This window comes from Leucoraja erinacea, chromosome 1 (assembly GCF_028641065.1).
Source record: "Leucoraja erinacea ecotype New England chromosome 1, Leri_hhj_1, whole genome shotgun sequence".
Classification (NCBI taxonomy): domain Eukaryota; kingdom Metazoa; phylum Chordata; class Chondrichthyes; order Rajiformes; family Rajidae; genus Leucoraja; species Leucoraja erinaceus.
The window spans coordinates 77,810,717-77,882,805 of NC_073377.1; positions in this window are offsets into that span (position 1 = coordinate 77,810,717).

Below are 72,089 nucleotides of genomic sequence, written 5' to 3' on the forward strand. Positions count from 1 at the left end.
ATCCAGTGTCCCACAACTGTTCATATTCATTACAAGATAACTATTTATGTCTGTTAAAGAATTTGTCAGCGACTACTGATTATTGGATCCCAATTACCACAGGATGATGATAACCTTTACATTGTACATGCTTGTGATTTCCTGCATTTCCTATCTTCAAAATAAGCTACTCTTTGGCAGATTCCAGCATGGCAGTGGTTTTAATTGGTTTTCCTGTGTTGATAACTTAAATTCAGATGGTCACTAATTAGTTCTCGCTTTTCTCTGTAATATTATGAATAATTTTATTGGTATTCCATTCCACAGGCCACTGTGAAAATCTTAACAGCTTGTTTGCCTCTCCAGATTCAAAGTAAATTCTTTACAACCCCACAAACTGACAAGAAAGAACTGAAAGAAAGAAACATATTAATTTTTTACCTCATACTGTCTACTGTCCATGTGGAACTGTTTTTATTTATTCAAATTGAATATCTGGCTGACATCATTTGATTCAAAGTGTGAAAGTTGGGTTATCTGAAAAAAAACATTGCAAATGTGAGTGCTTGCATATATAATCTTCATCTTGCTCATACCTCAACTGTACAACATTAATGCTACTTAGAGACCAATAAAAATGAAGGATATTTCATATCATGCTTGTCACAATTTTAATTCCAAATGCAATTTGGAGCCAATTACGTTCTTCTAAGCTGTAAACATTATTATAATCCAAGCAAGCCTTACTTTTTCACAATGTGCATGGTCTTATTCGGTTATATAAATAGAGAGCACTCAATTACCCCCTCCTCTGTCTTAGTAGGTGTTCTTTTAAGGAAAATTTGTGCCAAACCTGACTGATACAAGGTGCCAACAATGACAATTTGAGCAGCTGTTTCTGTTACTGCATCTACTTCAATGGTACTAATGATGCCACTTATCTCTTCTGTGCTCCCTCTGCCATGAGAGTGAGCTGTGCCAGTTGGGACTTTTTATTAGTGACGCTCGTGGTAAAAACAAACTTAAAATTGTGAACTGTGCTGACAAAAATAGCTGCTGCAAAGATATTGGGAAGGGCAAGTTATTGAAGTGTGTGTGGAGGAGCCTCTTGGGACCAATGACCAGAGTTTGATTAAGTTTCAAGTTCAAGTTCACATTTAGTGCCACATGCGCCAATTAACGTACAGTGGAATCTGATTTGCCATGCAGCCACACAATCAAAAGGAGCAGGTTATTAGAGGGGAAGGGAACATCGGCCAAGTGGGATATTTTTAAAAGTGTACTGAAGAAAGCTCAGGATGTGTACGTCCCCGTTAGAGTGTAGTGCAAAGCAGACAAATGTAAAGAAGCTTGGCTCATGAGGGAAATTGAGACGTTGGTCAAAATCAAGAAGGATGCATGGGACAGGTATAGGCAGCTGGGATCAAGTGCATCCATGGAGGAGTTTCGGGAACTAAGGAATAACCTAAAAAAGGAAATTAGAAACGCAAAAAGGGGCCAGGAGATATCTCTGGTGGGCAGCATTAAGGACAATCCGAAAAGACTCAAAACGAGTATGACTGTCCTCTCCTCTCCATAGGGTCGTCTACTTGTGGGTCTGCAGATGTCTTTAGAGGCCGATCCGCGATCCACACACCTTGGTGCAGCATGGGCAGTGGAGACTGGCAGTGGTTGGTAGTCATCGAGTTCCCTTCTCTCTCTCCTTACTGTGCTGTCGCTTTGTCTCTGCGTTCTATTTCGTGAAGTGCAGCTCCTTCCTGCATGGATTTCCTCCAGGAGCGCCTATCCAGTGCAATGTGCTCCCAGTTGCTCGAAGTGACGTGGAATCTCTTCAGACTCTTTTTAATGTTGTCCTTGAAGCATTTCTTTGGCCCGCAGGAGGCTCGCCGATCTTCCTTCAATTCAGAGTACAGGATTTGTTTAGACAATAGACAATAGGTGCAGGAGTAGGCCATTCGGCCCTCAGAGCCAGCACCGCCATTCAATGTGATCATGGCTGATCATCCTCAATCAGTACCACGTTGCTGCCTTCTCCCCATATCCACTGACTCCGCTATTTTTAAGAGCCCTATCTAGCTCTCTCTTGAAAGCATCCAGAGAACCTACCTCCACCGCCCTCTGAGGCAGTTTAGGGAGACGTGTGTTGGACATGTGAATTACATGACCAGTTCATCAAAGTTGGTGCTGCATTATTGTGGTGGTGATGCTGGTCATGTTGGTTTCCTCCAACACGCTGATGTTGGTGTGTTTGTCCTCCCAGCTGATCCTCAGAACCTTTCGTAAGGATCTTTGATGATATTGTTCCAGGTACCTGCAGGTGGATCATGACTCAGCTCTATACAACAGGGTGGAGAGGACAACGGCTCTGTAGACCAGCAGTTTTTTTTAACCTTTAGGTCTCGGTCTTCAAAGACTCTTTTCCTGAGTCTGGCGTAAGCTCTGCTGGCACAAGTCAGGCAATGGTTGATCTCAGAGTCGATGTCAGCTTTTGAGGAAAGAATACTGCCATTTGGACCAGTGGCCTTGTTGTTCTTAAGGTTCTTGATGGCATCTTGAACCTCTGTCATAGTGAAAGGTTCTTCCATGTATTCGTTGATGGGACTCTGGGGGATGCAGTGGGTAATGTCTGGTTCAGTTGTGCTGTCACGGTTGAGGAGTTCCTGGAAGTGCTCTTTCCATCGGGCATTAATGGACTCATTGTCCTTCTGCAATTCTTGGCTATCTTTTGTTTGCAGGGGTGTTAAGCTACGGTTGCTTGGACAATAGATGGCCTTAGTAGTGCTGAAGAAGCCTCTCGTGTCACCCGAGTCTGCCAGTCTCTGGATTTCTAGAGCCTAATCAGTCCACCAAGAGTTCTTAAGCTCCCTCACCCAGCGTTGGACATCTGCCTTGGCTCTGGAGTGAGGGGGAAAAGGGTAACTAGAGAGAGAGAGAGAGTGGGACTTCTCAGGAATCAAAGAGATCACCTCTGTGTGGAGCCACAGGAGATGGGCAAGGTTCTAAGTCTCCTCTGTATTTATCGAGGAGAAAGACAGTAGGATGTAGGAAATTGGAGCAATCAATTGAGAACATTCAGGGTTACAGTCGAAGAAGTACTGAAGGCACTGTCGTGTTTGAAGGTAGACAAATCTCCAGGGCCTGATGTGATATATCCAAGGAGATTGTGGGAAACTAAATAGAAAATTGCGGGAGCCCTGGTTGAAATTTGCGAGTCGTCCTTAAATACAGGAGAGGTGCCGGAAGACTGGAGGGTGACAAATGTTGTACTTCATTTCAAGAAGGGCTGCAGGTAAAATGCTTGGAACTATAGGCCAGTGAGCTTAACATCTGCAGTTGGTAAGTTACTGGAGAGAATTCTGAGGGATAGGATATACAGATATTTGGATGGGCAAGGGCTGATTTGGGAAAGTCAGCATGGTTTTGTATGTGGGAGGTTGTGACTCACAAATCTGATTGATTTTTTTGAAGACGTGACCAAAAAGGTTGATACAGGCAGAGCTGTAGATGTTTTATACATGGATTTCAGTAAGGCGTTCGACAAGGTTCCGCATGGTAGGCTGCTCTGGAAGGTTAGATTGCATGGGATCCAAGGAGAGATAGCTGAATGGATAGCAAATTGGCTCCATGGAAGGAAGCAGCGGGTAATGGTGGAAAGTTGCTTCTCAGACTGGGTGCCTGTGACTAGTGGTGTGCCTCGGGGTTCGGTGCTGTTTATCACCTACATCAATGATTTGGATGAGAACATACAGGGCAAGATTAGCAAGTTTGCTGATTATACAAAAGTTAGTGGCTTTTCAGGTAGTGAAGATGGTTGTGAACAATTGCAGCAGGATCTGCATCGATTGGCCAGGTGGGCGGAGGAATGGTTGATGGGATTTAATACAAAGAAGTGTGATGTGTTGCATTTTGAGACGTCAGACAAGGGCAGGTTTTGGCACTTTGGCCTTCATCAGTCAGAATATCGAGTTTAGAAGTTAGGAGGTCATGTTGCAGTTGCATAAATGAAAAAAAAAAAAAAAATGAAATGATTCAATTTATTGTCATTGTCAGTGTACAGTACAGAGACAACGAAATGCATTTTTAGCATCTCCCTTGAAAGGGAGACACAGGGCGTCGCGGTGTGCCCGCGCCTGCCGCCGTACATTCCATTACAGGCAAAGGTGGGTGAAGTGTCTTGCCCAAGGACACAACGACAGTATGCACTCCAAGCGGGATTTGAACCGGCTACCTTCCGGTCGCCAGCCGAACTCTTAGCCCATTGTGCTATCTGTCGCCTAGTCGCGACGCCGTTGAGACCGCATTTAGAATATTGTGTTCAGTTCTGGGCGAGATGTTATAGGAAAGATATTGTCAAGTTTGAAAGGGTACAGAAAAGATTTACGAGGATTTTGCCAGGACTAGAGGGTGTGAGCTATAGGATGAGGTAAAGTAGCCTGGGTCTCTATTCCATGGAGTGCAGGGGGATGAGGGGAGATCTTATAGAGGTATACAAAATCATGAGAGGATTAGATTGGGTAGATGCACAGTCTTTTGCCCCGAGTAGGGGAATCAAGGACCAGAGGCATAGGTTCAAGGTGAAGGAGAAAAGATGAAGGGGAAAGGAATCCGAGGGGTATCTTTTTTACACATGGAACAAGCTGCCAGAGGAGGCAGTTGAAGCTGGGACTACCCCATCATTTAAGAAGCAGTTAGACAGATACATGGATAGGGCAGGTTTGGAGGGATATGGGCCAAGTGCAGGCAAGTGGGACTAGTGTAACTGGGACATGTTGGCCAGTGTGGGCAAGTTGGGCCGGAGGGCCTGTTTCCACACTGTATCACTCCATGACTAGTCTTGACTCTTGATTCTTGACCTGGTTCTTCACCTGTGGAGAATATTTTTAATTTAAAATAAAAAGCAACTGATTTGTGTTTTCCTACACTGGAATACATGCAACTTGAGTGAAGAAACTCTGCTGTAATTGGGATTCCCATGGTGACAATATGGATGTCAGGCTGAGCATTTGATGTCAAGCCTAGCAATGTCATGACCTGAACTCTGCTCCTGGCTGACCATAGAAATGCAGCAACTTGTTGTGCCAATGGAAACTGGAGCTATAGGTCAAGCTTATTTTCTCTCCTGTTGGGAACAATATTTTCCTGCTTATTATGAATTGGCTTAAAAATAAGAGGTTGCAAAAAGAGTAAATGTTTGATTCTATATTGACTAAAAGTGGTTTTTTTTAAAGCAACAATCTGCTAAAAAACCAGATATATAATTATTATGAAAGGGCTGTGGAGGGTTGGGTTGGATTATCAATGATTTCACTATCCATTTATTGATGTAGGTCAGTACATGCTACTCTTCAATTCCAAATAAAATTTAACACATTAATGAGTTTCCATCTTTGAATTGAAAGAATTACTGAAGAGCAATGTTGAGAAAATAAGATACATTCATATTTATTAATACACTATTCTTCAGTATTGAAATGCATCTCTTTAGCAACAATTATTATCTGCACCCAGCTCCTCTTATCAAGGTCACTGCTGCTGATCATTGCAAGCACCTGAAGAAAATTGCTGTGATATTGTCAATCAGCTGTCATAAAGTGACAGTTTTATTTCTTTCTGTAAACTGCAGGAAAACAGTTAGTCACAGCTTGAAGGCTTTATAGGAATACGGGCTGTCCTGGAATAGTGAGCTTAATTCATGTACCCATCAGCACACTGCCATTCCGTGCAATGTGCAGCTTCCATAAACTCTACACAACAGTCTTCACCTTCCCCTGCTCATTGCTTTAAGCAGTTATAAACATAAGACACCATTCATTCAGTGATAACTGCCAATAGGACCATCAGAAAGCGTTGTAGTATTTTCTTCATTTTATTCACTCTTTGGAAGTGGAGATTGCTGCCATTTATTGTTCATCTCTGATTGCTCCTGTCTGAGGAGACAGAGGGGGACAACCCAGTGAAGGTAGGGCTGAAGTCCCATGTGAGCCAGACTAGATAACTATGGCAAATCTCCTTCACTAGGGGGCATGGAATTAAATCGATTTTTACAAAAATCTGGTAGTTCCACATTTCCTGTTTTTGAGACAAGCTATATTTTTTAAAAGTAAACGGCAGATGTCATTTAATGTCTTGAATTTAAAATCACCAGCTGCCATAATGTCTGAACTTACATCACTGAATTAATGAACTCCAGCTGCTTTCCCAATAATTTAATCCATTTGCTATTGTACAGAATTAGTCTCTCTCACAAAAGCATCTTAATGTGATTTATATTTCATAATTAATCAATTGCATGTCTATTGTATGTTTGATTGTGTTAGACTATACCAATGTATTTAAAAATTTTAACTTACTGGCCCTGGTAGTGAGTCCACCCATGGGGTTCACTCTGTCGACGAGACTTCAGTTTATGTTCACGAGTTTAACCATGTATGTCGAAGTTAGCCGTTTACAGAGCGATATACCAAGTTCCTCTCCCGGTTAGGGGGGAGACTGTCTCTGTTTTAAGTATTGACTGGACAGCATCTCATTAGTAAACGTATTGAAAGTTATTCAATTTCAGAATTGAAAAAAACTAGGCAGATCTTTGTATCACTGTCATTGGTAGGGGGGCTGGCAGGGCAACAGTGTTAAAGAAGGCGCTCCATCTGCCGCTTTGAGTTTAAACATAGAATTGAGCATCTATTTATATGACCTACAAAGGGAAAAATGTGCACCACTGCATCTTTAGAAAGGACAGGCATCAAAATACAGGAAACATAACGTTTCAAAATTCTGCCACTGGGCATTTTTTGTCACCCAGCATCTGCCCTTTTCTTGTGTAGGTCCTTAGTCATGGTGCTGTACAACACATAAACAGGTCCTTCGGCTGTGCCGTCCAAGTTGGTGCCTTGGGGTAGTCCTATTTGCCTGCATGTGGCCCATAGCCCTCTAAACCCTTCCCATCCATTTATCTGTCATTAATAACCTCAAGAAAATACTAAGTCTACGAGCCTGCTTCAGTTTTCCTGGGTCTAACCAAATTCCCCTGCTCCCGCTACGAGCCTGCTTCAGTTTCCTGGGTCTAACCAAATTCCCCTGCTCCCGCTCCCCTTCCTGCTAAATTATGGGGGGTGATGGGGGTGATTGGCTCCGGGGGGATCCTGCCTCCGGGGTGAGCGCCAATGCTGCCCCACACCTTCATTGAGGGAACGGGGCCCTATGGGTCCCACTCGGTCGAGTATCTATTAAAAATGTAGTTGATTTAGAATTGTTTCTTCAAATAACATATTCTGAGGCCTACCCTATGAAAGTAGTTTGCAATGTCACTGGAAATTATATTTTGAGATAAGGAAATTCATCATGTATGAAAATAATTAATTTACATTTCATTCCATTTTACTTCAGATCTCATATTTAAATTAAAATGCTGTAAAAATTACTAAACATATTTACTTTTGTTTTATCAATCCAAACTGAGACCTGGCAAATATTAACATATGTTTTCTGGCAAAATATGAAGTTTTAAATCTCAGAAACATTATTTTGAGGGCTACATGTTTTGGGGACTTTGCGAAAAGTTAAAAAAAAATTGTGCAAGTTCATCCAAAACCACATGAAATAACAGTAGAAATTGCAATGTGTGGATGGAAGGTGAAAAAGAACAGAAGCAATGAATAATGCTTAGCTCAGAATGTCTTATTTCTGCCTTTCTCACTGACCCCAGCAGAGTTGCACCTTATTATCTCTCGTTGCAGTCCAGATCAACATCTCATTATAGACTGACCTAAACAATACTGCAGTAAAACGTGAATTCAAGTGAAACAGTGGCTGGTGGAGTTGATTGTGAATCTGTGCCTCAGTCGAAAGGTCTGTTTAGTTCTGTGGATAGTACTGAGGGAAAGATATAGAGACAATTGTTGCAGTGGAAAATCCTGGGGACAGGGATAGATGGTTGTCATTGAGACTTGAGCATAATGAAATGCTCATCCAATGCTGATGGTTCATTGGTGTTTTTAGAAACATAGAAACATAGAAACATAGACAATAGGTGCCGGAGGAGGCCATTTGGCCCTTTTAGCCAGCACCGCCATTCATTGTGATCATGGCTGATCGTCCCCAATCAATAACCCGTGCCTACCTTCTCCCCATATCCCTTGATTTCACTAGCCCCTAGAGCTCCATCTAACTCTCTTAAATCCATCCAGTGATTTGACCTCCACTGCCCTCTGTGGCAGGGAATTCCACAAATTCACAACTCTCTGGGTGAAAAGGTTTTTTCTCACCTCAGTCTTAAATGGCCTCCCCTTTATTCTAAGACTGCGGCCCCTGGTTCTGGACTCGGCCAACATTGGGAACATTTTTCCTGCATCTAGCTTGTCCAGTCCTTTTATAATTTTATATGTTTCGATAAGATCCCCCTCACCCTTCTAAACTCTAGTGAACACAAGCCTAGTCTATTCAATCTTTCCTCATATGACAGTCCCGCCATCCCAGGGATTAATCAATTTTGGCTTGGGTCCAGATAGAAGAATTGTTCTCTGAATATAAAAGTCAGATAAAGCCTTCTACTAAGAATCCCACCCTTCCACGCTCCTCTTCTTTGGAAAATGTCACACTTTGCATGCCCTCTGTTCATCCTCCTACTCATGCTCTATTCAAAGGGAAGTTTACAAGCGGGTTTGTTTCTGGGAGCAACTGTTTTGTGCAGCATCCTTGAAGTCAGCAACATGTCCTTCTGAGCCTGCCACACTAACTCGGTGTTTGCTTTTGAAGCTTGAACCAACCATAGAAGGCACCAAAATAACTAATACAATTATAATTAAAATCAATTAGCAACTTGGAATCAATTAGCAACTTAGTTGAAAGTAGTTGATGTTTTCTTTAAATAACTTTGGTGGGGGTGTCCTTCCTGTTGCTGAACATATGTACAGCCTTGTGTGATTAAGGAAGGGCATTAGCTCGAACATTCAGCTGTAACATGACAATCCTTGCATCAAATTGGTGTTGCACACTTACTGATTTCATGTCCGTCGAATTTGCAAACATTTAACAGGCATTGGTTGTGCAAAAATGTAATGCTTCCACCAAAATACCATCAGCACAACTTAATACACAATTGTGTATTCATGCATTGGTTTTTATTTAGGAACTGACAGAACTGACATACTGCAAGAAAGTGCATGCTACAAACACATATTTTGTATATTAAAAAGTGTTTGGTAGTCAAGTACTTAGAAGGACCATAATTGATTGCAGTGGTACTGAAATTCAAACTTCAGGATTTCTCAGCTATAATCTGAGTGAAGGTGACACTACTCCAATGGAATGACACTTGCACATGCAGTAGATGGATGCTTCATGGGGGAGGGGGGGGGGGGGGGGGGGGGGGGTGGGAGGGTGATCATAGCTGTAAATCAATTATATCACTGTGGTGGAAACGGATCACTGGGAAAAATGACGTAAATTCCTCAAATTCAGCTACAAATATTGGTTATCTATGATTCTGTATTTCACTTTCACTGTGTCACACCTATTTAAACAGAAAGATATCAGATCAATACAGTCTATTGTACAAATCATCAGATTTTATTGTCAATGCCCCCACCTGTACATCCCATTTCCCTCCACACGATACATCTATAAATACACTTTGTTCCATTCTGTGCAAAGAAAGCTGGAACAGAAGAACTGTAAAATGGTACTCTGACATTATACACTTCCAGACAAAACCATGAACTAACCTGTGGAAAAATAAAACTGCAGATACTAGTTTATACCAAAGATAAGCACAAAGTGCTGGAGTAACTCAGCGGGTCAGACAATATCTGTGGAAAAAGTGGATGGGTGACGTTTCGGATCTGGACCCTTATTCAGACTCCATTAACTAATCTGGTTGGACTTGTGTGTGGTCTTTCCAGACTACTATGATGGATACATTTCTCTTCTCGGCGGTATATCTTTTTGGTTCTACACTTTGTGTAGCCAGATTGCTATGTTGTAAAGCTGCAGCAAAAGACTTTTGAGTATGCAGCAGCTGAAAATAATAATTAATGATGAAAAGAAATTAGCTATATTTTAAAATAACTAGTTCAGAATAATTTATTCAGCTTGGCATTCTGTGAACTAATGGGATCATCTGATGATTCACACGGAGGGTAGAAGATTGCAGAGCATTTCAGAATGGGTTGTGATTTTGCATTTTTCACAATCACTGACAAGTTAAACCCAATGTTGCAGTTTAATTATTACACACCAATGATATTCAGTTACAATTCTTACAATAGACTGTTTGCCATAAATATAAAGCACTGTTAAAATGAAATATAACAATCTCTTTATTTTCAGGACATTTTTTGTTAAATCCCCCACAAACAGCAAATGTCATTGTAATTAATCAAATTGTCAAGCCACTGAGAATACAAAATGGAAGTGATAGTAACATATCCAATTTATTCCTCGGCAGATGTATGATGAGCGAAGAAGTGTATAATTACATGCAAGTATGTAATTTTTTGCTGAAGACTGTCTGAAATACTTTCTAATCTGAACTAGACTATTAGGGCATTCATAAAGAATAAAGCTTGAAATAGAAGCAAAGCAATTTTCTTGTAAGAAGAGATGAAAACCCAGAGAGATTAATAGTGAGGTATGCTTTCATGTAACTCGTATTGGAGCGAGACCAAAAGTTATTTAACCAGAATACATGGAACTATATATGGAGGACAATTAGGTCAGAAACAGTACTGCTTGAAATGAAACTCTAGTTCCTAGTAAAATGAATTTAGATAGTCTCACAGGAAGATATATGTTTAACAGCAGGATTTCCCTCATGTGCAACGTTGTGAGTAGTTTTGTCAGTCTCCACATTGAAGTTACAGATATTTAGCATATTGTCAAGAAGGATGACCACTAAAAGTGCTTTCAAAATAATGTTTCCTCCATGTGATGCTTGGCTTAACATCAGAATTTCCCCCACTTTGAACGGTTTTGATTTCCACCTCAGGATTCAGGAGTCTGAAGAAAGGTCTCGACCTGAAATGTCACCCATTGCTTCTCTCCAGAGATGCTGCCTGTCCCACTGAGTTACTCCAGCTTTTGTGTCTACCTTCAGGATTTCTCAGTTAAAAGTCTGAGTGAAGGTAACACTACTCTAGTGGAATGAGTCTTGAACATGCAGTAGTTTGGGAGGAAACAGGAGAAATATTGGACATAAGAACTTTTGGCAACTGTGTTGATAGATTGATTGTCAACAACGTTCCACCATTCAATCTCCACAAATATTTTTCATTCTGTTAAAACTAAAATGCTGTAAAGCAGTAAAAATGCCACAACTAACATAGGTTTGTTTCCATCAATCTGTTATGTCAAATATTTACTTTATCAGTACTGGTTTCAGGGCAAATACCTACAGTATATAGAAAGGGTAGAGTTGAATGAAGATATTAAAATCAACCATTATTTTTGGAAAAAAGTATTATCTGCTGATGCAATGTAATGGACCAGTGATATTGTATCTTTTCTCCAAAGTAAGAAGGTGACTTATTTGCATTTGCATTCCCTCTTACTATAAACGCTCTTCGTCTTCTTGCATATGGCGTGCACAGCCTAAAGTTGTAGGTCAACTTGTTCTAATTGATCTATTTGTTTGTGCACGTCGGGTTGATTGCATTTGTCGAAACAGGGTGGACCATGTGAAGGTTACAATCTCCCACCCCTATAAATGCCTTCATGACTAAATATCCATTGCAGATGGAGATTTTTCTAAAAGTCTTTAGTGCTCCATCACCCTGAATACTTTCCTATTTCAAAACTCCAGCCTCCTTTGAATAAAGACTAACATGTCATTTCCCTTCTTAATAACTTGCTTCACCTGAATGCTAACTTTTCTGTTCCCTGCACAGGAAGACTCAGACCCCTCTGTACTTCTGGCGGACATTGATAGGCGATGTTTCGGGTCAGGACCCTTCTTCAGACCAACCTGAAATATCAACTTCCATGGTGTCCAAAGACCAGTTGATCTTGTCTGAGACTGTCTGACCTATTGAGTTACTCCAGTACTTTGCGTTTTACTCAAGATTCCAGCATTTGCAGTTCCTTGTGTCTCCAACTGTACTTTATTCTTTTTGTGATTCTGATCACTTAGATGATAGTCAGACTTTTGATGCCTCTACTGAAGTGCATGATCACATACTTTCCCATTTTTCAATTTCCCTTTCTTCCATGTGATGACCAATCCCTGTTAGCACACTTCTCCTTATACTGTGAGCTCTTATATAGTTCACCTTGTGTTGCATCTTATCAAATTATCTGTCATAGAAGGAGTTGAGGCCAGTTCATTGGCTATATTTAAGAGGGAGTTAGATGTGGTCCTTGTGGCTAAAGTGATCAGGGAGTATGGAGAGAAGGCAGGTACAGGATACTGAGTTGGACGATCAGCCATGATCATATTGAATGGCGGTGCAGGCTCGAAGGGCCGAATGGCCTACTCCTGCACCTGTTTTCTATGTTTCTATGTAAATCCTTCTGAAAATCCAAATAAACTACATCTACACGCAGGACAACAAATACACATGCTGAAATCTGAAATGAAAACAAAAATGTTGGAATCCCGTCAACCAGCATCTGTCAAAAGATAAATCAGTTAACATTTTAGATCATGGACACTTCTGTACTGGGGAGAGACCGCAGGGGTAGAAACAAGCACCTGCAGATGTGGATGGTTTGCAAAAAAAAGACACAAAGAACTGGAGTAACTGAATCGTTCAGGCAGCGTCTCTGGAGAACATGGATAGATGATGTTTTCGGTCGGGACCCTTCTTCAGACTGAATGTACAGCAAATAACCTGGAATGTCGGTTGTCTAGTCCATGTCAGCCAACAATGGCATCCCTGTAATAGCTATAAAATCATATTCGTTAATTTTGTTATGTGCTCTCAACTCATCCTTTTTTATATAAATGCTGCATGTGTTCAGATAAAGAACCTTAAATTTAGACTTTCTATAAATGTAACTTACTCTTGATCCAATTTCTGCTGAATGCCCATAATTGATGACACTTCCTGCCACAGACTGATTTTTCAACCCTTTGCCATCCTAAAGCCCCTGTCCCACTTATGTGTCCTTGGCACGCTAATTACGCGACCTCGTGGTCGCGTTGAGGTGCGACGGTACCGCGAAGGTCGCGCGTGATTTCATGCGCCCGCACAGCCATCTGGAGCATAAGAAATGTCATTTGAAGATAGATACAAAATGCTGGACTAACTCAACGGGGCCGGCAGCATCTCTGGAGAGAAGCAATGGGTGATGTTTCGGGTCAAGACGCTTCTTTAGTCTGAAAGAAGAGTCTCGACCCTAAATGTCACCCATTCCTTCTCTCCAGAGATGCTGCCGGCCGCGCTGAGTTATTCCAGCATTTTGTGTCTATCTTCAATTTTCTTGGCCCCGCTCTGGGAGTTCAAGTGGGGGCGGATCCGGTTCCGCAACGGCCGTGAGCCCCAGGCCGAGCTCGGCGATCGTTTTCCTGCTTCTGCGGCTGTTGGAGGTGAGGCGTTACGTCGCGCCACGGTCTTAGGCCTGTCACACTTTGGCCGTCAGTTACGGGACAGGCCGGTGGCTCGCGAAGATTTCATTCGCCAAGGACATGTAAGTGGGACAGGCCCTTTAGTTACTGCTCCCTAATTTATTTTTGATTCATTAAACTTCCCATCACTAGATCAGTCCCAACTCTAATTAGCTTACAGCTCTATGGTCTCAGCTCGGTTTAAATGCAAACAAATTCCAACAGAACAGCTATCTCTTCCCATTGAATCAGAATCCATTTCTCCCACAGCAATCTTTGAACTCTGCATTCACTTCTCTGATTTGGTATATATTCTGTCCATTCGTACTTATTACCTTTGTGGTTCTGGTTTTCAATTTAGCCCTGAGTTGCTCTTAATCCCACAGCAGAACTTCCTTCCCAGTCTTGCCTTTTGCTAGTGCTTATGAGCACCATAGCAACTGGATTCTTTATCTCCCTCTCCAGGTTTCTCTCCAAATCCGTAAAAAATCCTGGCACCAGCAGGTTACCTGGAAATCTATACCTTTGCTGCAGAGATATGTTCTCCTAACTATGCTATCCTCTATAATTATTAAATTTTATTCTTCCCAGTGAAAGACCCCTCCATCCGCTTTCCCATCCCAAGCCATTGGGGTTATGGACAGTTTGTGTGTCCTCAACCAAACAGGATGTAGGATTAATATACATTAGGCAAGGAGAAGAGCTGACACTCCTCTAGACCTATGGTATAGATCCTTCCTGTCCCAGACCACTGATGTAAGATAATCCATCTCAAGGGTGTAAGAAAGAACTGTGAATGTTGGTTTAAACTGTGAATGCTTGTTTCTATCTTGAATCTAAAGGGCGTGACTGCTTCCAAAGCACAGTGGTCATGCACCTTCCCCTGCCTGTGTGACAATGTGTCTGAATTTTGGATTCCAGCTCATCAACTCTGAACTGAAGCTCCTCAAACAGTCACACTTGCAACAAATATGACCACATTGGACCATGACTGGACCAACTAGGTTCCACACATTGCAGCTACAACACATTGCTGCTCAGCAACCTAAGTTTTAGTTTATGAATTAATGCAGCATCTGCCAATCAAATCCCCTCACTTGTATCCACCTATGATTTGTGTGTAGGAAGGAACTACAGATGTTGGTTTGCACCAAATATAGACACAAAGTGCTGGATTAACTCGGTGGGTCAATCTCTGGAGAAAAATAATATTTGATGTTTTGGGTCAAGATCATTTTTCGGACTGAGAGTCAGGGGAGAGGGAAACTAAAGATATGAAAAGGTACAGAACAAAGCAGAGACAGCTCAGGTGGCCAAAGAGCCCACAATGGTCTATTATTGGCTGAGAAGGAGGTGTTAAATGAAGGGATAAGAACAGTGAAATTAACAGGACAACCAGGGCGGGGAGAGACGGACAGAGAGGGAATGCAAGGGCTGCTTGTAATTAGGGACATCACTTGCCAGACTTTGCTCCGCCCCCATGTCTTTTCCATTCTTTCTCCTCTCTTCCCCCCCCCCCCCCCCCCCCCCCCCCCCCCCCCCCCCTCCCCCCCCCCCTCCCCCCCCCCCCCCCCCCCCCTTCCCCCCCTCCCCCCCCCCCCCCTCCCCCCCCCCCCCCCCCCCCCCCTCCCCCCCCCCCCCCCTCCCTCCTTTCCCCCCCCCCCTCCCCCCCTAAACCCCTCCCCCCCCACACCCCCCTACCCTCTTCCCTCCCCCCTCCCTCCCCCTTCCTGCTCCCCACCCCGTCACCTCCCTCTCAGTACCCCCTATCTCTCCCCCTCACTCTCACCCCTCTCTCTCTCTGTGTCTCTGTCTCTCTCTGTGTCTCTGCCCCTTCTCTCTCTGCCCTCACTCTCTACCCCCCCCCCCCCCCCCCCCTCTCTAGATGTGACTGCAAGTTGGAGGCTATGCATCAGTAGATAGGGTGGTTATGGGGTTAAAGGAGCAAATTAATAATAATAGGGCTGAAACTATGCCAAACTTTTTTTGCCCACCACTGTAGTTCTGATATTGCTTCAGTGGGTAACTTTATGACACGATCATAATGACCGGTGTGTCGTTTTGGTGCCTGTATCTTTGCTCTTTGTAAGTTTTGACAGTGCAAAGGTCCAAATCATTAAATTGTTGCATGATTGTGCCAATTCAACTGTTTTGTCTCTTGGCAATGTTACAGTCACGTAGACTGAATTAATTGTGAAGCCCAAGTAGTCCATGATTGTGGATGGCTTCAACTTAGATTTATCTGGATGTAAGACAATCCCAGGGTTTCGAATAACTGTTTGGTAGCTGATACAGCTAACATAGTCAATTCCATGGTCTTGCCTATTATTTAAGATGTCATCAAGATATGCCATGACAATATGTTTTTGTCTTCTGAATATTGCCAGAGCTAGTGTTAGTATCCTGGTGAATAATCTTGGGCTGATGTGAACCCATTGGGTAACGCTTTAAACTGCCATGGCTGCCCCATCCAGGTAAATTTCAGGTATCTGCGATGATCCTTGTGAAGGGTACTAAATAGTAAACATCTTTAAGATCAATGCTTGCCATGAAGTATCCTTTGGAAATTAGTTGTTTGGCAGTAACAACCGTTTCCATTTTGAAATGTATATACATAACAAACATATTTAGTGAAGTTAAGTCAATGATGTTGCGACATCCATCATCTTTTTTGGGTTTAGTGACGAATATTTGATACGAATTCCAAGGGTTCATGTTTTCCCATGATACCCTTTGTAATTAGTCTCACCAGTTCAGCTTGTCCCTCTCGTTTCTCTAACGTAGAGGGAAAATACCCTCTGGGGTGAATGTTGAACTGGGGGCAATTTTTCTAGTATGAATTGTATTTTATATCCACTAATGCCATTGAGTATATACTGATCACTCGTGATAGACTCCCGTGCTTCATAAAACAGGTGTAATCTCGCCCCTGTTAGTATTAAGCCCCTATTTTCTATATGCTGGTAGGAACCAGACCCACATACCTCCATGGTTATGGGTATTGTTCTGTTTCATGCCGGTCCAACGAGTCTTGCACGTTGTCTGACGTGGCGGTGATGTTGGAGGGCTGGTGCATTTTCCATGTGGTTCCGCTATGGGCCCTGGTCTAAAGAAGACTTCCGGGGATAGAATGCGGACCCCGAGCTTTACACCAGTCCCATATGATAGACGTCGACTGATGGACGTGATGGGGGTGCTGCTGCTTAGGAATTATTGTTTTTGGTTTGCTCGTCTCAGGCCTGCCCTCATGAGACCAATAGTTTTTTTAAAGCCTCTTCCATATCCTTCAACCACAAGAAATGCAACACCTGTCCCTTCACCTCCCCCCTCAACTCCATTCAAGGTCCCAAGCAGTCGTTCCAAATGCGACAAAGATTCACCTGTATCTCCTCCAACCTCATCTACTGCATCCGCTGCTTTGGATGTCAGCTGATTTACATCGGGGAGCAATAACCTACCTGAACTCCCGGTGGCTCAGCACTTCAACTCCCCCTCCCATTCCCAATCCGACCTCTCTGTCCTGGGTCTTCTCCATTGCCAGAGTGAGCAACACCGGAAATTGGAGGAACAGCACCTCATATTCCACCTGGCAGCTTGCATCCTGATGGCATGAATGTTGAATTCTCCCAATTTTGCTAGCCCTTGCTGTCTCCTCGCCTTCCTTAACCCTCGAGCTGTCTCCTCCCATCCCCCCGCCCTCGGGCTCCTCCTCCTCCCCTTTTTTCTTCCTTCTTCCTGCTGCTGCACCCGCTGAGTTTCTCCAGCAATTTTGTGTACCTTCCATATCCTTCATATGCTTTGTGAGATCTTTGCCAGAGAGCAGTGGGTCTGGCTCAGTGGCTGGGGTATGCACAACCCCACAAATTTAGGATTTTATGGCAGGTTTTATGATTTGTTTACGAAGGTTGTGGTCATCTCCGTATTTGTCCACGGAACGAGCAAACGATGTGATGGCTAACGTCAGGAGCCTGAGGATCTGCTGCAGTTTTCTAAGGCCTTATTGACCACCTCTCCTGTAGGGACCTGTTGGAGAGGTGGTTAATGCTGGCCGCTGGTTTAGCCTTTAACGGCCTCCTGCACGTGGGGTTGCCACGTAGCGGTCCACCACACCTAGCAGCTCTTCCTGTTCCTGCACCCCTTGCATACTCCCGAGATCTTCAGCCATCGTCCCCTCTTCTTGACCAGCCCAGTTCTGGTCACCAAAGCTACCCTCGGGTAAGGAAGAAGCAATGGACAGTGCAGAAGGCACTGTGGAGGGTGTGCCTGAACTCCCCCTGTGAGAGCGCCCCTCACGAAGCGCGTCTCGCTGGAGCACCTGCTCCAGGAGCCGCTCCATGCGGCTCAGGCGGCGGTCTCTTCCCCGGGCGGGTGGAGAGACGTCCCCGTCCGACAAGTCGGAAGCCACCGGCTGGACGCCTCTTCCGTGGCTTTACTTCCAGCCCGCTGCTCAGGCGCTAGCAGGCTGGGCTCGGCGCGGTGTCGGGGAATAGCGGAGCGCCCGGTAAGCGGTCCTACCGCCTTGTTGCTGCCTCCCCCAGATGGAACGCTCCTCCGTGGAGTCGAGCGGGGAACAGATCTTTTCAGGCGGCTGTCTTTCCCCCCGTGCGGGTGGAGAGACATCCCCGTCCGACAAGTCGGAAGCCACCGGCCGGACGCCACTTCCATGGCTTTACTTCCAGCGCGGTGTCGGGGAATAGCGGAGCGCCGGGTAAGCGGTCCTACTGCCTTGTTGCTGCCCCCCCTCCAGATGGAACGCTCCTCCGTGGAGTTCGAGCGGGGAACAGGTTTGTTCTAGAGCCTTTCTTCTCTGCCTGAAAGCTGAAGGCTCCCTGTGAAAGAAAACCCGACCTCAAAGCTTCCCTGACGGTCTGTTCTTTCACCCCGTAGTGGGAGCGCCTGACTCCCGCTGCGGCCGCTGTTGCACTGCTGAACGTAATGCCGCGCAAGCGTGCTGAGCGGGCTCTTCAAGTAGTCACTCACGTGACTCCAAAGTAAAATTGTCCCTCGTAGGTAAGATAGAACTAGTGTACAGGTCGGCATTGTGTACAGGCGTGTAGGATAGAACTAGTCGGCTCAGACTCGGTGGCCAAAGGGCCTGTATCCGCTGTGTATCTCTAAAGTCTAATGTAAAGTAGAGTCTAGAACTCATCTTCACATTGAAGTTCTGAGACTGGCATGGGAAAACAAGGTGGTATTTTGGTTGAATCATGTTTAGCCGTTAGGCTCTTGTGGGTGCAACTTTCCAATCCTTGGTTCCAGTTGAAGACACACTCAAAAAATAAACTTCATAAATGTAATTCATACTGCTTGTGGTCCTCATATTTAGGCTTTGCGTTTGCTGCTTGAAAAATGAGCAGAGAGATCTCCTGTCATATCCGTCAAATTACACTGACATCTCGAAAACATGAGGATAGAGCATAACATGAATCATAAGACAAAAATAAATTCCTTAGAAATGTTAATTGTTGAACATATTTGTGCATGAAATGTGCATTAGCTTAGAACAGTGAAGCTACGAGCAATATTAATGGTCAGTTGAGCACCACAGTTCATACCCCAAGGCATGGAGTCAGGGAAGCATATTTTAGAGACGGCTGAGTGAATATCTTTCAGTGTGGACTGCAAATTAGCTGCAGCAGTTTTGGCAATACTGTCTTTATAATTTAAATCTTCTCTTTGGTAATATCACACAGCTGTAATTACTTTCCTCTATCATTGGTGACAAACGGCTGGTAATGACATCTAGAAGTACCTGTTATTTTTTAAGGTGAACTTCAGTGCCTAGGTATGATGAAGTCAGAATCCTGAGCAATCAAATAGACTTGCACCCAGAAAACAGCATATCAGCCTTTAGACACAAAATGCAGGAGTAACTCAGCAGGTTAGGCAGACAAAGAAAATATGACGTTTCGGGTCGGAAATCCTTCTTCCAGCTTTCGTTCTGACCTGAAGCATCATTATTTTTCTCCAAAGATGTTGCCCGACCCGCCGAGTCACTCTAGCATTTTGTGTCTAACTTTGATATAAATCAGCATCTGAAATTCCTTGCTCAGCATGTCAGGCTTTACAGAAGCAACTCAACGGGCTTCATTAAACAACACTGGCCAAGAAATTAGATGGCTAAATAATATTTGTTAATTCAGTACTACATTGATGAAAATAGACATGATAGAAATATATAAAATTACTAGACCAAGTGTAGACCCGTTGGGTCTGTTCCCCCAAAGTGCGGTTGTGGGGGGGGGTAAGCGGCATGCAGCGTCACACACACTAACTATTCCCCCTCCCCCCCCCCCCTGCACTCACGCTAATTACCCCCCTTGATATTATATTAATATCACTAACCCTACGTTAGTTATCCAAACAGATGCCAGTGCTCAAGGCTGGGGAGTAACTAACTCTATATCCAGCACAAGTAGTAGATGGACTAACCCAGAGTCATCGTTACCACTTACACTGGGCATTAATTATCTAGAGATGTTGGGTGACTTTTATGGTTTAAAAGCATATGCACAAATATGCATCACTTGCATGTACGGTTACAAATAGATAATACTACGGTGGTGGCCTACATTAACCATATAGGCGGCATAAAATTGGCATCATGCGACAAGTTGGTCAACACAATTTGGCAATGGTGTGTCGAAAGACATATTTGGCTATCAGCAACTTACCTGCCAGGTAAGCTAAATACAGTGGCAGACACCAGGTCACGTAAATTTAATGACAACATGGAATGGATGTTATACCCCCAAAAATTTGCTAAAGTTATCAAGCAATATAGCACGCCAGATATCGATTTATTTGCATCAAGGCTAAATCACCAGGTACCTATGTATGTCGCTTGGGAACCAGACCCTGAGGCAGCAGCGGTAGATACGTTCGCGCTGGATTGGGGAAATTCTTCTTCTATGCATTTCCTCCTTTCTGCCTCATCAGTTGGGGACTACGCACAATACAAATGGACTCTGCTTCAGGTATTTTGATAGTGCCCGACTGGCCTATGCAGCCATGGTTCCCAATACTCCATGGCATGGTTGTTCAAACTCCGATGGTATTCCCCAGTGACCCAGAGTTATTAACTGAGTTATTAACACCCAGGTTCGGGCACAAGCCACCCGTGCCATGGAAAAAAAAAAAACAATCAAGCTCCAGGGTTGCAGATTCTGCACAAACCACTTCTGGGACTGGGATTATCAGAACAAACCGTCGACACCATGTCAGCATCCCTCCGAACATCCACTAAAATCGCACAAATAACAGAAATGCCGAGTACCGTGGGAACTCTTTGTCTACCCCCCGTTATATCGTGTGATATCGTGCTAGATCACGACCACTTCACTCTGGCTACATCTTGCGTCAAGTCGCCCCGTGAAAAGGGCCTATTTAACCAGTTTGACTGGCTTCTTGTTGTTTTTTTCACTAATGCTGTTGCCCCAGCAGACAACAGCGTAGAAAATAACACTTGCAACCACAGTGTTGTAAAACATGTGCAGCATATCACTACACACATTGAAGGATTTGAGCCTTCTGAGGAAAAAGAGTCTGCTCTGGCCTTTTTTGTAGTCAGAGTTGACAGACCAGTCCAGTTTGTTATCAAGGTGCACTCCAAGGTATTTATATGTCTGCACCACCTCAATGTCAGCCTCAGCAGTGTTGACCGGCTGAAGGGGGAGCTTGGACCTGCCAAAGTTAACCACCATCTCTTTAGTTTTAGTTGTGTTCAGGATGAGACAGTTCTCTTCACTCCAGGCACAAAAGGAACTGGTCAAGTTTCTGTATTCCTCCTCCTGCCCGTTCCTTACACATGCCACTCCTAATTCATGTCATTACTGTTCCTGTCTACACCGCCCCCTCTGGCACTTTCTCTAGGTATCATTCTAACAATCCCCTTAAAAAGCAAAACTTTTGCTAACAACTCATATTAAGTGTAACAAAATTATATTGTTTCTGTGGGTTGCTATGCAACAGTACAGACATAGATCCTCATTTAAGGCACAATCATTTTAAGTTTCCGAATTCACAATACGATTTTATCACCTCCAACATAACTTCCACATCTTGTTATATCAAGACTTGTATCATCATTATCCTAATGGTAAATATCTTCTCGTGCCCCAACAACTTTGGCATTTGTATAAATTGAATATACATTCATTATGGTCATTTTATCCCTTTACATGCACTGACCTTGAACATGTAAGAGCAGTTTTACAGAATCTGAAATAACGAGTTAAATCATATATATCTAATTTACTGGCAGCTGAAGTTATTATACCCTGAAAATGTGATATCAATGGCAATTTATGTGTGAATCGCTCCGACAATGGCCAGTATTTCATTATTGAATAGGTCAGCAAGGAAGTGTCTCTTATTTGCAGTAACACAATATATTCATTTGATGAGACTTTCATCAGAGTCTTAAATTGGCAGCTTGGAAGGTACAGTACATGCTGGTGCTGTTTAGAAATAACTTTTATTCTAAAGAAAACAAACTCATCCCATTTAGAATGACCAACTAGCATGAAGAAAAAGAAAAAACTATCAGTTGTCTGCAGGACATACAGAATATTAATTACAAGAAGGACACCCCATGATAGAATGAAAACAAATGCAATCTACATCACTGATAAGTGTTTAATCCGAAAGTACAAAAAATAAGATGGTGGTTTGAAATTGTGAAAACAAATTTTTGTTTTCCATTTTTAATGAGAAGTGAATGTAATTTCTGGCAGTTTAGCTTAACATATCTAATAATCAGCTTTTATTTAAGCTGTGGGGAATGTACTGAAGAAGCTGTGGGGAATGTACTGAATCCAGTCTGAGCAGAGCTGAACTGGAGGTTCAGAGCTGATTCTCATAACAATTTCTGTAACAACAAGGAACTGCAGATGCTAATTTACAAAACAAAAAATATACAAAGTGCTGGAGTAACTGAATGGGTCAGGCAGCGTGAAACCACATGCAACGGGTGGTGAAAACCGCGCAGCACATCATCGGTGCCCCGATCCCCGCCATGGATGCCCTCCACCGAAAACGGTGTCTGAGACGGGTTGGGAAGATCATCAAAGACCCCTCACACCCCAACCATGGACTGTTTGCCCTCCTCCCATCAGGGAGGCGGTACAGGAGCCTCAGGTCACGTACTAGTAGGATGAGGAACAGCTTCTACAACAATACAATCACATTGCTGAACTCGGAGTCCCGCCGATAGATTTCTCCGGTCCCTCCATCGCCATTGTTTAATTAGTTTGTATTTTTTGATTATTCTGTATCTTCTCTCTTTCTATTTTTTTATTTCTTTATGCACAACTACTACGGACTGACGCAAAACTGCATTTTGTTGTACTCATACTTGTATTTGTGCGATGACATTAAAGTTGAATTGAATTGAATTGAAATGAATTGAATTGAACTGGGAGAACCGCACCTCATATTCTGCTTGGGCGGCTTGCAACCCAATGGTATGAACATTGAATTCTCAATTTTTAGGCAACTAACCCTCAAACAGGTCCTATCCCCCTTCCCTTTCCCCCAGAAGACCTCCCCAACCACTTTCTTGCCACTCCCCTCCCCTGAACCCTGGCTGACCTTGTACCAATTTCTCCCCTCCCCCTCGCCCTCCACCTGTATCATTTTTACCGGCAACACAAATTGCAACTTTTAATGGCCAAATTTAACAATTCACAACTTGTTAGCCTTTGAGGCTCACACCTGTCATTTTATCTCTGGCCTTTGTCCCACAAATTGCCTATCAAAAAAAACTCTTGCCTGTGTTCACCTGTTAATTGCTATGCTCTGTCTTTTCTCTTTTCCTCTCTTCCAGCTTTATTTCAGCCCACCTCTCCCCAATTCCCAATCAAGAAGAGGGAGTTACATGTGGCCCTTGTGGCTAAAGGAATCAGGGGGTATGGAGAGAAGGCAGGGATGGGATACTGAGTTGGATGATCAGCCATGATCATATCGAATGGTGGTGCAGGCTCGAAGGGCCGAATGACTTACTCCTGCACCTATTTTCTATGTTTCTATGTTTCTATGATCCTGACCTAAAACGTCATCTATCCATGTTTTCCAGAGATGCTGCCTGACCTGTTGAGTCACTCCAGTATTTTGTGTCTTTCTCTCATAAGTGTTCCACTGAATTACTGAATGTAGAAACAAGTAACTGCAGTGTTGATTTACAAAAAAAACTGCACTAAGTGTTGAAATAACTCAACAGGTCAGGCAGCATGTTCAAACAGAACAAGTTGTCTTACAACTTTGGGCTGTGCACGCCATACGCAAGAAGAAGACATTGTGAAGCCAGAGAAAGGAATATTGGTGAGGGGGTGGGGGAGGAGGTCAAGAGACAAGAGTGTTTTATTGTCATATTGCTTGCTTGGCTGTAGGGAAGAAGCTGTTTTATTGTCCTGAACCTGGACGTTACAGTTTTCAAGCTCATGTACCTTCATCCTGATGGCAATGGTGAAATGAGTGTGTGGCCAGGATGGTGTGGGTCTTTGATGATGTTGGCTGCCTTTTTGAGGCAACGGGGGGGGGGGGGGGGGGGGGGGGGGCGGGAATGTGAATAACCTGGAGGGGGAGGGGGCAGGGTGTGTGAATAACCCGGGTGGGGTGTTGGCTGCCTTATTGAGGCAGCGGGGGTAGGGGGTGTGAATAACCCAGGGTGGATTAGGGGCGGGGGGTGTGTGGATAACCCAAGGGGGGGGGGGGGGGGGGGGGGGGGGAGGGTGGTGTGGGGGAGTGGGTGTAAATAACCCAGGGAGGGGGAGGGGGCAGACGGCTGTGGCACTCAGCAGCTTAAGAGCCCATTACGATTGGTGCACTGAGAGTGGTATTGTGACATCATCATTGGAAGCTCCTGGAAAATGGATGTGTGTGAGAAGCTGTGGTTACCATTGGCAACGTCCCATTGTGATGTCATTTGTAAGTGAGATCCATTGTGATTGGACGTCTGTGAGTGGCATTGTGACAAAGGTGGATGGAATTTAATGCAGAGAAATGTGAGGTATTGCATTTTGGGAAGGCTAACGTGGGCAGGACCAAAGATTATAGAGGGTCCTGCCAAAATGCAACACCTCACATTTCTCTGCATTAAATTCCATCCACCTTAGTCACAATACCACTCACAGATGTCTATAATCTTTGGGCAGGTCCTACCCAGTGAATGGTTGGGCTCTGTGGAGTGTTGTAGAGCAGAGAGACCTAGAGTACAGGTACATTGCTCCTTGAAAGTAGCATCACAGCTCGATAGTGTGGTCATAAAAATTTTGGCACATTGGCCTTCAACAGTCAGAGTATTGTGTATAAAAGTTGGCAGGTCATGTTGCAGTTATATAAGATGTTGGTGAGGATATCTTTATAGTACTGTGTTCAATTTGGGCTCCATATTGCAGGAAATATGTTGTCAAGCTGGAAAGGGTAATGAGAAGATTTACGAAGATGTTGCTAGGGCACAAGGGCCTGAGTTATAGGGAGAGGTTGAGTAGGCTGCAACTCTATTCCTTGGAGCACAGGAGGATGAGGGATGATCTTATAGAGGTGTACAAAATCATGAGATGAATAGTTTGGGTGATCACATAGAGTCTCTTGCCCATAGGGGAATCGAGAACCAGACTTGGTCCTGTCGTTGGGCACCATTTAGAGGGTGCAGTGAACCATTGGATTCTTGCTCCAGAATATGTTAGTGAGACTGGGATTTCTACTGTTGACAGCACATGTATCAAGACCTTGTCTTGCTGTCATATAAAGATCTGCCCCTTTGAAATTTCCCTGTCATTGCAAATTGTAAACTATGATTTCATAAAAACTGACAAGGCGCTGCGTAAAATTTCCACAAAACTGGCAATTTAATTCCAGCTGACATCCATTTGTTAAGCTCGATAATTCTACCTAGTTTTAGTCATAATAGACCCAGCTATACTTTGCTCTCAATTTATTTTATAACATACACTTGCCAACTGTCAGCTTTTTCAAGCTGTTATCAGCTTTGCAATTTACAGTATGTGTTAGCTTGCCAGTATTTTGTAAATTGCTCGTTCTAAGCTTCCCCCCTCTAGTTTCAGTCAAAAATCACTGAGTCAAGCATTTGCATGTCTAAACTTTATTTTGACAAAACACAATTACAGTTCAACTACTATACCTAACCACCGTAGATTCGATCCTCGTATCTGCCTGTTCAAGCCCTCTAGGCCTCGCTCAAACAGAAACACTCCAGAAGGTCATGCAGTGCAAGAAGATCGACGCAGGACCACGTGGCAGCGGACTTTGATAGGTCCCCGGACCTCGAGGGTCCGAACCACATGGGGGTGGTCTCTTTATAATCCAATTACAGATATCGATTAACCCCATACATGCAGACATTTCCCTAACCCAATAATACAGTGGCTAATACATTGTATTCAAACTGTGTTTCTCAGAGGAAACAAACATTGCAACATGTGCCCTGATATGCAAGAAAACCAGACAAGGCTCAATACTTAATCAAACCAACATCCAGCAAAGTAAAGCTTTAGAACATTATTTACAATGTGTACTAGACTAAGTGAGACCCGTCAGGTCCCAGCATCACACAGGAGGGCTGGTCCCCCAACGCAATATTCCACCTCTCCACCAATTCCAATATTGGTGGCCAGTTGTGGAGGGGGGGGGGGCTTTCTGGAGCGCTAGTATGGGTGTTGTGAGCTGAAGGGTCTGGTTTCCAGAGAGCTAGCACAGACATTGTGGGCCGAATGGATTCTTGGGCTGGCAGCTCAGGCACTCAAGCCTGTTGTGCTGGCAGCTCACTCACTCACGGCTGGTGGGCTGGCAGTTGACTCGCGGCTATTCCTTGAAATACTATTTCAAGCAGGGTGCAAGGCCACCAAATTAAACTGTAGTTTCATACCATTTCAAGCAGGGTGCAAGGCCGCTAAAGACAGCATGCCGCGACCTCTCCCTCCTCCGTCTTGCAGAGACTGAGTCACGCCCACACTTCTGGGTTTTATAGTCCCTCCCCCTCCCACCAGAAGGGGTGTGGCCTTCATGACATGATTGACAGGAGAGAGAATCTCAATATTTTTTAAACACTTATAAACCTTTTATTTTTCATCAATGGGAAAAATCCTCAGCACCCGATGAGCAGAGGAGGACTGAGTAAGATGGCCAAAAATGACAGTTGTACGTGGTAGCGTTTTTTTCAAAAATCAATATAAAGCGCAAACAGGAAATGGTCAAGATTAGACTTTTAATTATAGAGAAGGCAAGGCAACTTTAATTAGGCGACACAGCTTTAGCATTTCCATACCAAAGGCAGCACAGCTTTAGCATTTCCAAACTATATTTTCAAACCACATTAAGGGCACTGACAGGTCAGTAAAACCACTCAGTTTAGTGGACATGTGTTCAGTGTCACAGAGACTGAGAGACGTGACCCTCTCGCTCCCCCATCTTGCAGAGACTGACTGAGACGCTCAGCATTTCTGGGTTTTATAGTCCCTCCGGAAGGGGCGCGGCCTTCAGGAAAGTGAATCTCAACATTTTTTAAACACTAATAATTCTTTTATTTATAATCGATGGGGAAAATCCTCTTGTCCTGCGCAGCGGAGGGGGACTTTGAGTAAGATGGCCAAAAATCACAGCCGTAAGTGGCAGGGTTTTTCCAAAAATCAATATACAGAACAACAGGAATTGATCAAAATCAGACTTTTAGTAATATAGATGTCTGGTTTGCATTCATCCAATCCATTCTATGCATCCATTCTATGCATTTTCCACCTGATTATCAGGGTCTGCAGATGTTCCCATTCTTTTCCTGCAGCTCTGATCTTGGCTCTATACAAACTGGCACCATTCTGCAGCTTGTCCCATTTTTACAGAGAGCACTTTTAAATTGACCTAATGGCCTACCAGCCCTGAAGCCTTTACTCAATTTTCGGGTTGTGGCCTCCCCAATTTGACCAGGATTAACATTCCTTCCTAGTTATCATATATGATAACTCATCATTTATGATAACCAAATAATCAGCTAACCAGATATACATATGTGTGTTCATGACATTTCCCATCTATCAGCAACACAAGATGTTTCTTCCCAGAATCTTGTCAAGCTACCTGAGTTTTCGTGGGCATCGCTTCACAATTTCCGTCTGATGAGTCTTCACCTACCGAGTTTTCATGGGCGCGAATTCCCTCCATCCATGTGTTTTTGCCCATTCTTCCATCCCTTTCCATCGTCAAACCTATAACCTGTAATTCTTGAAAAACTTGGGACAAAGCAAGTTACCATTCATGCACCAATGCTTCTCCATACATTCATTGTAATTCTGCAATACTATCCCTTTTCCATTTCACTATTCCTATCCTATTATATTCTACTCTATCATTGTATTCCTATTCCTATTCTGTTCTACAATATACTCTTTACTATCCTAAGATCAACACCAGTCAGCTCTCTCCATATTCACTCAATCTTATAATCTGTATATCTGATGATGGTTTATCATATACATTTCAGCTGGGTTCAGTCCAGATTTCCTAGGGAACCTGACTCTAATTTAAAGCAAACCATGAAGAATGTTCTAATTTAACCAAATTCAGTCTCAGCCTTCAATTTACTATTTCAAATTTCAGTGTCCATCTCATCCTATTCATTCCACAGAATTGTGGCCGATAAAACAATTCCATTCCAAATCTTGTGGATTTCCCAGCTGTTCAAATTTAAACAATCAATTTCCATATGCTGTCAATTTCATCATGTCCAATTAGGAATGCTAAATCCAGGGATAATTTCTTTCCACCTTGATAATAGAAGCCGCTTTACCATCAAGAGTTAAACAATTTAGATCCATCGATTAAATATGCATCGGCTCTGTTATTCCTACACCCATTCAAGTTTCTCCATCTAATTCACTAGATTTCTACTCCAGTACTTCTGCCTTAGTATGTTGGCTCCGCTCTCGGTCTAGGGGTTCTCGCTTATACTAGTTCCTTAACTACTGAGTAATTTCCTAGATCGGTCTCTTAAAAGGATGTCCTGTTGCTCACAGTTCCTCTTTTGACCATTTCAAATTCCAACTGCAATTCCAATTTTAATTACAATTTTAATTGCAACTCTCATGTTCCCTGAATAATTTCCATGTTACCAGATCTTCTCAAGTTCCATCCTTCCTGATGTTTTCTGAATAATCCTTCTCATCTTTGGCTGCCTGTCTGGAATGAGACAATAACAATATCAATTAATAATCAAACTCCAAATATTCCTAAGCCAAATTTCACAAGTATGTTCCAAATCTCAACATTTTAAGACCCTCCAATTCATTACCATACAATTTTGAGGCCGAATCCAAAATTTTATAAATGTATTTCTAATAATAATTTTTAGATGCAAAATAGGTGTTTTACCCCAAAACACAGACAATGGTTTTTTTTTTTCAAATTCAGTTCTTTAAAAAGGAGCTTGTCCCAATAGTCATCATAGGTTGTTGGTGTTGTTTCTTTAGGGAAGATTAGATTGTGTATTTTTCTTTCCTTCCTTTTCTGGCTTCAAAAGCAGGATGGTGTTAAAGTTGGGCACTGGGGTGGGTCTCTTCTTCTTCTCCTCTGATGTCAGTTTCAAGGGAGTAGGGATACTGAGGAGCTCTGTTTCTATCATTTGACCTTCCCAGAGTTGTCTTAAAGGGGCAGGACAATATTATTTCCTCCTGCTAGTTGATTCCTGTTTCTGGGGAGCTACATTACCTTTGCTGTCTTCTGCCCATTCTCAAGGGGTCTGTATATTTGTTTACCTTACTCCCCAGATAGTATGTTGTTGAATATACTGCCCTGCAGGCACAAACTCAGTAACACGTTAGTATAATAACTTATTTCCCCACTCCAGTACCTCTTGCACAATAAGATTGTTTCTTCTCTCCCTTGTGCCATTTTTTCTCCTTAATTACCATTCCTTCTCATGCCAGCTACTATGTAGCAATGTTACAAAATGTTGAGATTTTAAAAATCAAGTCTGCAATTTATCCCATCAGATAAAGCATAAAACTAAGTTTAATTTGACACCTAATTCACTTTCATATCTTCAGTATTAAAAAATGTTATGGACATTTTCATATTCCGAAATTAGCATCTTGTTCCCTATTGCTTTTCATAGAAACATAGAAACGTAGGAAATAGGTGCAGGGGTAGGCCATTCGGCCCTTCGGGCCTGCACCGCCATTCAATATTATTAATGGCTGATCATCCAACTCAGTATCCTGGCCCTGCTTTCCCTCCATACCCCCTGATCATATTAGCCACAAGGGCCACATCTAACTCCCACTTAAATATAGCTCATGAACTGGGCTCAACTACATTCTGTGGCAGAGAATTCCAGAGATTCACCACTCTCCGTGTAAAAAATGTTTTTCTCATCTCAGTCCTAAAAGATTTCCCCTTTATCCTTAAACTGTGACCCCTTGTTCTGGACTTCCCCAACATCGGGAACAATCTTCCTGCATCTAGCCTGTCCAATCCCTTAAGAATTTTGTAAGTTTCTATAAGTTCCCCCCTCAATCTTCTAAATTCTAGCGAGTACAAACCGAGCCTATCCAGTCTTTCTTCATATGAAAGTCCTGACATCCCAGGAATCAGTCTGGTGAACCTTCTCTGTACTCCCTCTATGGCAAGAATGTCCTTCCTCAGATTAGGAGACCAAAACTGTACGCAATAATCCAGGTGTGGTCTCACCAAGACCTTGTACAACTGCAGTAGAACCTCCCTGCTCCTATACTCAAATCCTTTTGCTATGAATGCTAACATACCATTTGCTTTCTTCAATGCCTGCTGCACCTGCATGCCTACTTTGAATGACTGGTGTACCATGACACCCAGGTCTCGTTGCATCTCCCCTTTTCCTCACGGCTACCATTCAGCTAATAGTCTACTTTCCTGTTTTTGCCACCAAAGTGGATAACCTCACATTTATCCACATTATACTGCATCTGCCATGCATTTGCCCACTCACCCAGCCTATCCAAGTCATCTTGCAGCCTCCTAGCATCCTCCTCACAGCAAACACTGCCCCCAGCTTCGTGTCATCCACAAACTTGGAGATGTTGCATTCAATTCCCACGTCCAAATCATTAATATATATTGTAAATAGCTGGTGTCCCAGCACCGAGCCTTGCGGTACCCCACTAGTCACTGCCTGCCATTCTGAAAAGGACCCATTAACTCTTACTCTTTGCTTCCTGTCTGCCATCCAGTTCTCTATCTACATCAATACTGAACACCCAATACCGTGTGCTTTGTATACTAATCTCTTGTGTGGGACCTTGTCGAAAGCCTTCTGAAAGTCCAGATATAATGCATCCACTGGTTCTCCCTTATCCTCTCTACTAGTTACCTCCTCGAAAAATTCTATAAGATTCGTCAGACATGATTTACCTTTCCTAAATCCATGCTGACTCTGTCCAAAGATTTCACCACTTTCCAAATGTGCTGCTATCCCATCTTTAATAACTGACTCTAGCAGTTCCCCCACTTTAGTTACATTAGCTACCCTCCAATCCTCAGGAACTACTCCAGAATCTAAAGAGTTTTGAAAAATTATCACTAATGCATCCACTATTTCTGGGGCTACATCCTTAAGTACTCTGGGATGCAGCCTATCTGGCCCTCGGGATTTATCGGCCTTTAATCCATTCAATTTACCTAGCACCACTTCCCAGCTAACCTGGATTTCACTCAGTTCCTCCATCTCATTTGACCCCCGGTCCCCTGCTATTTCCGGCAGATTAATTAAGTCTTCCTTAGTCAATTAGCCTGCCATGTCTTTGTTCCCCATGATCAATTCATTTGTTTCTGACTGCAAGGGACCTACATTTATTTTAACTAATCTTTTTCTCTTCACATATCTATAAAAACCTTTGCAGTCAGTTTTTATGTTCACTGCCAGTTTTCTTTCATAATCTATTTTCCCTTTCCTAATATTTCCCTTTTCCCTTTGTCCTCCTCTGCTGGACTCTGAATTTCTCCCAGTCCTCTGGTAGGCTGCTTTTTCTGGCTAATTTGTATGCTTCATCTTTTGTTTTGATACTATCCCTGATTTCCTTTGTTATCCACGGATGCACTACCTTCCCTGATTTATTATTTTGCCAAACTGGGATGAACAATTGTTGTAGTTTATCCATGCAGCCTTTAAATGCCTTCCATTGCATATCCACCGTTAACCCTTTAAGAATCAATTGCTAGTCTATCTTGGCCAATTCACGTCTCATACCCTCAAAGTTACCTTTCTTTAAGTTTAGAACCCTTGTTTCTGAATTAATTATGTCACTCTCCATCCTAATGAAGAACTCAACCATATTATGGTCACTCTTACCCAAGGGGCCATGCACAACAAGACTGCTAACTAACCCTTCCTCATTACTCAATACCCAGTCTAGAATAGCCTGCTCTCGCGTTGGTTCCTCTACATGTTGGTTTAGAAAACTATCCCGCATACATTCCAAGAACTCCTCTTCCTCAGCACCCTTGCCTATTTGATTCACCCAATCTACATGTAGATTGAAGTCACCCATTATAACTGTTGACTTAACTCAAACGTTGTGATCAAGGACAGTCAAAAGCCCATAACTTTCTTAAAAATTAAGAGAACTGAATGAAATGTTCAGCTATTATAGATTGAAGCATTCTGGAACAAATATGAAACAATCTTCTGAAACCCAGTGGTCCTCTTATTTTCCCCCTTCCTTCTCTGTAGTACTCCCTCACAGGGCACGACCGACTCCAATGTCCCAATTCCCCACAGTAGTAGCACTGGTCTGGTCGAACAACCCATAATCCCTTCCAGCCAAACCGAGGAAAAGTTGGCTCTCGGATCCATCCAAGCTTTAATTAGATTAGATTAGATTAGAATAGATTCCTTTATTGTCGTTGAGACATTCGGTCTGAACGAAATGTCGTTGCCTGCAGTCATACATATAATAATAAATAACAAAACATACAATAAACACAAATTAACATCCACCACAGTGAGTTCACCAAGCACCTCCTCACTGTGATGGAGGCAAAAGTCTTAGTCTCTGTCTCTTCCCTCCTTGTACTCCCTCTGCGCTGAGGCGGATCCAGGCCGAAGATGCCGCCCTCCAGTCCAGCGGGCCTCCGAAGTGATGTTGCCGCCGTCTCAGATCTGATTCGGGCCGCTGCCGAGTGCCGGAATGCCGCATCAGCGAGTCGGGCCGCCATCGCCTCAGCTCCGATTCGGGCCGCTGCCAAAAGCTGGAACACCACCTCAGTGAGTCAGGTCACCGCTGCCTCAGCTCCGAGTCCCGCCGCCTCAGCTCTGAGTCCCACAGCCTCAGCTCCGAGTCTGTCCGCTGCCAAAAGCTGGAACGCCACCTCAGCGAGTCGGGCCACCGCTGCCTCAGCTCCGAGTCCCGCCGCCTCAGCTCCGAGTCCCGCCACCTCAGCTCTGAGTCCCACAGCCTCAGCTCTGAGTCGGTCCGCTGCCGAAAGCTGGAACGCCGCTTCAGCGAGTCAGGCCGCCGCCGCCTCAGCCCCGAAGTCGGCCAGCCTAGTCCTGGCTGGCTCTGACTCTGGAGCCTCGAGGTCGGACGCAGTTGGAGGCCCCAGCTCTGCTATTAGGCCGCAGCGCAGACGGAGGCAGAGAAAGGGGATACGACAAGAAAAAGTTGCATTCCCCCAAAGGAAGAGACTAAAAAACATGTTTTCCCCCCCCCCCCCCCCCACACATAACACAACCTAATAAACTCAAATTTAACCAAAACAAGACAAAAAAAAAAACAACAAAAAAGTAAAAACAGACGGACTGCAGACGAGCCGCAGCTGTTCAGCAGCGCCGCCACTTCCGGAATCTTCCTCCTCCTTGTCTTCCTTCCCCCTTATTTCCCTTTTTTGAATCTTTAATATAGGTTTCTGAGCTGCCGTTGGAACAGGCTGCATTAAAGTCTGGACAACTGTGGCCAGGGGGACATTTACACGTAATGCGGAACTTAATACCAAAGGTGGAGTACGCAGCATTCTACAAACGAACTGCCTACGGGGAATCGTCAGGGAATTGCTCTGACATAGTAACATTATCACTGTCTGGATCAATCCCTCTGTATCCTCCTGCTGTCTCACCCTCAGAAAAGCTATTCATTCTGTCTCTGTACTTCAGGAAGGATTCCTTTACTTTCCCATGACTGGATTTTCTAATTAATTTTAGTACCCATTTTGGTAGAATTTTCCTTCTAGCTCCTTGATTTCCCATACTGTCCTGCACTGGTGTAGCACTCATAGGAGCAAGAGGATTCTTCCCCGATTTTTCCACTTCAGATTTGAATTTAGTGGGAGGAGCTGAAGATAATGCTGAGTCCTCCTGTGTACCCTGCTCGATCACCTGTTCTCTCGTGTTCCCCGCTAATCCCTAATTTATATGCCACCACTCTTAGAGTGGACTGTAAAACAATCTCATTATGTATTTTCCTTCTAGTGAAGAACATTCTCCATATTTCAATTAGCTCATTTCCTTCCTCACTATTTCCATATTTTTTGACAATCATTTCTATGTAGTTAATTCCTATTACAGATTTTAGTCCACCCAGCAGCCAAAGTTCGCTTCTCAAAATTGCATTTAATTCTCCAGATAATCCTCTTAATCTTTCTGCTTCATGTGGAAGCTTCTCACAAATTATCCTTATCGGGCTTCCTGATATTTGATCGGTCCTTCTCTGAAACATTCCCCATTTTTCCTGCACAATAGAAACATACAAAACATAGAAATTAGGTGCAGGAGTAGGCCATTCGGCCCTTCGAGCCTGCACCGCCATTCAATATGATCATGGCTGATCATCCAACTCAGTATCCCGTACCTGCCTTCTCTCCATACCCCCTGATCCCCTTAGCCACAAGGGCCACATCTAACTCCCTCTTAAATATAGCCAATGAAGTGGCCTCAACTACCCTCTGTGGCAGAGAGTTCCAGAGATTCACCAAATAGTTACAATACAAAATAAAATTCCCGACACTAACACCTATTGAAACTCACTCCTTCCTTTCAGACTCCAAGGTCAATGTAGTCTCTTCCACACAATGGCCAGCTGTCTCTCAGATTCACACCTATTCACACAATTGTTCCCTTTCAACCGTTACTCAATCACTCACTCAATCGCTACTATTCGATTATTCAAACTACACACTCTATTCATTCACTCTCCCAACTCTCTTATCAGTTAGATCACAATCACTTTATTCAAATCTAAACTTTCAAACAAAGGATCTCCGGTTTCTCAGTACAAACTCCAACTCTCAATCGCAGTCTCTTCCATGCAGCAATCTCTCTCGCTCAATCAACTTTAAGTTTGCACAATCAGACAAATCCGAACCACGCTAATAAAACTATAATCAAAAACGAACGTATTTCCCCGATTAGAAGTAACCCCAAACACACCCCAATATATAAACTACAAGCATCCAATAAATCATACTCTAATAAATCTTCCTCGTGGCGCAATCGGACAGCGGAATGACTCCTCCCCTGACACAGCGATCGAAAGAGTACAATCCCTGATCGAACCACCACAACTCAGATTCTCACAATACTACAATCGAAACATAAATATTCAATTCAAACACATTTTTACTTCAATTATTTAAATCCTTGACACTCACACAAGCAGCAATACAAATAGCGATCTGCGAACTTAACACACTCTAAATCTTAATACACTCTAAATGTAATTACATACACAGAATATTTACACAATTCGGATCCGATAACAACACAGCTAGATTTTTACAATTTACAAAATGAATGATTTAACACACTAGCGCACAGTTTACAAACACTCGATCACTACGTCGCGTCACACTGTCATCAATCAGTGAACCTCTCCCTCCAATACTGAAGATATTCCCCTTCCTAGGTTACTCTTTGCTGACGGGTACTACTCCTTAAATGACTACTTTTCCTCCCAAATGTTACTATCCTCACGTTAAGACTGGACTTCCAAAGGGGGACCTCTATCCCTCCTCTCTAAGTTCTACAGAATTAGGGATATCCTTTGCATTCGGTTACTTTCCCCCTTGCCCTACCCGCTTTCCCCCGCATAAAATACCACAAATAAAACCAAAAAAACCCCGCTCTAAACAGAACAAAATAAAAGAAAGACAGTCAGACCGTTGGCGGAAGCATCTAGCAACAGCGCCACCGGATGTCCAACAGCGCCACTGGATGATCTTCAAGGAGGGACTCAGACACCTTCACGCCGACACCCCTCTCTGCTGGGCACTGAGAGTACAGCACCAAGCCTCTTTGCGCTGGCAGTCATCGATGCCGATTTTCAGAGTGCACCTTTCCAATCAGCGCTCCCGGCAAAGATAGATCAATACGTAGGTCAGACCTGTGTTTCAATACCCCACCAATTGGATACCAAATCTGGACCTTGGGCCACCTCTCTCCCAATGAAGCACATCAGGCTCTCGTTAAAGCAGCTGCAGTCTGCCAACTACGGCTAAGTTTTGGGCCACTCCACACCTGTTTTATGGGCCACAAACTGAAAGGAGCGCTAACCCCCCCCCCGGTGCTTGTTGGACTTTATTCTAATGATATCGATTTAACCCTTTCCCAACCCCCACGAATGATCGATCTGCTCTGACTAACGACGTGCCAAAAACCAATACGAAAACCACACAGTGGGCCCGATTTCTGCACTCGTGATCGAAACAGCTCAACACCCTTGATCGCAAGCTTGTGTTTGGGGGTCTGTTAAGATCCTGGATGATCCCCCAATGTAAATAACTCGTTCTAAGCTTCCCCCAGTCTAGCTTCAGTCAAAAATCACTGAGTCAAGCACTTGCGCATCTAAACTCTATTTTGACAAAGCACAATTACAGTTCAACTACTATACCTAACCACCGCGGGTTCGATCCTCGTATCTGCTGAACAAGCCCTCCTTCACGAGGTTGTTGCCAGGGCACAAGGGCCTGAGTTATAGGGAGAGGTTGAGTAGGCTTCAACTCTATTCCTTGGAGCACAGGAGGATGAGGGATGATCTTATAGAGGTGTACAAAATCATGAGATGAATAGTTTGGGTAATCACATAGAGTCTCTTGCCCAGACTAGGGGAATCGAGAACCAGACTTTGTCCTGTCGTTGGGCACCATTTAGAGGGTGCAGTGAACCATTGGATTCTTGCTCCAGAATATGTTAGTGAGACTGGGATTTCTACTGTTGACAGCACATGTATCAAGACCTTGTCTTGCTGTCATATAAAGATCTGTCCCTTTGAAATCTCCCTGTCATTGCAAATTGTAAACTATGATTTCATAAAAAATGACAAGGTATTCCGTCAAATTTCCACAAAACTGGCAATTTAATTCCAGTTGACATCCATTTGTTAAGCTGGGTAATTCTACCTAGTTTTTAGTCATAATAGAGCCAGCAATTCTTTACTCTCTATTTATTTTATAACATACACTTGCCAACTGTCAGCTTTTTCATGCTGTTATCAGCTTTGCAATTTACAGTAGGTGTAAGTTTACAGACTCGGCCTTTCAACTTACTCGGAAGATGCAACTTGAGTTTGTCGGAACCAATCAATCAGGTGGCACTTCATTTTGCTGACTATTGCCCACAACCATTAGACAGAGACATTTGAAATGAATAGTCGATTGATGAGAATCTTGGGCAAGGAATTCACTTTGTGTTTGACCCTAAAGTAAATTTAATGTAAATAAATATGTGGCCTCTCAAAATAATTTATTTTCCTCAAAAGAAGCTTATTGGATTATGCCCAGATGTGGTGTCATATAAAGTTTCTCCACTGCTACCAGCTGTTTTCTTGTGATAAGGTGGATTTCCCTGATGTGAATATATTAATTGAATTAATTTACCAACTTCACTCACTGTCATGGTAGATTGCAAAGGCTAGGGAATAAAACAAAATAAAAGTTTGATGAATAATTCGGATGTAGAATTCCTAGAAAAGGGCGGCATGGTGGCACAGAGGTACCGTTGATGCCTTACAGTGTCAGAGACCAGGGTTTGATCCTGACTACCAGTGCTGTCTGTATGGAGTTTGTATGTTCTCCCCGTGACCATGTCAGTTTTCCCTGGGTGCTCCGGTTTCCTCCCACACATCAAAGACTGCAGGTTTGGAGGTTAATTTGGCTTCAATAAAAATTGTAAATTGTCCTTAGTGTGTAGGATAGTGTAAGTGTTTATGGATCGCTGGTCGGCATGCACAGTGTGGGCCAGAACGTCTGTTTCCCTGCTGTATCTCTAAATTAAACTAAACTAAACCATCCGTAATGCACAAAACTAGACATTGAAATTAATTATTATGAGAGCGACAGGCCTTTAGTCTTACAAAATAAACTTCATGTTCTCAGCATGATATTGCACCTCTTTGAAGAGTAAACATGGCCTTTATTAAGCTGGGATCATGATGCAAAATTCCAAACACTACTCATGAAAAAACAGTCCCAAAACAATCTCAAGGTAGCTTACTGGAGAACTCAAAACATTTCCAGAGAAGGGTGATTATACATTTTGTATATTGGGACAAATTGTATATGATCTGTATATGATCTATACAAAACGTAACCATACCTGCTGTCAGAATGCATTTAACTTGACACAAAGCATCATTAAAATGTTCAGCAGCCAAAATGTAACAGCAGTTTGTGGCCCTTAGACATCAACCAGTAGACGCAAGGAACTGCAAATGCTGGTTTACCAAGGAAATAGAAGCGAGTAGTTTGAAGATGATTACTGACCCGAAACATGACATATCCAGTTTTGTTTAGTTGAGAGATGCAGCAGGGAAACAAGCACTTTTGCCCACACAGTCTGCGCTGTTCATTGATTATCATTCTATTCTACAAGCAAGGGACAATTAACCTACAAACCTGCACATCTTTGGAATGCGGAGCGATCTGGAGCAGCCTGGGAAAACATATGTGGTCACAACTCCATACAAACGAACAAACTCCATACAGACACCCCTTCTTAGTCAAGATCAAAACTGGATCTCTGGCGCTGTAAGGCAGAGACGCTCATGCTGCGTCATTGTGTCGCCCCTTGTGTCCCCGCAGATCAGAGAAAGTATAACAAATTATAATTATGATAAGTGAGTAAGAGACTGTCATTTGTAATCATGATAATCATGGCATGATCATAATGAACTATATAATTTTCCAATGTTGAATGAGTGGAATGAATGAATTAATTGATTTCATATGAGGAAAGACTGGATAGACTCGGTTTGTACTCGCTAGAATTTAGAAGATTGAGGGGGGATAGAAACTTTAAAAATTCTTAAGGGGTTGGACAGGCTAGATGCAGGAAGATTGTTCCCGATGTTGGGGAAGTCCAGAACAAGGGGGTCACAGTTTAAGGATAAGAAGTCTTTTAGGACTGAGATGAGAAAATCATTTTTTACACAGAGAGTGGTGAATCCCTGGCATTCTCTGCCACAGAAGGTAGTTGAGGCCAGTTCATTGGCTATATTTAAGAGGGAGTTAGATGTGGCCCTTGTGGCTAAAGGGATCAGATGGTATGGAGAGAAGGCAGGTACAGGATACTGAGTTGGATGATCAGCCATGATCATATTAAATGGCAGTGCAGGCTCGAAGGGCCGAATGGCCTACTCCTGCACCTATTTTTTATGTTTCTATGTTTCTATGATTTACCCAATATTATGTACACAACTTTTCAGAAAATCTACTCAGAATTTACCCTTTGTTTAATCTTTTCCAGACAGTAGATTGTTCTTTAGCCAGCAGTAGTGTGCAACACAGTGGTGGTGCCTTACAGCGCCAGATGGTACCCGGATGGGACATTGAAGGACGAGAAGCCGAAGCGAAGAAGTGAAAGATAGGATACCGAATGGAAACAACGCCGAAAAGTCAAATAACCGAACGGAAACTATGGCAAAAAAACAAATAACCGAACGGACATGATGCTGAAAAGCCAAATAACCTAATGGACACAACGCCGAAAAGCCATGTAACCGAACGGACATGGCATCTCCGGGGACAGGAATTGCCTGAGAAATTGTCAGCGATTGGTCCAGACCCCCGCGTCCATCACATCACTGGCCGGGGGAGACAGGAGGGTGGGGGGATTTTTAATTTTCCTTTGCTGCTTTTGGAATGCCAAAGATCATAGAACAGATTATTTTTGTAAGCATTGATCTACCACGGTGCTTGGGGTTCAGAGGCTGGAATATCTCTCTCTCTCTCACTCTCACTCTCACTCTTTCTTTCTCTTCCTGGCAGTTAGTCCTTTAGTAAACTGGGAACTCCTGTGCGTTAGAAATGAGAACAATACAGAACAGAAACAGACTCTTTAACTCACAATGTCCGTGTCAAACATGATGCCCGTCAAACTAATCTCCTCTGACTGCATGTGATCCATATACCACCATTCCCTTCATATCCATCCAAAAGCCTCTTAAATGCCATTATCTTATCAGCCTCCACCATCGGCTCTGGTAGCGTGTTGCAGGCAGCCATTCATGGTAAGAAAAATGCAAACAATAAGAAGCCGTCTGCCCTTGGATTTAGGTTTTGGAGAAGACGATTACAAATATTTTTGAAAGTACTTTCAACAAATTTGTGTTTTCCTTTCATGGCAAAGCTTTCTAACTTACGGCCATAGTTAACTGTGAAAAGCCAATTGTCCACTTCTACCACATAAAACCATTTCCTTCAGGTTAATTGCTACATACTGTTTTACTACTGAATTCATTTTAGGTTTCAATTTAAATTATGTATTCCAGTGTCAGCATTTCTACCAATGGAGCTTTAAAATCATTAGCCAGGTGATTACTATACTATAATGATTACCAAAGCTATTAAGTCCATAAATAAAACGTCTCCATTCTGCATAATTAGTATATAAGTCTTAGGTCTTAAAAAATAGAACTAATTACTTTAGGTACTATGGAATGTGAATCAGCAAGCATACACCCAGCAGCGACCAAATAATAATGATTATACAAACCTTCATAAAATCTTTCAACTCAGACAGTTCTGTGCAATTCATGAGGCTTCTATATTTTAACTTCATTAGTAATCCAAAGAGTTTTATTCTCAGTCTCATTACCGTCAATGTAATGCACACATTTATCTGTTACCATCAGTCTAACACTGGCACATCAACACAAAACTGAGAAAGTAACATGTTTTAATTGAGTCAAGGGACATATAATGTAAAGGCAGCTGGGGTGTTGATCAGAACAATGGCTCTGTGTATATCGATGATGGATCCTGATACCTTAATGGGCCTGTCCCACTTAGGCGATTTTTCAGCGAACTGCTGGCGACTGTCAAGTTGCCGACAGTCGCCTGAAAACCGGCAACTGGAATGGTGACTGTCAGAGTGGAACACACACACACTAACACATCACTCCCTTCACCAGCCCATTACGCAGGCGGGGGACAGGGCAAGCGGGGGAAGAGCTGTCTAAAAAAATCACACGGTGCAAAGCCAAGGTGATACAGACACACACCCAGATGAACAGGAAGGTTGGCGCTGTAAAAAGACGGCTAAAGCACAGTGTACGGTAAGTCCTTTAAAAGAGGGGAGGGGAAGAGGAGGGGGTTGGGGGGGGGGGGGGGGGGGGGGGGGGTGGGAGGGAGAGGGGAGGGGGAAGAGCGGTTGGAGAGGGGGTAGAGAGAGGGGGGTAAGAGGGGGTAGATGTGGGGGAGAAGGAGTGGAGACAATTTTTAAGAAGCCAGAGATACACGGCTGTGAAGCTTGGCGGACATTTAACATTACCGGTCGGTTAGCCTTGGTTCTGAAAACTACTATTTTCCTTTTTTTCCCAATGATCCAATGAAATTCACCGGTCAGCATCGGCTACAACTTATGAGAACCTGTGAGAACCTTCGACCTCCTGGTAACCCATTAGGATCTCCTGGTGACGCACCTACAGCATGAGAATTCTCGCTACTCACCATGGCGGCTTCATTCTAGTCGCCACTAATTTTTCAACATGTTGAAAATTTCACGGTGACCATAGTGAGGCCATGACTAGTTCCCGGAATGCGGAAACTCATCACGACCATGAAGGCGACTCCACGGCAACCACCCGCGAACATGTGGCGACTATGTGGAGACTGCATAGTCTCCTGCTGTCGCCTAAAACATTTGCAGATGATAAGAAGATATGTACAGAGGCAGGTAGTCTTGAGGAAGCAGGGAGGCTATAGAAGGACTTGAACAGTTTAGGTGAGTGTGCAAAGAAGAGGCAGATGGAATACACCGCAGCAAAGTGTGCAGTCATGCACTTTGGTAGTTGGAATAAAGACATAAACTATTTTCTAAATGGGAAGAGGATTCAGAAATCGGAAGTGCAAAGGGCATTGGGAGTGCTAGTGCAGGATTGCCAAAAGGCTACTTTGCAAGTTGAATTGATAGTATAGGCAAATGAAATGTTAGCATTTATTTCAAAAGGACTAGAATAAAAAACAGTTGTTGGCTGAAGGGCCTGTTGTACTGTTCTATGTTCTATGTTCTATGTGACAATAATGAAGCTTTTGAACCATTGATCCGTTCACTCTAACCATTCAATCCATTTAAATTGCAGTTGATTTCATCTACAGAGTTGATAGGAGTAACTTGACAAAACATCGTCAACAGCACACTCAAACTTGTGATATCTGTGATCTAAAATGTTGAAGGCAGTGGGAATAACATAAATTGTAGGTTTTCTTCCCATCTATACACAGTACTAACTCAAAAGAACATTATCATTCCCTTTTCTACACTGGATATTAATCAACCCGTTTAACAATATTTCTGGACTACAAGTGATGCAAGAAGTCAATTTACCAACACATTTTCAAAGTCATTTAAGTGTGAGCTATATATGTTCTGAACTGTAATGCCAAATTCCAGATTTCATATAATATATTGCAATAATGTGTATCAGCAAGCTTCCTGTTATATGTATCAAGGTATATGTAATGTACATTAAATACTGTTATATATAACATTAGACAATCTACTAATTTTTGAAGTCTATTAATAACTTTGCTAATGAGGGTACTTAGAGCTCATGCGGTTATTTTTTCAAATGTACCTTTGAATATAAAGCATTGGAGGGATCAAGGAGGAATTTCAGTGCTGACCAGAACAGGATTTGCTGCCTGTTGCATGATAATTAAACTTGTGACTCGAGCTAAATTTAATCCTGTTTTGGGACAGATTCCGTATGATGATGTCCTTGACCACTGACGTAATTTTCATTTTTATTCCACTTCAGTTCTTTCAGTTTTCTGAGCCTGAACACCCGATCACTCCTACCTGACTGGGGAATTGAATTCAATATAAAATCAACCATGAAAATGCTTTTTTTGTTCCAATCAATAATCTGGAAGTTCCAAAGGCCTGAGCCATTCAGAATTTTTGGGTTTTGGATGAGAAGAAAGAGAAAGAAAGGCGCCTTGACATTTTTACATGAAGCTTCTGCATGTGGACATAATATTTATGACATACAAAATATGTTTCATGTAAAGATCAACATTTAAACGTGGGGTTTTTGAGGTGAGCCTAATCTGCGTGGTTCTGGGCAGTTATATTTGCGTGCAATCATGATCAACACCTGCTGGTCATGACATGTGAATTTAATGCCCTGTTATAAAAGATGAATGTCTTGGCTCGGGGAAGCACCATTTGATGAACTCTGCAGCAAGAATGTTCCATTACACCTGTCAAGGGCAGATACCAGAAAGAGCAGCAGGAGGAGGAGATTCATGCCAATAAGTACTGATGCACACAAAGTGCTTTTAGGCAATCCAGCAAGACACTGACAGCTTCACACTGAGCTGGATATCGTCAAATATACCATGAAAATAGAGTACACTTTGTATGGCACACAGTGGGATATCTATAACATTTATTTCTGATATAACCAGAAATGCTCCCAAAAGTACAACAACAATGGTGTAGTGGGAGAGATTTAACATCACTGGTGTGCAAAATCTATTCCTATTTACCTGCAGAGTAACCATTTTATTTTATCTATCCCATTTTCCCCACACTATATTCTTTAAAAGGCCAACACTGAAGCTGCTTTCTTTGTCCTCAATCAGATCTCCAACCTCTGACAACTTTAATTGCCTGTTCAAGTCAGGTCAAAGTTATTCGAAGCACAGTACATGTGTTAGAGCTGATGATTCACAGTGCCAAAGACCCGGTTTCGAGCTAGATCTCAGATGCGGTCAGTGTGGAGTTTGCACATTCTCCTCGAAACCACGCTGGTTTCCTCAAGATTTGGTTTCCTCCCACATCTCAAAGATGTGCGGGTTTGTAGGTTAATTAGCCTTTGTAAATTTGCCCCTAGTGTAGCGATGTTACAAAACTTACCTTCAGCGGCGCTGCAGTTCTGCCACTGGCCGTATGCGTGACTTTGGAGCCTTTTGGGGGGGGGGGGGGGGGGGGGGGGGGGGGCGTGATTAAAATCCAGTTTTCTACTGCTTATCGGAGGCGGACTTCCTCGGGCTGCCAGCTGCTGAAGAATAATCGATTGGACTTCAGCTTCCGATTTTTTTTGTTTTTTAAATCGCGAGACAATTTAATAATTATATTAAAATAAAAAGCGACTTCCAACAACACCTATAACGTGAAGAATCGCAAGAACGGGACAAAACAAAGGGTAAGTCGTGTATTTTACATATAAACTTGCTTCTTGGGATCAAGTCAAGTCAAGTCAAGTTTATTCGTCACATACACATACGAGATGTGCAGTGAAATGAAAAGTGGCAATGCTCGCAGACTTTGTGCAAAAAGACAAACAAACAAACAACCAAACAAACTACAAACAGAATGGAACAGCATCACATATTCTTTTACATATTAAATATTGTGGGTGGAAGGAAAAAGGGAAAAAAAAACAGCAATTAAAAAAAAAAAGCAGTAGAGTGGTACAGTAATAGTTAGTGCCTGGTGAGATAGGAGCTTACAGTCCTAATGGCCTCTGGGAAGAAACTCCTTCTCAACCTCTCCGTTCTCACAGCATGGCAACGGAGGTGTTTGCCTGACCGTAGCAGCTGGACAGTCCGTTGCAGGGGTGGAAGGGGTCTCCCATGATTTTATTGGCTCTGGAGTTGCACCTCCTGATGTATAGTTCCTGCAGGTTGGGCGAGTGAAGTTCCCATAGTGCGATCGGCCGAACGCACTACTCTCTGCAGAGCCTTCTTGTCCTGGGCAGAGCAATTCCCAAACCAGATGGTAATATTTCCGAACAAGATGCTTTCCACAGCCGCTGAGTAGAAGCACTGGAGGATCCTCGGAGACACTGAATTTCCTCAATTGCCTGAGGTGGTAAAGGCGCTGCCTTGCCTTACTCACGAGTGCTGCGGCATGTGATGTCCATGTCATATCCTCAGAGATGTGGACTCCCAGACATTTAAAACAGCTCACCCTATCCACAGCATCCCCATTTATCTTCAATGGTGTGTACGTCCTCGGATGATGTGCCCTCCTAAAGTCCACGATCAGCTCCTTAGTTTTTTTAATGTTCAAGAGGAGGCTGTTGGCCTGACACCAGAGTGCTAGATCAGCCACCTCCTCCCGGTAGGCCTTCTCATCGTTGTCTGAGATCAGGCCCACCACCACAGTGTCATCAGCAAACTTGATTATTGAGTTGGAGCTGAACTTAGCCACATAGTCATGTGGGTACAGGGAGTACAGTGGGGGCTGAGGACACAACCCTGGGGCGATCCTGTGCTCTGGGTGAGGGACTTTGATGTATTCCCTCCCATCTTGACTACCTGGGGCCTGGCGGTGAGAAAGTCCAGGGCCCAGGCACATAGGAGGATGTTGAGCCCTAATTCCAGTAGCTTCTCGGCCAGTCTGATGGGGACTATCATGTTGAAGGCTGAACTGAAGTCTATGAACAGCATCCTCACGTAGCCCCCCTTCTGGCTGTCAAGATGAGAGAGAGCGGTGTGCATAACCTGGGAGACCACATTGTCCGTGGATCTGTTCGGTCGGTATGCAAAATATAACTGGTCCATGTTGCGAGGGAGGAAGGCACAGATGTGTTTCTTCACCAGCCTCTCAAAGCATTTCATGACAACCAAGGAGATCTTTTTTCCCTGTGGCTATCAAACTGTACAACTCCTCCCCATTCTGTCATGGGGTAGACTGACTCCCCAGGCAAGCTGTGCCGGAAGAACAACAATCTCCTAAAACTAAATATTAGTAACACTGAGACACTTCTCTCCCTCAAAACTAAATCAGACTGAATCATAAATGAATCATATTCCTGACCACTATCACTATGACAACTCATCTCTGCCTGAAATTCATAAGCAACTTTATTATCCCTTGATTTAACTACTCTAATGCAATCATCCTAACCTGTTGTCCTATACAATGTAAATTTTACTTTGGAGTCACGTGAGTGACTATGTGAAGAACCCCGCCAGGACGCATGCATGTCATATCGCTTTCACGCTTGTGAAACGACAGGCGGGGTGGAGCGTTCCCCTGCAGCGGTAAGTTTGAAACCGCGACCTGCAGGTAAATGATTTACTCTGCGGTAGTTTTTGTCCCCGCGCTGCAGGGAAGCAGGACAAAATAGTGTCCACAAGTGCTGCGAGTGAAGCTGGCTGGGGAGGACCGCAACGTTGCGGGAGCCAGCAGCAGCTGAAGGCACAAGTACCGTAAGGGATCAGCTGTGCCGATTTTAGTCCCGCGCCGGCCAGAACACCACGGGCGGGCGGGAGACTATTCAGATGGGGCCGTCGACTTTTGACAAGTCGAAATGGCAGGAGGCGGGGTGGAACGACGTTCCCCCGTAGTGACAGTTTAACCCAGGACCTGCAGGTAAGAGCTGTGGTCTTTTCGTGTTTCCCATGCTGATTACAGGTGGAGAAACCAACGGGCTGCGACTAAGCTGGTGGACTAGCAGCGGCCAGCGGCACTTGAATCACCTATAATGGGATCAGCTGTGCCCGATGTCGCCTCCGCACCGGCCAGATCCACTCCGCGGCCGGGCGGTAAGGCAAGACAAGAACCATCAAGGTCGTGGACTCAGAAGAGTCCAACTTTGAGCAGCCGCGGGCGGCCAGCGACCGTGAGCCGGATGGAGAGGTGTGTGGAGCATTTGCTCCAACATGACAGGCTCTGGTAGATGGAGTCAAGTCACTGTGGGCTCTATGTAAAACCCACAGCAGCACCTCTTATAGGGCTGCACAGTGCTTCTCCCTCATCAGAGGGGAGTACTGGGGATCAGTTCTGGGCTGATTTTGAAGAGGGGTTTGCAGAACAGAAATCAAGTGTGCAGGGGGTGCCGGAATGTGAAAATCTACTGGACATGGTGTCCAACTTCATACAGCCAGACCAGACTGGCCAAAACCTGGAGGACACCTGTGGACACCCTCAGGAAGTGGGAGATGTATTGTAACAAAAACAGCATCACCTACAGAGATATGAACATCCCGTCTGTTCTGGAATACCTGGCAGGCCTCCATTATGATGAGGGGCTCAGTTATAGTGCCATCAACTGCACCAGAAGTGCCTTATCGACTTATCTATGGCAAGGAACAGAGCGTCACTCTGTTGGAACTCACCCACTGGTAACAAAACTTATGAGGGGAATTTTTAATGCCAATCCACCAAAAACCAGGTACTCCCAAATATGGGATGTGAGTATTGTTCTGACGATGCTCAGGAATTGGTCTCCAGCAACAGCTCTGTCCCCACATAGACTGACATTAAAAACAGTCATGCTAATGGCATTGGTCACGGCACAAAGGGTACAGTCATTACATAAATTAAGACTGGACAACATGACTTCTTCATCTGAAAACATTACGTTTCATATTTATGAATTAGTGAAACAGAACAGACAGGGATCAGCGGGCCTCAATATCGAATTTAGGTCTTACCTAACAGATGATCGTCTCTGAATAGTAAAACATTTGTCGTTATATATGGAGAAAACAAAAATCATCAGAGGCAATGAGAAGGCACTTTTAGTCAGCCATAAGCAACCACACAAAAATGTGTCGGTCCAGACCATCTCAAGATGGCTGAAACAGGTTCCAACACAGGCTGGGGTGGATACTAATATTTTAAATCTCATTCCACCAGGGCTGCAGCTACATCGGCAGCTATGCAGTTGGATGTACCAATGGACCAAATCCTCAAGGCAGCAGGATGGTCAGGGAGAAAAACATTCCAACTATTTTAGCATAAACCAGTCATTAAACCTGGCACATTTGCAGAAACAATTTAAGTTCTGTAATTTAATTACCCCATAAATAGGGGCTATAATTTGTGTTAATCAATTCATGGATTTCAATGTCGGATTCATGTCTAAAATATGTTGACACAATTCCTCCTACAGTCATTAAGGCAGATGTGATGCATGGACTCGTTTCCACGGCATAAAATCACAGAGCTTTGAAATCTTCACGTAGTCACTCACGTGACTCTGAAGTAAAATAGTAAGATTAAACGAGAACTTACCAGTTCGAAGTTTGATCATTATTTTATGAGGAGTACGTTGAGGGAATACGTGCCCTCCGCTCCCACCCATGATCATATACTCAACCGGTATTTCTTTCTCTAATCTTACTATGTTTAAGTCATTACAGTTATCTGTGCTTTCACACCGCTGCTTTGAAGAATGACACGCATGCGTCCTGGTGGGGTTCTTCACGTATTCCCTCAATGTACTCCTCATAAAATAATGATCAAACTTCGAACTGGTAAGTTCTCCTTTAATCTTACTATTTATATATGTACAATGTTTTCTGGCCTGTCCTGTCCTGTCCACACCAGCTGTTTTATGGCCTCTTACTCATCTACCTCTTCCTTTTCTTCTTCCACATCTTCTCTTCTTCTGGAGTCAGTCTTCCTTGGCACCCGGGGCACCTTACTTCCACTCTAGTGAAGATAGAACATAAAATGCTGGAGTAACTCACCGGGACAGACAGCATCTCCGGATGGAAGGAATGATAGAAGAAACATCACCCATTTCTTCTCTCCAGAGATGCTGCCTGTCCCGTTGATGTACTCCAGCATATTGTGCCTGTCTTCAGTGTAAACCAGCCTCTGCAGTTCCTTTCTACACATTTTTTCCACTCTAGTGCTATGGTTTCAGGAGCAGCTGACGAAACCAATGATGGGACAGGAGGTGCTTGATGTGGGATGGGGAAAATGGGTGATAGTTTGTGAGGTGGTATGCTCTTTTCTCCATTTATGAAGATATTTGTGTACTTTTGAACAATTGTTTAATAGATTTTTGTGTCGTCTCTATTTTAAGTGATTGGGCCAGTGATTCACAGATTTTGAGCAACCCTTGCAACTTTTCCTCTGTTCTATGGGTAATACCTTTGGACTAGAGTATCTGAATAGAGTGTCTGTTTTGGAAATTTGCTGTGACAAATTCAAAATGCCATGGCCTGTACAACAGAGCTAAATTAGTGTAACCAGGACTTCCTTGCTGGTGATATTGACATCAGTTCACTTATCCTTCCAGTGAATTGGAAGGATTTGGTGGAGACATGATTGGTGGCATTATTCAAACATCTTGAGATATCTATTATAAAAGGTTTAGATTTCAGAATCATATTGGGGGTTTAGATCAAAGCTGCTAAGTAGACCATACGTTATGTGCCGGGCCTGAGATTTTGACTCGCAAAGACCTCAGGCGGCAATTGATCTTTGACTTGTGAGGTCTTTTCACACATATTTTCCTCAATCGGCCCAAGGCTTTGTTGCTGTATCAAAGGATGTGGTGAATTTCATCATTGATATGTGCCTTTGTGACAGATTGCTCCCAATAACTGAAGATGGGCAACATTAACACCATTAGCTTTTAATGTTAGAGGGCAGTGTGGTGCTGTGGAAGTGGTTTGGTAGAGGATCTTTGTCTTGTCGCATTGAGTGTAAGACCAATCTTCTGATATCCTTCATTGAGGTTTGACTTTTAACCAGGCACAAATGAAGCATCATCTGCATACTGCAGATTGACTACTGAGATTGAAGTGACTTTAGTTCTGATTAGTTCTGAGGATAAGCTCCACTCGCACAAGAGGTTTTATTGGAGGTGGCATGCAACATTGTAACGAGAACGGTTGAGAGGAATGTTAAGGTGAAAAGGCAGCAATGTTTGATATCTGTTTTCATTCAGATTAGCCATCATGAATAAACAGAAATAATCAAGGCAACACCTATCAGGCAACCGTATTTGAGGAAGGTTTCTCTCAATCCCTCTGGACTGATGGAATGAAAGGCTTGTGCTTGCTGTCCAACATTGGCTCTCATTCAAGTAGTATGTGTATATTCATATATTTATCCTTATTTTCAAATCCATCCATATCCTCAACCCCCTCTTTGTAATTTTCTCCAGGCATGCAATCTTCAAGGGTATCTGCATTCCTTCCATATAAGCCTCACGAACACCCTAAATTTAATCACCAGTGATGGCCATGACCTTGCTAACAAGGTTTCAAGTTCATAATTATTTTTAAAATCTTCCCCTTTCCCCATTCCACTACCCCCCTGTAGAATGCCCCTGAAAACAACATCATGGTCATTTGTACCAACACTTCCTCATGATGTTTGCTGCATTTTTGTTCGATAGTGAATATATGGAGTGCTTTGGGTTATCTTGCCATATAAAAGATGCTTTATTTTACTCTTTTATAGGCATCGTGCAACGAGAAATTAAGAAGTCTGAGAGATTCCAATCTTTTGCTATATACCTGTAGTTGGAGATTCTCATAATTTTCCAAAATGAATTTTGAAAAGTACATGATAAAAGATAGATTTAGAGGGTTATGGGCCAAACACAGGCAGGTGGGGCTAGTGTGAATGGGACACATTGATTGGCATGTGCAATTTAGGCCGAAGGGCCCATTTCCATGCCATATGACTATGAATTTATGACGGTCACGGGGGTGGTCACAGTGGCGCAGTGTTAGAGTTGCGACGCGGTGTTACAGCTGCGGCTCGCCTGCAGTTCGTCTGTGTTTTTTTTTTCCATCTTTGGCTTATTGTTAATGTTAGATTATGTGATAGTCTATTTTTATTTGTGTATTATGTGGGGGGTGGGGGAAACTTAAAAAAAAACTCTTTCTTTAACTGAGGTCCAACCGTTTTCTATGTCGTATCTCTGTTCACGCTGCAGCCTAACAACGAAGAGCTGGCGGCCTCCAACTAGAATCGACCTTGAGGGTTCCGGTCGCAGAGCCTGTGGATTTACCATGGCGAAGCTGCTTGACTTCGGAGGCTGTGGTGGTGCTGCAGCTGCGACCCGACTTCGGAGGCTTCGGCCGCGGGCCCTGTGGACTGTGACATCAGGAGCTCACAGGTCCCAATTTTCGGGAGCTCCAGCAACAGCAGTTTCGTCCGCCCCGAATCGTGGGACTTGAATCGACCCATTCGCAGGGCATTTCATCGCTCGGCTCGGCTTAAAATCGGCCGCGGGATCTTCCATCGCACAGCGTGGGCTTCAACATCGGCAGGCTCCATTGCCTTGATGCAGCAGTTTGACTGCCTGACCGCAAGAGAAGAAGCAAAGAAGAGATAAAACATTTTTTACCTTCCATCACAGTGAGCGGGTGCCTGGAGGAGAGTCACTGTGATGTATGTTTGTGTTAAATTGTGTTTAATTGTGTGTTTTGTTGCTTTTTTACAGTTAGGACTGCATGGTAATGAAATTTTGTTCAAACTTGTTTTTGAATGACAAATAAAGAAATTCAATTCAATTCAACTCAATTGAATTCAATTACAGTGAATGCAGCGCCAAAGACCTGGGTGTGATCCTGACTACGGGTGCTATCTGTACGGAGTCTGTACTTTCTCCCCGTGACCTGCATGGGTTTTCTCAGAGATCTTCGGTATCCTCCCACACTCCAAAGACGTACAGGTTTGTAGGTCAATTGGCTTGGTAAATGTAAAAATGTAAAAAAATGTAAAATGTGGGTGTAGGATAGTGTTAATGTGTGGGGATTGCTGGTCGGCGCGGACCAGGTGGGCCAAAGAGCCTGTTTCTGCACTGTATTATTAAACTAAACTAAAAAGACTCTTTAATTGAAGTGTGCTGAGGTGGAGAAGAAATATTCCATTAATACTACTTACTGAATATTTCTAAATTATCATAGGAATACAGGTCCATTACATATTAATCCAATCGAATATCAATAATGTTGCTGGATTTGCTGGAAAGGCTGAAGTCATCAAGGAAAACTTTTAATGAAGATTTTACTCATCACTCTTCAAGAACACGTGACACTGGATCATTGTTGGGAAAATAAATTAGCTTTGGTAACTGATTGTAATATCTAATAAGACATTTTCTATCATTGAATCTTGAAATTAGAATACAATAGCTCATTAAGGTACCTCATATAATACTCCATATAAAACCATATTTTAATTAGAGAAATAAATTGCTTTCCATTGGGAATAAATGTTCAATTTTATTCGGACATTGGATTAAGTAAGATTCAAAACTAATTATTCTATATCTAACTGAAATTGAAACCTGAATGGAGGCTATAGCACAGTGTTTATTTTTGTAAGGTACCAATCAGATATGTATAATATACATGCATTGACTTTGAAACCAACAGCCACAAACAATTGCTTTGACAGTTACATGTAGCAATGACGAGAATTCCTTCTCCTCCTATCTTGAAAATGGACCTAAACCACAGAACCAATATCAGGATTATTAACAAGGTGTGTAGGGAGGAAGGTAGAAAATGGAGACACAGGCAAGCAACAAGATAGAAGTTCTCACCTAGCAAACTGCTAACAATCGCATGTTTCCTTAATCATCATTATTTTTTGGCATATCTTTAATTCATTTGTTCTATATTTCTCTACATCGCTGTTTATCTCTCTCATTTTCCTTTCCTCTGGCTGGTCTGAAGAAGGGTCTCAACCCGATATGCCACCCATTCTTTCTCTCCAGAGATGCTGCCTTTCCTACTGAGTTACTCCAGCATTTTGTGTCTATCTTATTCACAAGGTCCTTGACATGGATATGTCAATTAAATGGAGCTATACAGTGATATAATAAGATGATTCAATTTGGGATCTCAAGCACTTTGATAATTACGGATCTCAAGCATACCCATCAGGGAATTTGCCAGACGCATAAAAGTTGACAAACCAGCCAGTATGGCAGCTGAGGTGTTCACGTGCATTATTCACTAGAAGACCTTCATTTACCATACTGATACAGATGGGGAAGGATCTGCATCTGGAAGAAGTATTAAGCCCATTGTTTTTTTCAGGTAGGGTACCAACATCTGTTTTAAATTAGAGTGGCACGGTGGCGCAGCAGTGCCTTACAGCACTAGCAACGCTGGAGACCTGGGTTCAATCCCGACCACGGGTGCTGTCTTTATGGAGTTTGTACCTTCGCCCCGTGATTGCATGGGTTTTCTCTGAGATCTTCGGTTTCCTTCCACACTCCAAAGAAGTACAGATATGTAGGTAAATTGGCTTGGTAAATGTAAAGAATTGTCCCTAGTGTGTGTGGGACTGTGCTGATATGCGGGGATAGCTGGTTGACATGGATCTGGTGGGCTGTAGGACCTGCTTCCGCACTGTATCTCTACACCAAACTAAACTAAAATCACATTAGAAAAAATTGAAATATCCTGAGTGCAATTGGCACAATGAGAATAACACTAAAATGATTCAGGGTTAATCACAGGATTATTATAAAGTGTGTGGATGACCAATATTCTTCAAGAGGATATACACTGGTTGTAGGAATGAACATTCATAAGGATAATGAAATTTAATGCAGGCATGTAAAATGTTCCCATTTTGGAATGAGGAATGTGACAAGACATTTAAAGCAAAATGTGCACTCCAAAGGTGACAAAAGACAGCGAGATCTGGGGAAGTATTGTATAAACTGAAGTAAGTGGGGCAGTGGGTTGAGAAAGTGATTAAATAAACACACATGTTCCTGAGCTTCATAAATGTAGCTTCATGAAGTAGCAAAGTATAGAAACATCATGGACCTTTACAAAACTTTGGTTCACTAACAAATGGAGTGTATGTCCAATTCAAGGAGAAATTTGAAAGGGAAGATCAACAGGCAGTGCAGAAGTGATTTACTGGAATGCTATCAGGGCTGAGGAATTTCTAGCTATTGGATAGACAGAAGAAGCTCAGGTTCTTCTTGGAACAAAGGTGTCGACACGAGGATCTGGTAAAAAAAAAATGTAATCATGTTATAACTAAAGTGAGTACATAGAGATGAGCTGTTGCCTAAGACAGAAGGACCATGAAATATCGAACGTTGAAGCAAGATATGGATTAAATGTGACCTGAGGAGATCATTTTTATGCATTATTGGTCAGAATCTGGATTATATTACCTCGGGAAGAGTGAAGGTGGATTTAATTATAATGCTCAATAGAGAGCTGGATAAATACTTTATTTTACCTTAGACTTTAGAGATACAGCCCACCGAGTCCGAGCCGACTAGAAATCTCCCCATACACTACACTATCCCACACACTGGGGACAATTTATAAAAACAAATTAACCCACAAACCCTCACCACAATACATTTTTGATGTTTCTAGCTCGAGTTACTAGTGCCCACTGTTAAGCCACTGCACTATTGGTTACCACTCTGTAGCCATTTAACTTCCATAGTGTTCACTATTTGATTTGGTTGTAATAGTAATGGAAACAAATGGTTATGACAATTGCAAACTGGAAGAGAGCTAACTGAATGAGCTATAAAGAAAAAGAGCCCGGTTAGATTGAAATCAAATTTTTTTCAGGTAAGATTACAACTAAGCTTTAAAGGAGAAGATACTTTCCCATAATAGAAAGAGGAAGGAAACCAAAGCTGGAGCTCCCTTGCTGACTAAAGATACAAAGATTAAAAAAAGAAAAAAAGGCATTTGATAAATGACAGGTCCAAAATTCAGATGAGAACCGCACCGGGCAAAGAACTGTGATAAAGGACATATAATAAACAAAGAAAATATACAAGAGTAGATTTGTGGGCTACACAAAAAGGAATTAAAGGCTTTTAAAATATGTGGCCAACCAATGAATAATCCAATGAATTAAATGGTTGTGCTGGTTGGGAGCCAGAAAGGATTTTCTCATGAATTTAGAGTTCATGGCTGCGGTCTCAAATGATTACTTTGCTGAATGGGATGCAGCCATGAAAAAGGGAGGTAATTCATAAATGAACATAAAAAAATAAAGTGCAGTTTCTTGAAAGGATTGGATGCACACATTAGAGAGGAAACAAGCCCTTCAGCTCATCGAGTCCACGTTGACCAATGATCATCTGCACATTATCCCACTTTATGTTCCACGATATCCCACGTTAACATCTGACACTATAGGGGCAATTTACAGAAGTCAATTAACCTACAAACCTGCACGCTTTTAGAATGTGATAAGGATGCTGGACATACCCACGCAGTCACAGGGAGAATGTACAAACTGCATAGGCGACACCCATAGTCAAGATAGAACCTGGGTCTCCAGGAGTTCTACCGCTGCACTATGGTTTCACAGTGTATCTCTAAACTAAAAGAAAACTAAACAAAGACACTGGCCCCAGAGGGGGGACTTGATAGAGGTTTTTTAAATTATGAGAGGGATAGACAGAGTTGACGTGGAAAAGCTTTTCCCACTGAGAGTAGGGAAGATTCAAACAAGGGGACATGACTTGAGAATTATGGGACTGAAGTTTAGGGGTAACATGAGGGGGAACCTCTTTACTTAGAGAGTGGTAGCTGTGTGGAATGAGCTTCCAGTGAAGGTGGTGGAGGCAGGTTCGTTTTTTATCATTTAAAAATAAATTGGATAGTTATATGGATGGGAAGGGAATGGAGGGTTATGGTCTGAGCGCAGGTATATGGGACTAGGGGAGATTATGTGTTCGGCACGGACTAGAAGGGTCGAGATGGCCTGTTTTTTCCGTGCTGTAATTGTTATATGGTTATATGGTTATATGGTTAGTTCAAAAGCGCCTGTCCACAGTTTACCAATCTTCCTTTGATTTTGGGATCGGGACACTATGAATGCAAGAAAGATGGTCAAAGAATTACTGTATTTCCCAGCGTCCAAGACGCTATTTTTTACTTTAAAATAAGGCCCGAAAATTTACCTGTGTCTTGGAGGCTGAAGAACCTGCCACACCTTCACCCCAGGAATTGTGTGAAGTGGGAAGCGGCTGTAAATGGGCAGTGACTCTGTGGGTGGGGGGTAGAGTTTTTTTTCACAGCATGTGGGGGGTCTGGCCCAGATCAGCACGGCCTGGGCTGCACAAAGTAGTAAACGTGTAAAAATAAGGTGTCTGGGCCGCCAGGGGTAAAGGGCAAGAGCGTTGAGAAAGAGGGGGTCGGAGATCATGCCAGCAACAAACTCACTTATTCACTGGGCATTGTGACCGGGGAGGGAAGTAGCTCGGGTGGCTGCGAGTGGTCGCCGGGACTGGACAGCGGAACCAGCCACCACCTTAGCGCCTTCTGTCGGCCCACCGGCCCGCCAGCCATAGTGTCCTTCGGCACAGGCACAACCGGTGGAGATGGTGGTTGGCGGGTAGCTACTGGGGGGAAGGCTGGCTGCTCCATCCCGGGTTCTCTCTCTCTCCCTCTCTCTCCTCCCCCCCCACCGGGAGATTGAAGCTCCCCGGTCCTCATTGCCTCCTTGAAGGAGCTTCACATCTTCCTTTCTACTGACTACACCAAACCCTAGATCCTGTCCCGCCAGCCTTTTTTTTAAATTTAGCAACTCAAAATGGGGGTGCGTCTTCAATGCCGGGAAATACGGCAACTGGATAACTAGTGAGCAGTGAGCTGAACCTCGGTGGAGAGGTAAACATTAAATACACCACTCCAAAATAAAACTGATTGGCATATGCAAAAAATATGCACTAATGTGTAAATTACAGCATGGACTTTTAAATACAAATAGTGTTTCAGCCAACTCAGAGGGGTATTATCAAAATATATTTGAAAATTTGATAAATTAAGTATGGTTATTGATATTTCATGGATTAAACAAAACTAATTTATTGCAGTAGCATGTAATATATGTATTACTCAAGTAGCAGTTTATTGGATTAAAAAGGCCAATGTCTGCAGATAAGAAAATGACTTGAGGGGATTAAAAGAGAATCAGCATGTAGATTGTTATTTTCAGACTGCAAGGAAGTGTTCCCGTGGGTTTGGAGTTTGAAGTACTTCTTTTTTGATATATGCATTAAAAAACAAACTGAGATACACTGGGCATAATTTTGAAGTTAGCACATGACATCTGACTCCATAATGTGGCAAACACTATGAAAGAATTTCAGAAGGATAACAACAAACTGGTTCTCTGGACAGAACTAGGGCACATGGGAATTTAAAGGAAGGATGACAAGATGTTTGGGGTCATGGTTCAGTAAACATGCAAAGTCAGTCATTTGAAGTTGATGGCAGAAGATCAGAATGGCAACAAACTCCACATTGACACTTCTTAAAATTGACTTACAGTGCAAGAAGAAAATTACCCCAATACCAAAGGTAGACTATCTTCCAATTGTCATTCTTCCTTGCAGGTTGTTTGTATAGGACTTCCTTTTTCTCAACATTGGCAACCAATACTACATATATCACCCCACACATGGTCATATAACGGCCTTATATTATTGCAATTAATTGTAATTGTAATTGCATGGGATAGGTACATGGATAGGAATGGTTTAAAGGGATAAGAGATAAACAGGGGGTAATGGGACTAACGTTTCTGGGCATCTAAAGGGCCCGTCCTACTTTCTCGACTTAATTCAAAACCTCTGACGAGTTTAAAGAACCTAAAAATCAAGATTGTGGTAATCTACAAAACTCCTACGACTTTCCACGACTATGACTCTTAAAAATAGCGGAGTCAGGGGATATGGGGAGAAGGCAGTGTAGTGGCCATTTGGCCTGTTTCGCATGTCATTGGGGATGGCATGTGCCTAATATCTGAAGTAATGAGCTGGAGTTCGATGGAGATTGCCGTAACAAGGCGGAAAAACCTTGGATGTATCTTATTGTTTTCTATCTACAATAAAGAAAATTTTCATCAAAAGACTGTGTGTTGAAGCTTTATGAATGGAGAAGCTCTGAAGGTCTCTGAGGCAGCTTGCATGCGTACCGAAGATATTCCCCTTATCCATTCTCATCCATTTAGCGGCTAGGGTGCTAATTAGCTGAAAGATATGAAAAATCTGCCGCTACAGGCAGGAATGGGGTACTGATTTGGGATGATCAGACATGATCACATTGAATGGCGGTGCTGGCTCGATAGGCCATTCAGCTTTTCGAGCCAGCACCGCCATTCAATGTGATCATGGCTGATCATCCCCAATTAGTACTCCATTCATCCCTTCTCCCCATATCCCCTGACTCCACTATCTTTAAGAACCCAATCTAGCTCTCTCTTGAAAGTAGCCAGAGAACTGGCCTCCACCGCCCTCTGATGCAAAGAATTCCACACTCACAACTCTATGTGTGAAAAAGTGTTTCCTCATCTCCGTTCTAAATGGCTTACCCCTTATTCTTAAACTGTGGTCCCTGGTTCTTAGACTCGCCCAACATTGTGTACATGTTTCCTGCCTCCAGCGTGTCCAATCCCTTAATAATCTTATTTGTTTCAATAAGATATCCTCTCATCCTTCTAAACTCCAGAGTATACGAGCCCAGCCGCTCCATTCTCTCAGCATATCACAGTCCCGCCATCCCAGGAGTTAACGTTTTAAACCTACGGTGCACTCCCTCAATAGCAAGAATGTCCATCCTCAAATTAGGGGACCCAAAATGCACACAATACTCCAGGTGTTTTCTAACTAGGGCACTGTACAACTGCAGAAGGATCTCTTTGCTCCTATAATCAACTCCTCTTGTTATGAAGGTTAACATGCCATTTGCTTTCTTCACTGTCTGGTGTACCTGCATGCTTACTTTCATTGACAGAGGAACAAGGACCCCCAGATCCCATTGTACTTCCCCTTTTCCCAAAATGACACCATTTGGATAATAATCTGCCTTCCTGTTTCTGCTACCAAAGTGGATAACCTCACATTTATCCACATTAAACTGCATCTGAAATGCAGCTGCAAACTCACCCAACCTGTCCAAGTCACCGTGCATTCTCATAGCATTCTCCTCACAGTTCACACTGCCACGCAGCTTTGTGTCATCTGCACATTTACTAAAGTTATTTTGAATCCCTTCATCTAAAACATTGATGTATATTGTAAATAGCTGCGGTCCCAGCACCAAGCCTTGTGGTAATCCACTAGTCACTGCCTACCATTCTGAAAGGGACCCATTAATCCCTACTCTTTGTTTCCTATCTGCCAACAAATTTTCTATCCATGTCAGTACTCTACCCCCAATACCATGTGCCCTAATTTGGCCCACTAATCTCCTATGTGGGATCTTATCAAATGCTTTCCGAAAGTCCAGGTACACTACATCCACTTGGTCTCCCTTGTCCATTTTCCTAGTTACATCCTCAAAAAATTCCAGAAGATTATTGAAGCATGATTTCCCCTTCATAAATCCATGCTGACTTGGACTGATCCTGTTACTGCTATCCATATTTCATCTTTTATAAATTGACTCCAGCATATTACCCTCCACTGATATCAGGCTAACTGGTCTATAATTCCCTGTTTTCTCTTTCCCGCCTTTCTTAAAAAGTGGGATAACATTAGCTACCCTCCAATCCACAGGAACTGATCCTGAACCTATAGAACATTGGAAAATGATCACCAAGGCACCCACAATTTCTAGAGCCACTTCCTTAAGTACCCAGGGATGCAGACCATCAGGTCTGGGGATTTATCAGCCTTCAGTCCCATCAGTCCACCCAACACAATTTCCTGCCTAATTGGATTTCCTTCAATTCCTCTGTCACCCCAGATCTGCTGGCCACTAGTACATCAGTAAGATTGTTTGTGTTCTCCTTAGTGAAGAAAGATCCAAAGTACCTGTCAGCTCATCTGCCATTTCCCAGAATAAATTCACCTTTTTCAGTCTTCAAGGATCCAAATTTAGTCGTAACTAATTTTTTGCTTCTTCATATACCTAAAGAAGCTTTTACTTTCCTCCTTTATATTCTTGGCTAGCTTACCTTCGTACCTCATCCTTTCTCCCTTTTGCCTTTTTAGTTCTCTTCTGTTGCTCTTTAAACATTACTCAATCCTCTTGCTTCCCGCTCATCTTTGCTATGTTATACTTCTCAGTTATTTTTACACTGTCCCTGACTTCCCTTGTCAACCACGGTCGCCCCTTACTCCCCTTGGAATCTTTCTTCCTCTTTGTAATGATCTTATCCTGCACCTTCTGTATTATTTCCAGATACCAGCCATTGTTATTCCACTGTCATCCCTACTAGGGTGTCTTTCCATTCAACTTTGGCCATCTACTCACTCATGGCTCCATAGTCACCCTTTGTTCAACTGTAACACTGACACCTCCGATTTACCCTTCTCCCTCTGAAATTGTAGATTACAACATCCCATATTATGTTCACTACCTCCTAATGGCTCCTTAACCTCGTTCCCTTATCAAATCCGGGTTCATTACACAACATTATATCCAGAATTGCCTTCTCCCTGGTAGGCTCCAATACAAGCTGCTCTAAGAATAATACATCATGGAGGCACTCCACAAACTCCCTTTCTTGGGGTCCAGTGCCAACCTGATTTTCCCAGTTTACCTGCATGTAAAGTGAAATGCATGTTAAGTGTAAATTGTTCCTAGTATATGTAGCCTTTTGTTAGTGTGCGGGGATCGCTGGTCGGTTTGGACTTGATGGGCTGAAGAGCCTGTTTCAGCAATGTGTCTCTAAACTAAACTAAACTAAACTAAATTAAACTAAGCTAAACTAAAACATACTGTTTGCTCTCCCAATTGCTTGCTGAATTTGCCTTGCTAGCTTCAGGGATGTGCATAAGGACACGTAGGGCCTAATGAACATAACCATTTTCCATCTGTCTAAAAACATATTTAAAAACATTTTGCTTCCCAGTGTTGTGTTCCCAAGAAAATGACAGCAAATTTTTCCACATTATTTCAGATTATCTCTCAGTTTTCTCTGTATGGAGGTCATTTGAATCATCAATCCATGTTATCTCATCAATCTCATTTGCCCATTTTCTCTCACATACCTGTCAACTCCCACCTGATTCTCCCACTCTTTACTTACACCAAGAATAATTTATATTGATCAGTTAACTATCAAACTACACACCTTTGGGCAGTGGGGGACAAACTGAAGCACCCAGGAGTTTAGTTTAGATAAGAAATACAGCTTGGAAACAGGCCCTTCGGCCCACTGAGTCCACAACGCCCAATAATCCCCCATACACTCGTTCTATCCTCCACACCAGGGACAATTTACAAAAAACAATTAACCTACAAACCTGCACCTGGAAGGAAGAAACCACAACACCTGGAGAAAACCCACGCAGTCACCAGAAGAATGCACAAACTCTGTACAGATAGCACCAGTCAGCAAATTTACCACTGCACCACTGTGCCACCTTCATACCATAGTCTATAAGATCACAGGGATAATATGCAAACTCCACACTAACTGTACAGGATTGTTTAGGCTTACCTTTATTATTGTCACGTGTACCATGTTACAGTGAAAAGCTTTGTTTTGCATGCTTTCCAATCAGATCAAATAATACTCAGAACTAAGCCTCAACTTTCTGTGCCTCCTGTTCAAAGTTATGCTGTTAAAAATGCCATTGTGAAGTAAACGTTCAATGGCTTATTAACACACCTCTTGTCCTAATCGAGTAGGTAGCTTTCTACATAAATATCAAAGGAGATGTTGTCTTTTGAAAACCAAACTCCAAATGCATCGTGGACAATTGTAATAGACTTTAGATGAAACAATGTAATTGTATCATTATTTGTAGATCTATTGTTGGATACTTAATTAAAATATAGAATAGTTTTACCACGAGAATGGCAACATTCAAAGAAAAGCATTTAAAGAAAAAAATGGAAGTAAGAACATTGCCCAGAAACCCTTCTCATTAATATGCAATGATTTAGTAGTTTTAAGTATTTACCATTGCAGAGAATTGTGGACTCAGCCCAGGCCATCACGCAAACCAACTTCCCTTCTATTGATTCCATTTATACCTCACGCTGCCTCAGCAGGGCCACCAGCATAATTAAAGATGAGTTGCACCCCAGCCACTCCCTCTACTCCCCTCTCCCATCAGGCAAAATGTATAGAAGTGTGAAACCACATACCTCAAGATTCAGGGACAGTTTTTTAACAACTGTTTTCAGGCAACCATACTGCCAACAATGAAAGAACAGTCCTGAGCTACTATTTACCTCATTGGAGATCTCGGATTATCTTTGATTGGATTTTACTGGACTTTATCTTGGACTAAACGTTATTCACGTTATTCCCTTTATCATGTATCTGTACACTGTGGATGGCTTGATTGTTACATATTGTCTATCCGCTGACTGGTTAGCATGCAACAAAAGCTGTTCACCATGACAATAAACTAAACTAAACTAAACACGTGATAATAAACTAAACTCAAACTTACACAATTTATTTTCACTACAATTCTATCGAGCAGAAGGATATTAATTAAGTGAAAACAAAACCGATTGTGCAGAAAATATACAAGCATTAATGTTGAGAAAATGTCTTTGAGGAACCTTGCATAATATAAAAAGTTATATTAAAAATAGAGGAAAGTAATTTCCTTAAGGCACATAATATATTCTGCATTCAAAAACTTGGATATTAGCCTTTTCCTCAATAACATAAAATACTGCTCAGTTGTGTTGTACATCCTCAACTATTATAAAGATCATTAACACTTAATTTATGCCAGATAAAGTGCCCCCTGCAAGCCGAATTAATTATAACCACAAGTGTAGCAATTAGGCACTGGATTAATTTGAGCAGTGTCTCCAATATTTTGTTCCATTCACTCTTTTGGGATTTCACTGGTGCTTCTGAACCTTGAGCATGTTGATGCACCCGAGGAGATTGCAGATATAATATTAATGACTTGCCTCATGAACATTGAAGTACTGCCCACACCCAGGGAGCCTCAAGACCTGTCTAAAGAGCATCAGTAACATTGCCTGCAAGAGATTGGAGTCAGATGTCTGTGACAGCCCGTTGAAACACTCCAGCACTTTATGTCTTTTTTGTCAGTGATGTTAGTTGCAAGCCACTGGATTAGCAATGAGCTGTTAAGGTTAAACTACTTGTTGAGTGGCTAGAGGAGGTGGTGGGGGAAGATCAGAACAAGACCTCCGTCATCCTAATCCACAAGAATTCCTGGTCTTCCGAATCCACAAGAAAACTTAAAAACATTATTCCCTAGCTCCTGCACCTTTTCTCCCCACAATCTATCTTCCAATGGTTCTGGGCTGAAGGGGAGCCAGGGATTGCTTGCCACTGAAGCTTCTAACTAAAACTCATTGTGTGGTGTCACATTTGCCTCCTTAACACAGAAGTCGCTCCCTCCACTTTAACCAGACGTCTTTTCCAGATTCCCACAATGGAATTCAATCAAACCCATGAACTCTGTTTCTTTGTTTAAGAGGGAACTGCAGATGCTGGAGAATCGAAGGTTACACAGAAAAGCTGGAGAAACTCAGCGGGTGCAGCAGCATCTATGGAGCGAAGGAAATAGGCAACGTTTCGGGCCGAAGGGTTTCGGCCTGAAACGTTGCCTATTTCCTTCGCTCCATAGATGCTGCTGCACCCGCTGAGTTTCTCCAGCTTTTCTGTGTAACTCTGTTTCTTTGTTCACCAATGTTGTCTGTTTGATCTGCCATGCAGTTTGCAAGATACCTGATTTTTATCTCTCATTTCTTGTACATATAGTGTTCTCTCAGTTAAAGAAATCTGGTATTCTGTCACATAAATATTTTGCTTAAACAAACCATGTGTCTTTCACGACCACAATGAAAACTTGCTAACTGGCAGTGTGGGCTCATAAAGTTATTTGCCACATTGACTATTGTGTATTAAGCAGTCAGTTCAGTTTAGTTTATTGTCACATGTACCAAAGTACAGTGAGAAGTTTTTTTGCTTGCTAACCAGTCAGCAGAAAGACAATACATGATTACCAGTGATCCATTTTCAGTGTATAGATACATGATAAGGGAATAGCATTTAGTGCAAGGTACAGCCAGCAAAGTCCGATCAAGAAAAGCCCAAGGGTCATCAAAGAGATGCATAGCAGTTCAACACTGCTCTCTGGTTGTGGTAGGATGATTCAGTTGCCCGATAACAGCTGGGAAGAAACTGTCCCTGAATCTGGAGGTGTGCATTTTCACACTTCTGTACCTTTTGCCTGATGGAAGATGGGAGAAGAAGGAGTGACCCTCATCCTTGATTATGCTGCTGGCCTTGCTGAGGCAGCATGAGGTATAAATGGAGTCAATAGAAGGGAGGTTGGTCTGGGCTGTGTACACAATTAACTGCAATTTCTTGTGGTCTTGGATGAAGCTGTTCCCAAACCAAGCTGTGATGCATCCTGATCAAATGCATTCTGTAGTGCATCTGTGGAAGTTGGTGAGAGTTGTAGGGGACATGCCAAACCTCCTAAAGGGGCTGTCCCACTGCGGCGACCTAATCCGCGAGTTAAGAAGAGTATCTTCGACCTTCAAGCTCGAGGGCATTCATCTGGAAAACCTTGAGCTGGATCGTGCATCCGCATTGAAACCGCAAGCTGGATCACCTGGACTGCACACAAACACACACACACACACACATACAAACACATCACAAAGGCAGGAGCCAGGGAAAGCGGGGGAGCACCGTCTAAAATTCACACCTGCGATGAAAAGGAAGGCAAAAGACGGCTGCACAGTATACAATGTCCTTTAAGGAGTGCGGAGGGGGGGAGAGAAGGGGAGAGAAGGGGAGAGAAGGGGGGAGAAGGGAGGGAAAAGGAGTGCAGAGTTTTAAGAAGTATAATAATTTAGCGGGCATTTTACCTACTGGTCCTGAAAACTCCAATGAGCGGTGGAGGCAGGTTCTCTGGATGCTTTCAAGAGAGAGCTAGATAGGGCTCTTAAAAAGAGCGGAGCCAGGGGATATGGGGAGAAGGCAGTAACGGGGTACTGATTGGGGATGATCAGCCATGATCACATTGAATGGCGGTGCTGGCTTGAAGGGCCAAATGGCCTACTCCTGCAACTATTGTCTATTGTCTACTGTCTATTGAGCCAATCAAAATGCCCAGTCAGCGAATGAGACTGCCGACGATTGCCCTCGACTGCCTGTAACTAAATAGCGACCCCACTCCACTGCACTACGAGTTAAAAAGAACCATGCCGACCAATTTTTACTTGCGGAATTTTTTTCAACATGCTGAAAGGTTTTCTGCGACCTAGCTGAGGCCGCGAGTATGTGGAAACTTCCCTCGAGCATGAAGGAGAGTTCCACTGACCTCATGGAACCTCCTAGGGCCATATGTCGACCATGCTGCGAGTTTGAGTCGAGGGCAAACTCTTCTGAACTCACGGATTAGGTCGCTGCAGTGGGACAGCCCCTTTAGCCTTCTAAGGGAGTAGAGGTGTAGGTGTGCTTTCTTGGTCATTGCTTCAATATGAGTGGTCCAGGAGATGTTGTTAATGATATTGACTCCTAGGAACTAGAAGTTTTCAACCATCTCTATTTCAGCACCATCAATTAAAAATGGGGTATGTGAACCGCTTCGCTCCTGAAGCTGATCACTTTCTCCTTTGTCTTTGTCTGACATTGAGAGAAAGGTTGTTGTGTTGACACCAGGATACGAGGTTCTCAATCTCCTCCCTGTGCTCTGTCTCCTCATCATTTGATATCCGGCCCACAATGGCGGTGTTGTCTGCGAATTTGAAAATTGAATTAGATTTGTACATGGCTGCACAGTCGTGGGTGTACAAGGAGTAAAGAAGGGGACTGCGGACACATACTTGCGGAGCACCAGTGTTGAGGATTATCGTGGAGGATGATTTGTCTCCTATTCTCTTTGATCATGTCTATCGGTCAGGAAGTCGAGGATCCGGTTGCAGAGATGAATGTAGACACAAAGTCCTACTAGTTTGGTTATAAGATTGGATGGTATAATGGTATTAAAGGCAGAGCTGTCATCTATGTATAGGAGTCTGACGTAGGTGTCTTTCTTATCCAGGCGTTCCAGGATGAGAGAGGCTAGGTCTAGGGTGATGACATCTTCCGTGGACATGTTCATATAATCATATAATCATATAACAATTACAGCACGGAAACAGGCCATCTCAACCCTTCTAGTCCGTGCCGAACACATAATCTCCCCTAGTCCCATATACCTGCGCTCAGACCATAACCCTCCATTCCCTTCCCATCCATATAACTATCCAATTTATTTTTAAATGATAAAAAACGAACCTGCCTCCACCACCTTCACTGGAAGCTCATTCCACACAGCTACCACTCTCTGAGTAAAGAAGTTCCCCCTCATGTTACCCCTAAACTTCAGTCCCTTAATTCTCATGTCATGTCCCCTTGTTTAAATCTTCCCTACTCTCAGTGGGAAAAGCTTTTCCACGTCAACTCTGTCTATCCCTCTCATCATTTTAAAAACCTCTATCAAGTCCCCCCTTAACCTTCTGCGCTCCAAAGAATAAAGCCCTAACTTGTTCAACCTTTCTCTGTAACTTAGTTGTTGAAACCCAGGCAACATTCTAGTAAATCTCCGTTGTACTCTCTCTATTTTGTTGACATTCTTCCTATAATTAGGCGACCAAAAGTGTACACCATACTCCAGAATTGGCCTCACCAATGCCTTGTACAATTTTAACATTACATCCCAACTTCTATACTCAATGCTCTGATTTATAAAGGCCAGCACACCAAAAGCTTTCTTTACCACCCTATCTACATGAGATTCCACTTTCAGGGAACTGTGCACAGTTATTCCCAGATCCCTCTGTTCACCTACATTCTTCAATTCCCTACCATGTTGTGGTGGTAGGCAAACTGCAGTTTGTCAAGGCCACTGGGTAGACTGGATTTAATGCGTTCAATTACTAGCCTCTCATAACAATTCATGTTGGTAGATGTCAAGGCCACTAGACTGTAATCATTTAGGCATGAGGTCTTGCTTTACTTTGGCACTGGGATGATGGTGGTTATCTTGCAGCAGTTCAATACCTCAGAATGGAGTAGAGAGAGATTAAAGATGTCCACGAATACTCCTGCCAGCTGGTCCCCGCATCTGCTAAGGACACGACCAGGAACCGTCTGGGCCAGTTGCTTTTTGCGGGTTTACCCTCAGGAAGGCTGATCTAACCTCTGCTATAATCACCTTGGGGAGAGGCACACTGGAGTCTAAAACCCCCCCCCCCCCCCCCCCCCCCCCCCGATTGGCCTTCTGCTAGAAACGAACATAGAAAGCATTCAGTTCATCGGATAAGGTCACCAATGATGTTGCCTGACCTTGCTTTTGCAGCCAGTTATCATATTCAGACCTTGCCATGTTCTCCATGTGTCCGAGTGATTACACTGGGACTCAAGTTTGTCCCAGTATTGTCTCTTGGCATCCTTGATGGTTTTGCAGAGATCATAGTGGGCCTTCTTGTACCGCTCAGAATCGTTTGACCTGTATGCAATGGACCTGGCCTTAGCCTGTGAATGTACCTCACGTTTCATCCATGTTTTCCTGTTGGGGAACACTCAGATCAACTTTATCAGCACACAGGCATCTACGCACTTGCTGATGAAGCTTGTCTTGGCACTCATTCAGTTTAGTTGTGGAATCCCTGAATATGGACCGGTCCACTGACTCAAAGCAGTCAAGTAAGATGTCATCCGTGTCACTTGTCCAGCATTTCACAAATCTCAGTACACTGTGTTTAAATAATCCTCATTAGACGTCATTTTAAACACACCTCACCCAACAATTTCCTTTGAAAGATTGAGGGAAATCTGCTCTCCCACAGAAATGACTGATATCCAAAGACATTGTGACCAGATACATTGCTATTTCAGCTTACATGATAAATGACGGATGCAACAGGCGAGGTGCAAGGCTGGTTGGTGAGGGAACAGGCATCTGGCCAGCCACGGTTTCAAGGCCGGTTGTGGGAGGCGCCCCCTGGGCACAAAGGTGGAAAGGCGAGGAGAGGGATGTAGCTGGTAAGTTCTCGTTTAATCTTACTATTTTACTTCGGAGACACGTGAGTGACTACTTGAAGATTTTAAAGCTCTATGATTTCATGCCGTGGAAACGAGTCCATGCATCACATCTGCCTTGATTATGGGGAGAATAGAGTTAACATCATTAGACATCAATACGATATTGAAACCCAACGATAAGTATAGTAACACCATTTATTGCCCCTATTTATGGGGTAAATTATATTACAAAACTTAAATTTGTTTCTGCAAATGTTCCAGTTCAATGACTGGTTTGTTATAAAGTCGTTGGAAAGTTTTCTCCGTTGACCATCGTGCTGTCTTGCGGATTTGGTCCATAGGAACATCCAACTTCATAGCTGCTGATGTAGCTGCAGCCCTGGTGGAGTGAGATTTAAAAATGCTAATGTCTCCTCCAGCCTTTATTAGGACCTTTTTTAGCCATCTAGAGATGGTCTGGACCGTCACTGTTTTGAGTGGCTGTTTGTAGCTGATTAAAGTGACATTTCTTTCCCTCTGATGATCTTAGTATACTCTATATATAATAGTAAGTGTGTTACAATACAGAGACGACCATCTGTTCGGTAGGCCCTGAATTCTGTTTTTAGGCCTGCTGACCCCTGTCTGTTCTGTTTGACTATTTCATTGATGTGAAAAGTTAAATTTCCAGATTAAATAATCATGTTGTCCAGCCTTAGTTTCTGTAGTGACTGGACCCTTTGTGCCGTGACAAAGGCCATCAGCATGACTGTTTTCATAGTCAGTTTCTGTAAGGACAGGGCTGTAGCTGGAGACCAGTTTCTTAACATGGTCAGTACAATGCTCACATCCCATATTTGGGAGTACCTGGTTCTTGGGGGATTAACATTAAAATGCCCCTCATGAGTTTGGTTACCAGGGTGTGTCCCAACAGAATGCCGCTCTGTTCCTTGCCACAGGTACGTTGACAGAGCACTTCTGGCGCAGTTGATGGCACTATGACTGAGCCACTCATCGTAATGGAGGCTTGCCAGGAATTGCAGAACAGACGGGATGTTCATAGATCTGTGGGTGATGTTTATTGTTTTGACAGTACTTCCCATTTCTTGATGGCACCAAGTACTGTTTTTTGGTGGACTGCCTGTGGGCCGCTGAAATAATATCCACTGTTCAGTCCGTCAGTCCCTGGTGTAGTAGAGGTGCTTTCAACTCTACAAATTAATAGGTTTATATAATTATGACATGGGTAACCACCCCTTGTTGCGGGAAGAACCAGTAAATTAGGTCTATGATGGATGGTGATGCATGGTTCTAAAACCATGTCGTGTATCACCGGGACCCATGGTTGAGTAGGCCAATCGGGTACTATCAAAATACCAGACGCGGAGTCTACTGTATATTCCTAAATACCCGACTGATGAGGCAGAAGGAGGGAATGCATAAATAAATAATCCCCCAATGCAGCGAAAATGCATCTGTACCACTGCCCCAGGTTCTGGTTCCCATGAACATAATTCGATAACTGGTGAGAGCATGGATGCGAATAGGTCGATATCTGGTGTTCCATACCGTGCTGTAATTTCAGCAATACATTTTTTATCCAACATCCATTCAGTGTTTTCATAGAATTAGCGTGACCTGTTGTCTGCCACTAATTCAGTTTACCTGGTAAGTAGGTAGCTGATATCCAAATATCTCTCTGGATACACTATTGCCAAATTGTGTTTGCCAGATTGTCACATGATGTCGATATGTTTCCATCCATATGGTTGATATATGCTACCACGGTGGTGTTGTCAATTTGTAGTCTAACATGCTGGTGATATAACCCAGAACAATATGACTTAAAGCCATGGAATGCACTCAACATTCCCAGGTAGTTTATGCCCAGTGTTTGTAATAATGATGCCTCCTGTGCATTCCATCTCCCCCTCAGCTGGAGATGGAATTGGTAGCATCCCATCCAAGTGCACTGGCATCAGTATGTAGTTCCGTAGATGGGTAGCTGATAATGTTTGGATCGGAACAATGCCTAATGTTATGTTTCCACCATTTTAGTTCCATTGTGGCCTCTGTTGGTAGCTGCATTGGTCTGTCAGAATGACCCCCATAATTTTTGAGTGCACGAATGTTTGCCTTCTGTAATTTTTGATAATGTGAAGGTCCGATTTGTGTGGCTGGAAACGCAGCCACTATAATTCCAATTATTCTTGCTACCAGTCTGATGGATGGTTTTGAATTGCTGCAAGTCTCCATTAAGGCTAACCTTTTCTTTCGGCAAAGTCACTGACATGTGAACTGTGTTAAAGGTTTACCGCAGATGATCCATTGTGTTGAATAACATCTGTGGTCGCCTCTAATGGGTATAGTAAACATATTTTAATACGATGCTTGCCATGTAGTAACCTAGGAATCAATTGCTTAGCAGTAACAAAGATTCCCATCTAGTAATGAATATATAGTACGAAAGTATTCAAATTAGTTAAATCTATGATGATGTGGCAACCACCATCTAGTTTATGATAAAGATTTTGGACACGGATTCCTGTGATTCATGTTGGATATCCTCCATTACTCCTTTTTTATATGGCCACTGTAGTTCAGCATGCACTTTTGATTTTTTCTTTGCCTGTAAGCACAAACATTTGGTTTGGTACATGCTGAACTGGAAGATTATGTTTTGTATAAATTCTATGGTATAACCTTATACTTCTGAAAATATAAGTGTCAGTAGTTAATTTATTCCATGCATTCAGAGAGAATTGTAATCTCCCACCAACCTCGTAAGGAACCAGACCCAACTTCCTCCATGGTTACTATTGGTAGGTTTGTCACTTTTTCGGCATCCTCCGTGGACGTTGAGGTGCTGGTGTCTGGATCTGTAGTTGGGTCGGTGTTGAGGGTTAGCGCATTCCCCAGGAAGTAGTTTTTAGACGTTGCTTTAATGAGCCCCAGGGTTTTACCCTCTTTGACAAGTTATTTTACCTGTTTTGATAAGTTGCCTCCAAATAGTAATATTGGTGGTTTGGAGGTTCCAGGTTTGCATAGGCCTGCAAATTAGGGTCTAAAGCCGATTGGATGGCACTTCTTCTAATGCTGTTTACTCGTATTGGTAGTTGCAAAATAAAGCCAGTACATCCTGGTGATCTTGTGTCATGTCTTTTTTGTTTATTGTGCGGGCGAAACCCGTAATTCCCGCTTAGGACTTTCAGAACTTTCTGTTGTTTCAAGTCCCTGGCTCTGCCATGTTTTCAAAGACACTGGTTGACACTGGGAACATTCAGTATTTTGCAGTTCCCTGATGGTAAGTGTCTTCTAATAGGTTTTCTTGCACCCCATGTGCACTAGGGGTATGTTCTACTCCCCTGTTCAGGTTCAGCCCAGAATTGACCCCCTATACTCCCCTCTGATGAGGGAGAAACACTGTGCAGCCCTACAAGAGGTACTGCTGTAGGACTTACTAGCTGCCCCCTGTGACTAGTCTCCATCTCCCGGGGCCTGCCACTTACCTGCTCCAACAGCCGCTCCAGCTGGCTCCGATGCTCTCGGGCACTGGCCACTCGCTGCTGCTTCAGTTCCTGCAGCCGCTCCAACCGGCTCCAATGCTCATGGTCACTGGCCGTCGTGGCTGCTCCTGAAGACACTACTCCTGAAGCCGCTCCTGCTCCAGTTCCTGCAGCCGCTCCAACCAGCTCCAATGCTCACGGGCACTGGCCATCGCGGCTGCTCCTGAAGCCGCTCCTGCTCCAGCTCCTGCACTCAGCCCAGGATTGACCCTCCGTGCTCCCCTCTGACGAGGGAGAAACGCTGTGCAGCCCCACAAGAGGTACTGCTGTGGGGCTTACTGACTGCCCACTGTGGCTAGCCTCCATCTCCTGGAGCCTGGCACTTTGGAATATTTCCTCCAGCAGCCGCTCCAACCGGCTCCAATGCTCACGGGCACTGGCCGTCGCGGCTGCTTTTGAGGCTGCTCCTCCTGCAGCCGCTCCAACCAGCTCCAATGCTCATGGGCACTGGCTGTTGCGGCTGCTCCTAAAGCCGCTCCAACAGGCCCCAATGCGCACGGGCACTGGCCGCTCGGGGCTATTCAGTCGGGCTCATCGGAGTCATCGTTGTCAACGACTCTGTTGGTTTTTTGCTTCGCTCTACCGCCCGGCCGTGGCCGGTGCGGGAGCGAAGTCGGGCACAGCTGTTCCCATTACGGGAGATTGGCGTGCCATTGGCTGCTGCTGCCGGCTGCCCGCAACTCTGCGGTTCTCCCCCGCCAGCTTTCCCGCAGCCTTCGTGGATCTGGTCCATGTCTCCACCTGTAAGGTAAGTGGAAGGAACGCAGAGTCTCCTTACCTGCTGTTCCCGACTTTCAATTCTGGAACGCAGAGTCTCCTTACCTGCTGTTCCCGGCTTTCAATTTTGCCGCTAAGGGGAATGTCGTTCCCCCTGCTGTGACACGTTGCAATGCGT